Below are 72,089 nucleotides of genomic sequence, written 5' to 3'. Positions count from 1 at the left end.
TCTAATGCCTACGGTCAATAAAGTCGAAGATACGCCCCTTTTAACGTAGAAATCATTAAAGATCTTAAAAAGGCCTGCACTATTTATGGGGCTACATCAGCTTATGTTAAGATGCTATTACAGAATTTGGCTTTTGAAATCTTGACTCCTGATGACTGGAAATCTATAGCAAGGGTATGCCTAGAACCTGGACAAAATTACATGTGGCTTTCTGAATATAGTGAGTTCTGTAGGATACAAGCCCAACAAAATACTCAAAATGCTGTTCATGCTGCCATCACCTATGACCTACTACAAGGTATAGGTCCATATGCAGACGTCACAGCACAGGTTAATTATTCAGTAGCAGCATATGAGCAAATTGCTGCTAATGCTATCAAAGCGTGGGCTTCGATTCACAATAAAAATGACAAAGGTGAGGCCTTCACAAAAATAACACAAGGGCCAGATGAACCCTTTGCTGACTTTGTGGGACGTTTGCAGACTGCTATCACAAGAACTAATGGGGAAATTTCATCAACAGATGTTTTAATAAGGCAACTTGCTAAGGAAAATGCTAATGAGGTGTGCAGAAGAATTATACTAGAGCATTGAAGGATGCTCCTTTAGAGGAGTTCATAAGACGCTGTGCCACAGTGGGCACAAATGCCTTTTATAGCCAGACTATGATGCAGACTTCCCAAGATCCCAACATGGGTAGACAGGGTCCCTTCCGGCAAGGGACTTCTAGAGAGACACGTCAATGCTTTCAGTGTGGTAAAGTAGGGCATCTGAAAGCTCAATGTTGGTATAGAGGCAGAGTGAGAAAACAGGGTGGGAGAACAAGACCCAGTACCCCATGTCCAAAATGCAACAGAGGCTTCCATTGGGCCTCAGGATGTAGACAGGTTCAGGGAAACGGGATGAGGGCCCAGCCCCAGGGCCCCAGCAAAAACACTTGGGGGCATGATGGCAGCCAATGGTGCACCCAGAGAGTGCCTAGACAGCCAATACCCCAATATGACCAATCAGCCAGGAAGCCATATGATGGCAGAAAGGGATTACACAATCAATCAGCCAGGAAGCAACCTGATGGGAGAAAGGGATTACAATTAGGGAAAATAGAGTTGTATGCAGCTGAGACAACTGAGATACCCCCTGGAGAGGTGAAATATGTTCCTCTCCAGCCTATGGATCCTTGCTCCAGGCACAGTAGGCTTGACCATTTTACCTCCTGAGAGTACGAACAAAACAGTGTCCATCCACATACTGATGTGGGAAACTGGGGAATGTGTAGATATATCCCAGTCACCAATACAGGCAGACAATGTGTGACTTATCACCCAGAGAAATAGTAGCATCAGGTTTACTCATACAGAATCCTAATAAGCAGCCTGGTGATAGTCACCCAGATTCTGATTCCAGATCACAAAATCCAGCAATTTACTGGACAGCAGCTGTAACAACTGACCGACCTATGCTCACAATCTATATAAATGGCCTTCCATTGGAAGGATTGGTAGACACTGGTGCAGATTGGACGGTCATTAGAGGTGCCAGCTGGCCCAGTCACTGGCCAAAAGATTAAAGCAGACACCTACATGTCTGGTGTAGGAGGATCAATAGCAGCTGAAGTTAGTGCTGCCCCTATGAGATGGACTTTTGAAGGCAAAACAGGAGTTTTTACTCCTTTTATAGTTGAAAAAATCCCCATCAATCTGTGGGGAAGAGACGTTTTACAGCAATTAGGGTTAAAAATGAGTACTTCGGTTTTTTAAGCAGGGCTGCTGTTGAAGGCCTGCCAACACTTTCACCTGTTCCTATCAATGGAAAACTGATACACCAGTGTGGATAGAGCAGTGGCCCTTAAGTAAAGATAAAATTCAGGCCTTATTAGATATAGTACAGGAGCAGCTTGACCAAGGACACTTAAAACCTTCTCTAAGTCCTTGGAATTCCCCAGTGTTTGTTGTGAAAAAGAAATCTGGAAAATGGAGGATGTTAACGGATTTAAAAAAGTGAATGAACAGATGGAAACTATGGAACTCTTCAGCCTGACTTTATCTCCTACTCAGTTGCCTAGAGAATGGCCTCTTTGGGTCATAGATATTAAGGATTGTTTCTATTCTATCCCTCTGGATAAGAAGGATATGAAAAGATTTGCCTTTTCAGTGCCCAGCGTTAACTTAGCTGAGCCTTATAAAGATATGAATGGACAGTTTGCCACAGGAATGAAAAACAGCCCTACTATGTGTCAAATGTATGTTGCTGCTGCTCTTGCTCCAGTAAGAAAAGCATTCCCAAAAGTTATGCTATTACATTACATGGATGACATTTTGGGATGTGCACCTGAGGAACGAATGTTAGAGGCATGTCTACAAAAGACCATAGAAACACTAAGGAATTACAAATTATACATAGCACCAGAAAAAATTCAAAGACATGCTCCTTTTCAATATTTGGGATATGAAGTATACCCTAAGGTGCTTACAGTTCAAAAACTCCTTAAGAACAGAAAAGCTAAACACATTGAATGATTTTCAGAAATTGATAGGAGATATCCAATGGATGCGACCAGTGTTAGGTTTGACTACCTATCAGTTACAACCGTTATATGACATTTTAAGGGGAGACAGTGCTTTAAATTCACCACGCCAGCTTACAAAAGAAGCTCAAGAGGCTTTGAGAGAAGTTGAACTGGCTTTATCCAATGTGGTTGAAAGAGTCACTCAAAAACCCTTGGAGATATCAGTTTTTGCCACACAAGAGGCACCCTAGCAGTCCTTCATCAAGGAGACAGTGTGATAGAGTGGGTGAACCTCCGGCACAACCAGAACAAAGCTTCTCCCTCCCAGTGCTTGTGGCTAGAATTTTATTAAAGGCCACTAAGCGAGCAGTACAATTATCTGGGACAAGACCTGACAAGATATACACCTTTTATACCAATACACAAATTAATGTGTGTTGTGAGACCATCCCAGAGTGGCAAATTTTATTAGCCATGGCTCCAAATTTTTTACATGGGTCTCCATTAAAGATAACTAGACTATTACATAATTGGCAATGGATTCTTGAAGAAAAAGTTTCTAAAGTTCCTCTTAAAGGACCAACTATCTTCACGGATGCATCCAAACATAATATTTGTGCTGTGTACTCTCATGATCTAACTATAAAGAGAGTAGTCAGAACTCCTTTTCAGTCCACTCAGCAAGAATGAATATGCAGCATCATTCTAGCTCTTACTTATTATCCAGGAGACATAAATATAATATCTGATTCGGCCTATTCAGTAGGTGTGGTACAAAGAATTGCCACAGCCCAAATAAAATTTGCAGCCTCTAATATATATCAGCTCTTTAAGAAACTTCAAGAGCAAGTGGAAAGCATCCAGGTAATCTATATATTACATGTCCATCTCATAGTGGACTTCAGGTCCCATATTTGATGGCAATTCAAAGGCAGATAGCCTTCTAACTATGTTGGTCAATACCCCTTTGTTCCAAGAAGCTCAGGCATCTCATTCTAAATATCATCAGGCTGCTCGAGCTTTACGTTTACAATTTGGAATAACAAGAGAGGAAGCTAGGAGCATAGTAAAAGCCTGTATGGCTTGCCTTCCTTTCCACTCTCTACACTGCCTCAGGGAAGAACCCTCGTGGTTTGAGACCCAATGAAATCTGGCAAATGGATGTGACCCATTATAAATCTTTTGGTCGTCTGTCTTTCATCCACGTTGTGGTAGACACCTTTTCAGGATTCACTTTTGCAATACCAGCAGCAAAAGAGACAGCCTGAGTGGTCACTAATTCCTCATACAAGCATTTGCCATTATGGGTGTGCCACAAGCAATAAAACAGACAATGGTCCTGCTTATACTTCAAAAACATTTTGACACTTTTGTGCACAGTAAGATTTTACACACCACGGGCATACCTTTTAATCCTCAAGGACAGGCAATAGTGAAGAGGGGAAACAGAGATATTAAGACAGTCCTCCAAAAACAAAAGAAAGGGGGAGCCACAGGCAACCCTAGAGAACTTCTAAATCTAGCTCTTTATACTATTAACTTCTTGATTTTTGACAAAGATGCACTGGCTCCGGCAGACAGGTTTTATAACCCACTGGAAGGTCAGTGTCCAGTGCAAGCAGCTCCACTATCTTTAGATAATCGCCAGGTGATGTGAAGAGACCCAGAAAGTGGTGAATGGAAAGGACCAGATAGGCTAACTGCTTTGGGGAGGGTTTGCTTGTATCTCTACAGGTGGAAAAGGAATCAGATGGGTGCCAACGAGCCATATTCGCCTTGTCCATCGCAGAGAGACGGAGCAGACCCTTGAAACAAAGGAGAAGACCCAAGAAATATCGGGTGGTTCTGTTGCTGATTGTGCTCACCATTGAAAGAGCGTGGCAGTTATGGCGTTTGACTCATGGACATCAAAGATTGTTGGACTTCAAAATCCTCAGGAATCATTGGATTCTCTGAGAAATGATAAGACTGTTACAGGACTTCAAAATCTGCTGGAATCATTGGATTCCCTAACACATAAAAAGACTTTTGCAGGACTTCAAAAACTCAGGGGGATCATTGGATTCCCTGACATGTGAAACAATGGACAATAGATTGGCTTTGGACTATCTCTTGGCTGCTGAAGAAGGTGTATGTTTGCTGGTATGCTGAAGAAGGGGTGCTGAAGAAGGTAAACTGTTGTTTACATACCCTCCCTTCTAGGACTTCTGGTGATCTTTTCCAACACCATGTTGATTTATATTGTTTGCTATTCCGCTACTTGCGTGTACAATTCATGTTTGTTACACCACATCGAGCCTGCACTGACTGAGGGGAGGGTCATCCCTAATAGCCTCTGCATTATTGCTATGTGCTTGTGTAATACCTCCCATGCTGATGGGTTTGGCTAATAAGACCCTTCAGCCCAGAAACCCGCTAGCAACCCCATTTCCCTTTGGTGCTTTTCATCTCCTTCCTGAGATGTCAGGTAGGGCTTGATCATCTCCTTTTTAGTGCTTTCACCGCCTTTTCTGAGAAGTCAGGGAGGCTGTGATCACCTCCTTTTCGGTGCTTTCACCTCCTTCTCTGAGAAGTTAGGAAGGCTGTGATCACCTCTCCTTGGGGGCTCTGACCTCCCTGAGGAGTCAGGGATGGCATGACCACCTGTGTTCTGAAATAAAAGAAAGCGGGAGATGTAATGGGCTGAGGTTTGAGTTGATGCACTGAGGTCCCAAGTACGTGAGGCTAAATAGTAATTGGGCTATACTCTATTAATATACATGATTGGATAAAGAATGGTCCCTGCCCACTCTCCATGCAAGTCCTGATGTGTTGTATAGGAAATGATGATTTTGGTGGTGGAGGCAGAGAGAGAGACAGGAAGAGAAGCTGGGAGAGAATTGGGCCTGGGTTCGAGACTCTCGAGCTGCTGGTTGTGTGGCTGCTGGTCGAGCTAGCTTCTTGACTCAGCTGCACACATTGCTATCGCCAATTCTCTTCCACCTCCGATCCTTCTTCACTGAGAATAAAGACTGACGATTTTCCCCTAACCTGAATTCCTGACTCCGACTGATTTTAAAATACGCGATCTTCACAATGGGCAGCATTTTTCATCATTAAGTCTTTCAGAATTATCTGGGATCATTGTAGTGGGCAACTTTCTAAGATGCTAATTTGCAGGCAAGGGCCAGATTTGCATTAGCAGGGGGAGTTTCTCATCTAGGAATTCCCTAAATCATTGAAATCACTCATTCTGTCCTTAGCCCTAACATCTATTAAAAAGTTTTTCATATCTGGTCTAGGTGACTCTGACCAATAGGTCTATCTATAATAATGCTAGTTATAGTACAATTATTTTTATCATCATAATTTCATTCTCTTCTTCTTTTTAATATTGTTCATACAGAAACAATCTGAAAATTAACCACTATTCTGCTATTGCTCTCTTAGTTTTAATGTTCTGAAGACTACTGTGAGACAGGTAGGTAAAATAATTGCTTTTTTATAGTTGAGTAAGAGCCCTGGGTTGTAAGTTCATTACCTGGAGACTTGCAGAGAGCATCTTTAGGACAACTCCAACTAATAAATAGTACAGGACAATATGTATCTTGTCCTATTTCCAAGTGATTTTAATTTCTTCCCCTACCTCTTCATAATTTGAAATCAGAAGGAATAGTGTGTATGTAAAGAACTTCACAAATTTAAAGTTCTACATAAATATTAGCTATTATTGTTATGATTAATAATTGACAATAATAGCTTTATTTTAGTTATTGTCTCCCATCTATTCCCTATATATCTTATTTACACATTGTCTCCCCATTAGAATGTGAGCTCCTAGAGAGGAGATAGGTTTTTGCCTTTCTTGAATCCCTAGTGCTTAACACAGTCATTCATCTGGCACATAGTAAGTACTTAATAAATGCTTTTTCATTGATTGATTGACACCAATAAAGGCTCCATGAAAGAGGATAATAGTCTCTTAGCTGTCCTGACTCTTGATAGATATTGGTAATGCTACAGGAAGGGTCATCACCTGTGCTGTGACTTGGACATTTCTGGTGCTGCTTCTTATCAGCCCTTTATATAAGAAAACCCAAGGTGAACATAATATGAGTAATAAGTGAGATGGTGAAGATATGGGAGTTCCTTCTGAAAAGAGGAAGAAAATCCTGAAACTTCTGGTATTATTTCTCCATATTCATTCATTCCTTCAGATGGCTGTTTCGTTGCTTGTTTTTTTTTTCTTTCTTTCTTTTGCTGTCTTTCTTTTTTCTCCAACTTCCCTAAGCTTCTTCCCCTGTGTTGTCTATGCCAGACTTCTGAGGTCAGGGTTATCTACTAATCAATCTAAGATTATTGAAGTGTTGGAAAATTCCATAACAGATATTTAGGATCTTGATATCAAGGGTTGGGATGTAAAAAGAGCAACACTTTCTAGGATCTCTACCACATAAGCAGGATTAGTTTTTCCTATCAGAGGAGACTTAATTGGTCCAAAGAACTAATTGTTGATAAAGCTTACCAATTTTGTAAGTATAAAAGTCTAGTAGCACAAAGACTTGGGTGCTTCTCAGACATGACATGAGCTTCTCACCAGGTGTGACGGCACCACAAACATGGAGCCAGGAAGTTGTCCCTATCTGAATCAATGTTATGTTGCTCATCAGTCATTTTTCAGTCATATCTGAATCTTCATGACCCCTTTGAGATTTTCTTGGCTAAGCTATTAGAGTGGTTTGCATTTCCTTCTCTAGTTCATTTTACATATAAGAAAACTAAAGCAAATAGAATTAATTTACCCAATGTCACACAGGTAGTAAGTATCTCAGATTGGCATTGAACTCAAGAAGATAAGTCTTCCTAACGCCAGACCTGGCACTCTATTCACCATAACATTTAGCTGCCCCACCAAGGCTATAGTCTTTGATAAATATCATTTCTATGATGTTATTAAATAGATATCTTTTTGTTTTTTGTTAGATGGTCTTTGAGCATCTCATTGCATTTCAGTCTTGATTCTGAATCACCAGTCTCAGCTAAATCTGGCTTCAAACCCCATCATAAACCTTTTATTTCCACGAATAAATCCACATGATAGACATTGTTTAATACTTCTTTGTTAATATAATGTTGATTGAGTTCATGCTGATGTGGCCCCTGGAGGTCCTTCTCATTCTACTCTTGGATCTTTGCCATTCCATAGATTCTTTGAAATAATGTCTGCTTGTTTCAAAAGTATTTCAGTACAATTCTGAAGGATTTATGACAAAAATGCTATCTATGCACAGAGAAAGAATTGATGGAATCTGAATACAGATTAAGCACACTTTTAGTTTTTTTCTTCAGTTTTCTTCTTTTTAAATGTTTTCTAAAAGAAAACATTTATAACATGATTAATATGGAAGTGTGTTTTGCATGACTATACACATATAACCTATATAAAATTGCTTGCCTTCTCAATGAAGAAAAGTGGAAGAGGACTTAGAACTTAAATTGTTTTAAATGAATGTTAAAAATTGGTTTTTACATGTAATTTGGAAAAAATAAAATAGTAAATAAAAGCAGTTCTGTAAATTTTCAATGTGTTTATCATTAGCTCTAAGACTATCTACCAATTTTCTTCCTCCTTTTTAACAAAGAAATTTTAAGCTTTCTATATATAGCTGTCAGTATGAGAGGTTCTATGTTTTGTTAATATTGTACAAGTTTTTTGTTAGAATACTTTCCAACTCTGTTCTGATCTATTTTATGGTTCTGAATGTGTACATTAACCATGATGTTGTATAGTTATTCATTGCTTTAAATGTGTTCTTCCCATTTATTTTGAATTCAAGATGCAAAAAAGTCTCTTAATTTATTTAGCAAAAATCTTCTTGTATCTTCATGCTGTTATGTCTTGCCTAGAAAAGGATAAGGCATTTGGCTATACAGTCCTCATCAAGTGCTCAATGAAGTCAAGCAGAAAAGCTTCAGTTATTATACAGAATGTACATTAGGAATTTTTAGTTTGTATTACACTATCAAGTCATCAGTATTAAATTCTCCTAGTTGACACTGAGGAAAATTCTTTCAAGTCTCTTGATAGCACCTAATTTGTTTAAATGCTTGCTTCGTTGACAGCTTAACTGTTGTTGATTATTATTTATAGTGAAAGAAGGACAATCAGTAAATCATAGGTGGGAAGGGAGGTTAGTGATTATCCAGTTCAGCTCTCTTAATTGATTTATTTAATTTTTAAAAATAAATTTATTTTAAAATACACTTTAAATTTTTTTGTTATTATGAACTTGACAAAAACCAACGAATAGTATTCCCATATACAAGAAAGAGTAGAAAATGAAGATTATTCAGGAAACCTTGAATCTTCATTATATACAGCTTGATTTTTTAATAACAATATAATAATCTAATGCATTAATTCCTTAGAGAAATTGTTCAAGGTATTGTTCAAGGCATTCCTTTCCACCATGAGATGTCATGCTCCTTGAAGTAGATGTCTCCCTTGGGTAAGTGCCTTTCTTAATCTCTCTGTTATCACTGTGCTTCTCCATTCCCAAGATAGCCTCAGCTACTCCAAAGACATTGCCTCACAGATATCCTAGGCTTTTCAGAACTTTTAAAACTCACATGATAGCCTGGACATTTTTAGTTCAAAATACATATTTGTCTAAGTTAAAAAAAAACACAAAAAACACAATAAAGATGAACACGTGCTTGTAGCCATGACTAAATGGCAGAATGAGACCAATTGTCTCTTCATCATCATAGAAGAAGATGGAGGGATGAGTTGCCCTATTCATATATGTGTTCATTTCTGGCTCAGCAGCCAATTAAAATGTTCTTTGTGATCCCTCAGCCAAATCCCCTGATTCACCAGCTTCTTTGGCTCATCAGCCAATTGGGGCACTCCCCATCATCACACAGTTGAATTGCCTTAGTCATGAATGTCTAGAATTAGACTTCCTTCAAGTTTGCACATAGTAGACTGGAACTATACTGTACATGATCAATGAAATGACCTTCATTTGACAGTCCATCCAGGCTACATAGATAGGGGGAAAGTAATCAATCTAAACAATAAATCACAGGCTTAGCCACCCCATTTGGGATTTGTAAATTTTCTGACAAAAGAATCTGATACCTTATTCATAATACTATTTTGCATATAGCAATTGCCATGTAATATATAGTTCTCCTATTTGAAAATTCCTAAGTTTGAGACTCAGAATCCTCACATTGGCTTCTAAACCCGTCGGCGGGCATCTGACCTCATCATTTAACTGAAAATGCCCTCTCTAAAATGAAAATTATTTCTTAATAATTTCTATTTCTAATTCTAATCATTCTATTTCTAATAATAATTTGTTATTCTCCATAACAATTTTTAAAATTTACATATTCAATGACATATCAGTTCTCATCCAATCTCATCTATCTGTAGCATTTAACATTGCTGATCACCAACTTCTTAATATTCTTTCCTCTCAGATTTTGTGATACTGTTTTCTCTCACTTCTCCTCTACCTTTCTGACTTTTCCTTCTCAGTCTCCTTTATTCATTTAACACTCACATCAAACCCACAATTTGTAGGTGTAATATGATGCTCTGTCCTAGGTCCTCCTGTCCTTTCTCTTAACACTCTGCAACTTAATGATTTCAACAGCTCTTATATATTTTGTTACTGTTGCTAAGATGTTTACTGAAGCCTTCCCTAATCCCTCTTAATTTCAGTCCTTTACTTCTGTTAATTATTTCTTATTTATCTTGTGAATAATTTGATTTTTATATCTTTATATGCACATTTCTCCTCCATTAAATTATAAATTCCATTAAGGTAGGGGTTTTTTTGGCTTCTGTTTGTTTCCTCAGCACTTAACACAGTGCCTGGCATATAATAGACACTTCATAAATATTTGATGAATTGAATTGATTATATACACATATACATATATATGTAAAGGCATTTTCATGTATATAGTCAATTCTGCTCTAAAGTTTGTTTCAAAATATGTAATTTTCCTAACACCATTGGTATATTAGTGAAGAATCTGAGTAAAATGCAAATTTTGTATTTATGTGTTTCATTAGGCACAATTTTGTCTGCAAGAAATAGACAATTCAGACCATTCCATTTCATGATAATTTCCAAGCTGCCTTTCAACATCTACTTCCATAATCAAACTTCATGTCTTTTCAAAGTAAAATGTCATGTTTATCACATAAATTCTGGTACAACAGAGGCTATGAGATGAAGATGTCTTGTTCATCCCATCTTATTTGCGACCCATCTAGATTGCCTTCTCACCTGCACTGATTCCACTCTGCTAGCCCAGGCCCTGTTGGACAGGGTACAGCCCAAGCAGAAGTCTGAGGCTGAATATACTATCATTATTTATTGTAGTATTTATATTTTAGTGTTTATATATTTTTAACCATTTAACATATATAAAAATGTGCTACCATTTATATTAGTTTTCTATTTTTTCAATGTCACTAATATTTTTTCCCCATGATCCTTGTGATTTTTATTTCGTAATTTTTCTTAGCTTGGTTATTTTCTAGAAATAGTTGTGATATATTACAGCAGAACTAATTGTAATGTATGTATGTATACACACATTATATAATACATATAAATATATTCCAAACACATGTATGTATACATACATACATACATACACAAAATCAGTCCTAACTTTTGTGGAAATAATGTTTTCAGAAAATAACATGAAAATAAATATGAATGTTGATACATTGAACCTGTGGAAAATAAGGGATTGGGTTCCTATGACCACCAAAAACTGTAATCTTTTATGAGATGGCTAAAAATACAGTTTTCTACATACAAACTTTTATAATAAAACATTAACTCTGGTAATATGCACCTTTCCTTTTTTTAATTAAAGCTTTTTTATTTTCAAACCATATGCATGGATAATTTTTCAACGTTGACGCCTGCAAAACTTTGTGTTCCAAATTTCCCCCTCCTTTTCCCCTACCCACTCCCCTAGATGGTGAGTAATCCAATACATGCTAAACACGTTAAAATATATGTTAAATCCAACATATATACACATTTATATCTTGCTGCACAAGAAAAATCAGATCAAAAAGGAAAAAAATGAGAAAGAAAACAAAATATATGCACCTTTCATAACATAGTAACCATGAAATAACCCCAAAGATGCACTACACAACATAAGGTCATTAGCAAAATCATTAACATTTTTCTCTTTATTAATTCCCTAGACTTCTGTGAAGTTTGTGTTAACAATTCAACTGAAAAACAAACTAACGCTGATTTCAGACAATAGTATACTGTTATAAACCTTTCTACCTTGGTTGCCCTCTAAAAACTGAAGGAGAAGCTGCTAGGATTTTAGTTCTGTTCTTGGGAGATGTAGAAACTAGTGATATCACCTCCAATATCATCTCCAACACTGAATGATTGGAGAGCTCTTTATAAGAGTACAGGGAACAAAACTTACTTTGTAGGGTATTAACTACTCTGCAAACTTGTGTAGGTTGTCTCATTTTTTCCTCTACAGCACATAGCTGTAAATGTTCTTGGTTGCCAGTGAGAAAGTAAAAATGAAGTTACTCATAAAATCACCCAAGTGCTTGAAAGTTGCAAAAGTTAGACATGTGCATGTGGAAGATTGTGGGCATATGCCCATATGCATTATGTACACATATATACACAGTTCTATATACACATAACCTATATATTTATAAACACAATTCTATACACACATGTACTCACACCAAGACATGTATATATACATGTCTTCTATACACATATTGCACACATGCGTGCAAATTTTATGCTTGCAGAACACATTTCATACATATATATGAACACACATGTTGAGTATACACGTGTTATATGATGTGTTATGTGATATGATATATTATATATTTGCACAAAATATATCCTCTCAAGCTCTAATACTATAACTACCTATTAAATATTTCAAACTGGATGTCCCACAAACAGACAAAACTCAGTATGTCCAAAATAAAACTCATAATCTTTCCCCCCCAACTCACCTCTCTCTAAATTATCCTACTGTTATCAGTTACCACCATTCTTCCAGTTATTCAGATTGCAAATTTGGCTTAATCCTTGACTGCTCATTCTCATTCAATTTACATATCCATGTCATGCCCAATTTTTTTCATTCTCTCTCCATAGCAGTTCATGCATATGTCCATTTCCTCCTCGTCTCTCACATAGCCATAATCCTGGTTCATGTCCTTATTATCTCTTTCTTGGATTATTGCAGCAGACTTCTGGTGTGTCTTCCTACTTCAAGTTTGTTTTCACCCTGATCCAACCCCACATAGCTGCCAAAATGATTTTCTTAAAACACAAATCTTCATCTGTCACTCTTGCCCTTTCTTCCTCACTCCGTAACCTGCTGTGACTCTCTGTTACCTCCAGAAGCAATATAATTACCTTTGTTTGCCATTTTAAATTTCTTCAGAATATAGATTCTCTCCTATATTTTTAAACACATGAATTTCTTTCTTAGACATCATTGTCCTCTCTGCATACTCCAATCCAGCTATATTTACCTACTTGCTATTCTGTACACAATGCTCAATTTCCCATCTGTGTTTCTGCATCGGTTGTCCTCCTATGCTTAGAATGCACTCACTTTGACCTCTGTCTTTCAGAATCCCTGAATTCTTTCACGATTGTGTTCAAGTTTCACCCCAAACTGCTAGTGCCTTTCTTCCCCCAACTATCTTGTATTCATTTTGTATGCATTATATGAATAATTGCATACTTACACATTCTTTCTTGTTGTTCTAGTGTCAGTTCCTTAAAGAAATAAAGTATTTCTTTGTAACTTCAAGGGTTAGTTAGTATAGTGTTTAGCACATTGTAGGCACTTAATAATTACTTTTTGATTATTTTAGGCTTAGTGAATTGGGCCAGGGTCTGAATTCATCAGTTCAGTTCCTCTAGCAAAGTGAATTGTCTTCTATATTTGTTGTGTCCAAGTAATCCTCAAGATGAGCCTCTCATTATTCTTTTTCAAGCTGTGAAATTCTCTCTCTGTAAGATCAACTACGGGACCTGTTGTATATAGATGATAAAATTCATGACTAATCATTACTCTTCAGGTCAGCCTTTTGCTGGGGACTTCATACAATTAATTTAAATTCAATTAATATTTATTATATGTGTAGTGTATTCCAAGCATTATGCTAAGCACTGGGGATACACAAAGAGGTAAAAGATAATTCCTGCCCTTGAGAAGCTTATCTAATGGGAGGGATCACTTGCAAATAAATATATATGAAGCAAGCTATATACAGGATAAGTAGAAAAAAAGATAGCTGAGGTAAGGCACTGGAATTAAATGGGGTTAGGAAAGGTCTCTTGTAAAGGTAGGAATTGTTGTTTGCACTTCATTTTCAAAAAGGGCCAGTGACATCACTGGTGATATCTTGACTCATGCATGAATTGATTTTCAATGAGACAGACTTGTACAAACTTGTCAACCTCACTCTTTCTTCCGGAGTTGTTGAAGTTCATTGGCAATACAAAAGTCAAGATGACCGGTGATGATGTCCCAGGATGCAGGAAATAACCTTGGCATTTTTGATGTCTGACCAAGCTCTAAGCACTCCAAGCACCTACTTCAGCCGTCTTCATGGCTGTTGGAACAAATTGTTCTCCACTCATTCCCCCAGGGCAAGTCTCCTCATGCTTGGGGTAGGCATCCCCCCCTAACTCACTAACATGTTTGAAGACTATTGCTTACTCTCAACTTGGTTTATTTATCAGTTGAGTCAGTTTCTGAAGGACTTGAGTTTCTTGATGCTAGCAATTCACCCCTACCTTATACTCCTACCTAATACTCTACCTAATACTCCTACCTAATACTCTACTACTACCTGGTAGGTAAGAGTTGGTTGAAGGTAGGTACCAGAAGTACATGAGCATCCTTGAAAAGGACTTGGCAAACCCTCATAGCATATGTGTTAGTCCTCCCTGAACACCTCATACTGCTCAAAAAATGGGATGTTAGTTAGGACTTAAAGGAAGCCAGGAAAATCAGTTGTCAGAAATGGAGGAAAGAGAGCATTCTAGGCAAGAAGGACAACCAGAGACAATGCCCTAGCAAAAACGTAGAATTTTATTCATGAATAACCAAGGGGTCATTTCCACTGGATCAAGGAGTTTATGTAGGAGGGAGGGTACTAAAATAGAAGAAGAATATTAGAAAGGAAGAGAAGACTAGGTTATCAAGGCCTTGAATGCCAGATAGAACATTTTGCATTTATTCCTGAAGGCAAATTAGGAGTCAATGAGAAAGCTAGAGATAGTCACATAGGGATTACCATAAACAAGGACTTGGTTCCCTGTGGGGAGGTCTGTGAAGCCAAAAAGTCCCTCCAGGGAATTAGAGGATTAAGGACAGCAGTAAATGGAGGCATTGGCAAACCAGGAAACAACTTCTTGGGTCAAGCTTGAAGCTACAAGAATGTGGATGAGCAATAATATAAATGGTAGTAGAGTATTAAAAAGGACCCTAGACCAAAAGGAGGAATGCTGGGATGAATCCCCAAGAATTTAGTTCAATTTAGGAGCCTAGGGCCAAGGAACAATTAAACAAAGTAACAAATTTTGGTCTTCCCTCTCTCTAGTATTGTTAGTTATGTGTACTGTTCAGGTTGATGGAGGGATTGGGGAGGAAAATCTCTAGAATCTCTCTTTTTTTTTCTCTCTGGCACTAGAGTGAAACCTATGGACCTTTTTCAGAATAATATTTTTAAAAGTAAAATATCTAGAATTTAAAACCCTAATTATGTTGAAATAAAATTATCAAAATATTCTTTTAAAAATAAATTGCCAGACTTCAGATTAAGAATCCTTTTTCCTAGTTTTAGAGAAAGAATAGGAAAGTACCATCAGAGAACCGAATATGGCCTACAATCTACTTTTATACAGCCAGGATGCTAAAAAAATTTTTTTAAACATTTTAAAAGTCCTACTTTAGAGGGAATTTCAGTACCACAAATCTAACACATAATCTGGATCCTATGGAAAGTGGGACTTGCTGTAGGGGTGAACTGCTAACATCAAGAAACTCCTTTTCCCTTGCTAGAGACAGGGGTGAAGGTGAGGAAGCTAAGATAAGACAATTCAGATATTCAATAATGAGCCACAGATTACATCAAATGAGATATCTTTGAATCATTAAATGAGCTGAGCTGCATGTTCCCACCTCCTCTCCAATAATTCAAAATAAGGATAAATTCACCTGATCTACCCCAGAGTAAAGTTTTGCTTTTGGTGTTTCTGGCTTGTCTGGATGTATATGTAGAGTCTGACATCACTGTTCAAATGTGAAGGAGGCCACCTCCCTGGGCAAGCTCTAAGTTAGTCACCTCAACCAGTTATACAGAAAGCAGAGCTTTCCCCAGTAGGAATTGTCTTATAATTAACTTAGAGACTAGAGCATCTGTAATTAACTATGGAAACCATGGTTTCCTAACCATCTGCCTGTTTTTATTTAAAGGAAAATGGCACTCTTTTTTAATCCCTTTATTCCTTTTTGGTAAAGAAGCTCATTTTCAGGATTCTGATTATCTCATCAAATGCTTTTGGGTTTCTCTCTGGTTGGAGTGACTGAATAGCATGGCCAAATGATTGCTTGGCACTGCGAGTTAGAGAGAGTCTAAGCAGACTCTCAGTTTGCTCCAATTATTGTTGTTTCATAGAAAATAGTTCCAGAAGTAGAACCAGGCAGTGGGAGAGGTACCCTCGTACCAGTTTGCAAAACTATTATGGAGGTATACAGGTTTCTTTGCCTGGAGTCTGTCCCCAAGCTACAATCAAGGTGCCTTGCCTTTTGTTGCTAGGAGCTGGAGGGCAAGAACTGGATCATCCTATGTTTAGTGCCTCATGTCCCAATTTAACTTGTAAACTCCTTAAAAGGAAGCATGGTGCCTTTGATTTCTTTCCTGTTGTTTCTGTGGCATGCTGTACGTTATGACAACAAGGTAATTTCTGGAGGGCTGTCAGAAGTCTGCCATACTTTACTTTAGGTGCTCTCTTCTGTTGTACATCTAGCCTCAGGTCATAAGCATTTCTCCTCTCCCTGTGTATTCAAATGGACAAAACTTAAAGGCTGCAGACAGAGCTGGACATATAGTGGACATCACAAACAATAGTTATCGAATGAATGAATGAACCCGTGAATGAGAAATCTGATATTTTAAAAATTCAAGAGAGATAGTTTGTGGGTAAGTTAATCATTTTATTAGTAAGACTAGTATGTTTATTAATAAAAAGAGGTCACTGGCACTTTCAAATGTCAAACACCCTTAATGATAGTGGGCCTTCAATTTCTATGCTCTTAAAAAAATCCTTGGAAAAATCCTGAGGATTGCTATCAACTCTGACCAGTTAAAATTTTATAAGAAAATGAATATTACAATGAGGGGATAGTCTAAATTACAATGAGGGTCTTGGAAGTTAGTTTTGATTAGAAACATATCAATTTCCATATGACCTATCTGACACAAGGAAGAATCTACTTTTCCTCAGACCTAGCTGAGCAAACACAATGAGCAGGAGTGCACTCATTAGCCTAAACTTAGAATTTTTTTTAAACTATCTCTGATTAGATCTCATCCCATCCTGGTTAGGTAAGCATTTGAGAAAGATTTTCCACAATGGTTAATTTCTCCATCAGAAAGTAGAAAATGGGGAAAATCTTGATCCTGCTTCAATAATTAGTTATTAAATATGAGAGAAATAGTCATTTTCTCAGGAAAAATGATCTGTTTTGTCTATCCTTTCTCAAAATAGTAAAAAGTCATCAGAGATTTGCTCTGTTGTATTTATTAAACAATATCAGATAACATGAGATAGTTATTTATATAATTTGCTAAAGAGAGGCAGAGTGTTCTAAAGGCTACAGACCCATTCTTGAAGCCAGCAAGATCAGGGTTCAGGTCTCACCTCTGACATATGCTGTTCTTAAACTCTTACTGTTCTAGGTTCTCTATTTCTCTAACACTAACAAGCTGTAGAGAAACTATATGCCTGAATTGGTAGACAGACTTTCCTACTCAAGGAGTTCCCAATATTATTGAAATCATAGCTCTAGACCACATTCTTATCCCTTACAAATATTATATTATTTGAGCCTATCTTGAGCAATACAATGATTATTATACCCATTTGACAAAAAAGAAAATCAAGTCTCAAAACAGGAAAGTGATTGGGACTGAAACCCAGGCAGGCAGATCTTATGTTCACAGATTCTAAGCACTGGGATGGGACCTCAGAGATCATCTAGTCTAACCTGTATTCAAGTGAGAGCCCTTGCTACAACATCTCCAACAAACTTTTGCTGGAAGGCCCCAATTCTGGGGAGCCTAACACCTCCCAAATTTATTAATTGTACTTTTTCAGTTTTAATTATTAGGAAGTTGGGGGGGGGATGTTAATATTGGACAGGGAAATGTTGGCATCATCACTTACTCCAGCTCACCTTTCCAATCATCCAAAAAAAAAAAAAGAAAAAAGAAAAATGAGAAGAAAAAGGAATTATATGACAGTTAAGGAATAATTGCAGCTAACTCCATAGAAGAAAGAAGACAGAACCCAACAAAGTAAAATCTTTATGAATTAACACTAATATTTAAAACTTAGTCTCTCCCACTGATTGTAGCAGGAGCACATTTGTGTAGGGACCCATTTTTGGATCTCCCACTGCTGTAAGGATCTGCTGGAGCAGATTTTCTTTCCTCTTCTCATCCTTTAAGAAGCAGCCAACTCTGACTCTGCCCCGTGGTATGAGGCTGAGATGAAGGAAGAAGTGGGCTCAAAAATATATTGCTTTTTGAGTGACATCCAACTGTAGATTAGGCATTTTCCTTCCCAAGGTATGGACTCTGCCTAAACACTACACTTCTACCCTCCTGCAAAAAGCAATAGGAATAAGTTCTTTCCTTATACAACAAGGCTGGGGAACACCTGGCTCATAGGTCGTATAAGGCACATGGAATCAATTGGTTAATTTATTATATCGCTGATTATGACCAGACAAACCTCAGCCTTGGATTATTCTCACCATACATTGCTTTCTCTTCTTAAGAAGAAAATCACTGTTCTTATTGGGTCCACTGCAAATTTGTATTACATAATCTCAACTGGGCCCCCACTCCTGCAAGGTAATCTTACTATACCCTCTTTATCAACTCACTATCTCATTTTCCACAGCAGCTCTTCCCAACTTCTTCATCTTTCCTCAAATCTTCCATCATTCTCCCTCCCCTCTTAGTTGAGAACTCTGCCTCATATTTTATAGAAAAAAATGAGGTTGTTCATTTCGAGCTCCTTCTTCTCCCCTCTTCCTCATCTCCTATCATTCCTATCACTCGAGTATCTTCTCCCAATATCTTCTCCTTCAGACTTATCTCATATGATGAAGTGACTTTATTCCTTACCAAGGCTAATCCCTCTACTTGTTCAAGTGAACCTATTTTATTCCATCTTCTCTAACAACTTCCTTCTGTCATCCCCACTCTTTCATTTATTTTTAATCTCTTCCTCTTTATCGGCTCTTTTCCTACTGCCTATAAACATGTTTATGCTTTCCCCATCCTAAAAATACTTTCATTTTATCCTTCCATCTATTGCCCTACATTTCTTCTGTCTTTAATACCTAAACTTCTTTAAAAGGCTGTTTATCAGAGGTGCTTCCACTTTCTCTTCTCTCATTCTCTTTTTAACCCCATAGGGTCTGGCATCTTATATTATCATTTCCACCCAAGTTACTAATTATCTCTCAGTTGCCAAATTAATAGCCTTTCTCAGTCCTCATTCTTTTTGACTTCTCTGCAACCTTTGAAATAATTTATGACTCTCACCTTCTTATTATGCTCTTCTCTCTAGATTTTCCTCCTGCCTTTTTGACTGTTCCTTTTCCAATTGCTTTGTTGGATCCTCCTCCAGATCACACCTTCTGAGTATAAATGTCCTCCAAGGTTCTGTCCTGGGCCCTCTTCTCTTCTCCAGCTATGCTATTTCACTGAGTGATCTCATCAACTTCCATGGATTTAATTATCATCTCTATGCTGATTTTTCTCAAATCTACCTTTATCACCCCAACCTCTCTGCTGGCCTCCAATCTTAGCTCTCCAATTATCTTTCAGATACCTAGGACTGGAGGACCAGTAAATATCTTAAAAATTATGTCCAAAAGAGAATTCATTATCTTTCCTTATAAACTCTCCCCTTCTTCTACCTTCCTTATTTTTGTAGAGGGCAGCTCCATCCTCCCAGTCTCTCAGGCTCATAACCCAAAAGTCATCCCTCAAAACCCTCACCCCCACATCCAGTTTGTTGCCAAGGCCTATCTATTTCACCTTTACTTCATCTATAGAATACAACATGCTCCACCTTTCCCCTCCTCATCCTCTGAACAGTCACTTCTCTAGTAAAGACCCTCATTACTTCACATGTAGGTGATTGTAATAACCTGCTGGTGGGTCAAGTCTCTGCTCACTCCAAGTCTTTTTTCATTCAACCACTTACATCTTTTCTTAAAGCTCAGTTCTGATCATGTCACCTTCTCTCCTTCATCCCCCAAAACATCCCTACCCAGCCCCCCAACTCAGTAAACTCCAATGATTTCTTTTCACTTCCAGAAATAAATGCAAAATACTCTGTTTGTTATTCAAAGTCCTTCATAACCTAATTTATTCATACCTTTCCAGTTTTTTTTACTACCTCACATATATTCTTTGATCTAGGGATACTGGTCTTACTTGCCAGTTCAAGTCAAGACATCACTCATTAGTCCTATTGTAAAATGAAAGAGGAACAACACCTATGCACCAGGCACTGTTCTAAGTGTTTTAAAAATATTTATCTTATTTAATCTTACCAACAACTCAGGAAAACAGGTATTTTGATGATTTTGCAGTTGAGGTTACTGAGGCAAACATAAATTAAGTGACTAAATCAGAGTCACACAGCTAATAAGTGTTAGGGACTGGATTTGAACTAAGATCTTAATGATCCCAGGTCTAGTACTCAATCTATTGTAATACTTTAATAAAAGTTTTATTTATTCACTCAAATGAGATCTTAGGTAAATCATTTTTACTTCTCCAGGTAAAAAAAAACTTATCTGTAAATTGAGGATAATCATAATTACACTACCTAACAAGGCTTTTGTGAGAATCAAAGGAGATGTGCCAAAAAGTGTTTTATAAAAATTAATATAAATATGATTATTATTACTATTATTATTCTCTCTCTGATTCATTTTCATATTCTGACTAGAAGTGAATCTTCCTTCTTTTACACATAATATTTGTGCACTGAGACAACATCTTCTTTCATTTTCTGTCCCTATCCTACCACTAAATGTTGTACGGAAGAGAGGGGAGCTATGGATTAGAAATGAATATATATGTCTCTTGAGCTGAATAGAGTGTATCCAGAGCACATCTTTGCTTCCTCCACTAAGCCATAGATTAAGCTAGGGAAGGCCTTGATAGCTGAGCATTGCAGAACTTCCCCACTTCCCCCCCTTCACAAATCCATAACTCAGACTTTTCCTGGGAACAGCCAGCCTCTTACCCTGGAGATTGTCAGGGTCAGCTATTTTCTAAAGTAGAGTTGAGCATTCGTGGGAAATCTTTGTCCTATCAAGGGCCAAGGATCTACAGGGAGAAAAAAAATAATCAGGCATTGTACAAATAGAAAGCAATTCAATTTAGAGGCTTTTAAAACATTTCTTGAGGAAAGAGAGATATATAAATGTTACACTCATCTGCTTTTTAAATTAAGAACAGGGAACATAAAACTCTATTATTTAGTAAACACATCAAAGAATACAATATAGACCCTTAAGGGAAAGAGAGAGGAAGGGGGAAAGCGAAAAAAGGGTAGAAAAACAGAGATAGCCCAAGTCATTATAAATGAGATGGGAAAAGAGGGAGAGTCAGAAAAATGGAGACAGACAACGACTAAGAAGGTAGAGAGGCAGAGGATCTGAGAGACAGAACAGAGGCAGCAGCAAGACAAATTAAGAGACAGACAGAAGATAATGACAGACAGAAGGCAGACAGTGAGACAGAGAAACCAAGAGGAAAACCAGTAGAATAAGAGATAGATAGAAATGATGGTGAAAGGTGGGGGAAGTAGAGAGAGGCAGAGATACAGACAGGCACAAGGTCAAGGTCAAGGTCACAAGAAACAAAAAGGGGAAAAAACCTACAAAGATGTAAAGAAAAATACAAATAAATATGGACAAAAAGTATTAGAGAAATGCAATCACCAACCAACAATAATTTATTAAGCATCTACTATATATTGGTCTTGTTTTAGGCACTTAAATTCAATTTACTTGCACATCAAGACATCCTGCTCCTGATGTTATTGGTCTTTTTTGAGCAGGAAGGATATATGACAAGACTGGATATAAAGAAAAACCTTAAACAGTTTTTACCTTCAAAAATCTTAATTTTCATTGAGGGATGAAATACTTAAAAATATGGACAAAATAAAAGAAAGGCAAATATGGGCTCAGTGTTGAGTCTGAAGTCAGGAAATCTTATATTCCTGAGTTTACAAGTGGTCTTACACTTTATAAATAACCAAATTAACTATTTTTGGTTTGGAAGATTTGGAAGATGCTATCTGCATCCAGGGGAAAAACTTGATAAATAGAAGTATATTTAGAATTATTTTACATATATTCATATTTAATATATAATGCTGGCCATCTCTATGGTGAGAATAGGGAAGAAAAAAATTACATTATAATTTTGTTGTATATTTAAAAAGAATAGCAAATTGTACATAATAAATTTGCAGTTTCATGTGCAATCATCATTTTTATTATCTCATGTTATGGAAATACTTGTTTTATGCCATAAATTAAAAATAAATAATATTTTTAAAGTAAAAAAAAAATCTGGTCTTACTAGCTGTCTGGATAAGTCATTTAATCCTAATTATCTCAGTATCCTCATTGTCAAATAAATTAGAGAAGGAAATGTCAAACCATTCTGGCATCTTTGCCAAGAAAACCCCAAAAAGGATCACAAAGAGTCAGCAGGACTGAAGCAGTCGAACAACAATAAAATGTTTGTGGAAGAGGATGTTACATGATTGCATGAAGATTCAGCAAAGCCTTCCCTGTAAAAGTTGGTCCTTAAACAGGATTTTGAAGAAAACAGGATTCTAAGAAATTGTAGAAGGGTTTAATTTCAAGTATGAAAAGGTCTGGAAGTGCCAATATGGAATGTTGTATATGAGAAAGAAAGAACAGTGTGGACAAACTGTAGGGTACAGGAAGTAGAGTAATGCATAATCAGGTCTTTAAAAAAGCTTAAAATAGAGGAGTTATTAATAGATATATATGTGTATATACATCTATATATTTGTAAATATATAGACATATATGTGTATATATGGCAATAAGGCACCACTGGGGTTTATTGAGTAGAGTAATAACATAATCAGGTATGCACTTTAGCAAAATGATCTTGGCAGCTGTGCGGAGATTTTATTAGAAGAGAAGTTTGAGAGAGACTAATTAGAAAGTATTGCAATTAGGAAAGGGAAAATGGGAGAGGCAAGAACATATCAATAATATTAGTCTTAAAAAATACAAGATTTTAGATGAACAGACTAGAATGGCCTAATTTTCCCCTTTTAAGGTATATTCACTCCTACCTAAAGTTTAGGAATCTTATTAAATTTCTTTTTTCTCATTTTGCCAATTAGACCGTATGGGAAGAAGCCTGAATTGGCCTAGAAAGGTCAGGCTAGGAAACATGCTAAAAGAGCCCCCCTGGAAATTTTTAGGTGCTCTAAGGACATGGTGATTCATTGTTTGGGTCTTTGGGAGATGATGAATTTCCTGGATGCCTCCAACAAGCATTTTAGAATGAAATGCTAAATACCACGAGTGGTCCCTTGGTCCTCCTTTGCCATGTGACAGCAATAGGAGGGCAGGATGCTACATCTGTCTGTTAAAAGAAGAATCAGCTTCCTGCTCAGATCTTTTTGGCTACAACTCTCCAAGTGGTATCGTGCTTTCAGGGAGGAATGAAACATGGGTACAACAAAGCAGGCTTCCTCGTTGGACCTTTGCCCTGTAAGGGGATTTGTTGTCCATATAACTTATGTATATGTCTACCTGGGTTTGTCTAAATTGATTCACAAGGATGTAGGAACAGATACATCTAGAATCTTGCTCACTCCTCTCCAAGGAGCGTCCTTCTTTGGGGGAGGGCAAGGGACCATCAAGAATTTGGGGCCACAAACCTGACCCATTACTCTTTCCTTGGAGAGGAGATACTGAACTAGAATTATATTTATCTGAGCTCTCCCAATATTGCTAATCTAGAGAAAATGAGTTTTTAAGTTCTGGCTGATTTTCTAATCAACATCCCTCAATAGGGAAGTAGTTCCCTAAACTACATCTGAACACTTGACTCCCTAATCCTTAAACTACACAAAGAATATAATGAATTTCAAATAGTTTATTCACAGTGTTAATAATCAGGGAAATCAGGGAAGTTGCACCACTTAGAATTGCACCAGATTGAATAAGTACTTCCACTCAAAGGAAGTTAACTCAGCTCAACCTAAAGAATCCCCAGTCTCATCTAAGACAAACTTCTCCAAAGTCGCTAGTGACAAACTAGAAATCAAGGACATATTCAAAGTTCTGGCTCCTCTATATGTTGCCTCCTTTGAAAAATATCTCTCTCCAGGGTTTTCTGCTTTAAAAAAAAAAGACTGGAACTTCTTTTCTCAAAACTGGAAGCCAAAAGAAAAAAAAAGTGCCATTCCCAAATCTCACAAATTTCTCCTAGGCACTGGTCAAGTAAGCATTCTTTCCACTAATGAGGAGAATTTTATGCAGTTACCCAGATTTGAATCCTTAGTTTTAGTCTTCTAGACCTGTTCAGGCATGAAGGTAAAACCTGGAAGTTCAAAAAGTCTAGAGCTCTTTGAATCCACCTTGGCAGTTGGTTACCATACTGGTAGAGGTAGGAATACTTTGTTGATTTTGGAAGCAACTGAGTACAAAGTTCTGAGGAGACTTGATTTGACGCTGCAAAGTTAAGGTGAAATATAGAATACCTAATTAGAAATCTTGCAAAACTACCATATATTCTAATGAGATTTAAATATTAATCACCAGATTGTCACAGTAGTTATAAGTTATTATTAAATCCTGTTAAGGTATATATATATATATATATATATATATATATATATATATATATATATATATAAAACTTTATTTTTAGATTTAGCCTTTCTTGTGTATGTTGGGACAAATTGCTTGTTCTCTACATATTTCATATTATAGACTGAGTCTTTATACTTCTCCGATTCTGGGGAAACCATCACCTTATAAGCCACAATCTAATTTACTATAATTAAAATCATCTCTGAGATACAAAGGTAGGGGTTAATTAGCCAATAAGCATTAGAAAATGGAATCCACTTTCCCTAGAGACCATCCAGCCTCCATTGAACCTGGTCCATATGGAATGTGTGGGTACAAGGCAGGGAGGGGCCAGTGCCCCAGCCCCTGTGGGCTCACTCAAGTTTTTCCTCAATGCTAGAACTGTAGGTAGAATGAGGACTAAGGCTCTAAATTTTGTAGCATCCAGCAGAGTAACTCTGCAAATAGGAAATGCTTAATAAATAGCTGCTGTTAAAATTCTACCCTACTGTCCTACACAGTGAAAACCTTACATCTCATTTTCCAAGGATAAAGGTTTACTTTCATGCACTAACAACCTCACCTGGGGTCTATTTTGGACACAGATGCTGATTAGAAAAAGGTTTCATGTAGAAGGCAAAGCTTGAGCTGAGCTTTGAAATAATCTAAAGAATTTGAGGTGAGAAAGGAGTTCATTCTGTGTATGCAAACACATAGAGGTGAGATAGGCAATAGTAAGAAATATTGTGTGCCTGGACTTTAAAGTGAAGGGGACTTTATTAATTTGAAGGGGACTCATATATCATAAGGTTGGAAAGGTACCTAGAACAAGACTGAATGCAAAACAGGAATTTGTTCTTTATCTTGGGAGAAGCCACTGGAATTTATTGATTAGGGGACTAAAATGGTCAGATCCATGTTGTAAGGATATTTCTTTTGCAGCTCTGAATAGGATGAAATGGATAGAACAGAGATCTGAGGCAGAGAGATCCATTAAGAGACTATTTTAATAGTCCAGACAAAAGGCAATGAGGGCCTAAGAATCAGATATAGTAGCCTTGTCATTAGAGATGTTAAAATATATTGGCTGTATAAATAGAACACATACCACTTGGCCATTGATTGAGTAAGTGGGTTGAGAGACATTGAGGAGACAAGAATGATCCTGAAATTGTGAATCTAAGTGACTGGAAGGCTGATGACACCCAAAGAAGAAATAGAAATGTTTGGAAGAAGGGTGGTTTTCAGGGATAAAGATGATGAATTTTAATTTGGAATTCTAATTCAGTCTTCTCATTTTAATAGATGAGGAAATAGGTCCACTGAGGTTAAATAACTTACAAACATCACATGGCTAATAAACATCAAAAGTGGGATTTGAACTCTGATTCTCTGACTCAGAACCAGCACTCTTTCCAGTATATCATACTTCCTCCTGGGGAACAGCCACGTGAGAACTATGAGTCAGAAGAATTGAAGGCCAGGTATTGTGTCAGGATATTGAGCTGTTCTATTTGACTGTAGAATATAAGGGAAAAATATGAGATAATGATGGAAAAGAAAGGTGATAGTCACAGAGGGCTTTAAATACCAAAGGAAAAGGGAAGAGAGAATGAGGAGAACTTGTTTGGTTTTTGAAAAGTTATTTGTGGATTGCTTGCTGTCTTGGGGAGGGAAAAGGGATAGAGAGGGAGAAAAATTTGGAACACAAGGTTTTGCACAGGTAAATGTTTAAAACTACCTTTGCATGTATTTGGAAAAATAAAATTCTATTAAATTTTTTTAAAAGTTATTTGGAAGTAGTCATTTTGGAGGTTATGTTTCTTTTATAGAATTTAAGTTCCATGAAAGCATTTTTTGCCTTTGCCTAGCACTTAGCACAGTGCCTGCTAGAAAATACTTAAGATATATTTGTTGATTGATTGAATCTTTGGATGACTCCTATGGTGCCTTTTAGGACCACAATCCTATGCCTACTGGGAAATAGGATAACACATGAAAAGCTCTTTGCAAATCATAAGCTATGATATAATTATTATTATTAATAGCAATAATATTAATGATAAAGCAACATTTCTTTAAAACCTATTCTGTTACTCATTAATATTTGCCTTCTCATCACATAATTTTTCCAAAATCAGTATTTCTGGACCCTCTTGAGGAGGAAAGTTGCAACATATTGGATAAGTGAGAAATTGGGATCATTCAAACTGGGATTAAATAGATTTTCCAGGCAAAGGCAGGCTTCTTCTTTTATGATGATCTTCTGCTTTGAAACAGAACTTTTTCTACTTCCAATTCTAAGATAGAAATATTGGAAAAACAGAAATACCTGATTCCTTCTGCCAGATAACAAGGTCATTCCTCATTAATCTCTTTTTGAGGGATGGAGGTTGGATTAGTCTGGGATTGAGAAGGGAAATTAAATCCTGGACAATTTTCTGCTATGAAGATCACATGAAAGCAATAGCCCAATAGATTGAAACTGTTGGCCAACATAAGACTTGGGGATTACTAGTGTATTTTGATTATCCACAGATGACTACTACAACCATGAAATATAAAGACATTTGCTCATTGGAAGGAAAATCTGGACATTATAGTAAAAAGGTGATATCTCTACTTGTTGACAAGGTGATAATCACCTTGTTGACAAATGTCTATAAAGTCAAAGCTATGACTTTTCTAGTAGCAGTGTACATCTCTGAGATTTGAAGTATAAGGAAAACTGGAAGAATCAACACTGGAATTGTGATGCAGGAGAAGACTTTTAAGAGTCCCTTAGTTGGCAAGGAGATCAAATTAGTCAATACTTAAATTAATTCAGATTATTCACTGGAATGTCAGATACTGAAAACTGAAACTTAAATACTTTCATCACATAATGGGAATATGAGATTCAGTGGAAAAGATCCTGACATTGGGAAAGATTGAACATAAAAGGAAAAGATGGCAGAAAGATGAGTTGGATAGATAATGTTGTGGAAATAATGATCAAAAACTTCAAAAGACTTCAAGAGATATTATAACTAGAAGTGCTACAGTCTATTTTATCATGAAGAGTTGGTCATGACTCAATGGCTGAACAGCTAGCATAACAAAAAAATCCAACAAAGTCTTGCTTGGTTCTTAGGATCACCAATTAATGTTGTGATTACAAATTTAGGTCTATATAGCTTTTCAAGGAGGTAGAGTGAGAAGATAGATGAGGGAAAAGGAAAAAAAAGGAAGGACAACTATTTCCTTAGAACAATAAAAGCAACCTTTCTCCACAATAATCTAGTAAAATAGGTGTTATACCATAGTTACCATTTTCATGAAAAGTGGAAGATTTGATTTTTACCTTTTTCTAGCCATCCTCCTAGCTCTGATGTAGACTTAGAATGGGATCACTGGTGAAAAATATTGGCAACCAGTGATCCCTTGACAAAGCCTAGCCTTTAATCAAGAATGCCCTGCAGATGTTAAGTACTTAACTTTGCCATCTGTTGGAAAAGAATTTGTTCAGAACAAGTGTGATCTTTGAGGAGATCTGCTTATACCAGAGAGCATCAAGAGAGGAGGGGAATTTCTCACCATTCTCTCTTCACCAGTCATTGTTTCTAGTAGAAGAGCATCTTGACCAAAAGAAAACACTTCATTTAATAGCCAGAAAGTCATTTAAAGAGAGTTAAAAGAGACACAGTTGAGAGAAACACAGTGTCTCCACCATGTATAAACAGATTCATGTGGATCATCCATGTGGATTCAGAGAGGTGTCATATCAAATGAAGAATTGGCTTCAAGGATTACGAAATATGAGATCCTATTATAGATTCACAAAACCACTTTAAAGTCTTCTATACTGTTTTGAAAGGGCATCTAAATAAAGTGAAGAGAGTACTGGGCCTGAGAAAAGGAAGAATCATCTTCCCAAGTTTAAATCTGGCCTCAGACACAGCTGTGTGAGCAAGTCACTTTCCCCTGTTTGCCTCAGTTTCCTTATCTGTAAAATGTATAGGAAAAGGAAATGGCAAATCATTCTAACATCTTTGCCAAGAACACCCCTAAATGGGATTATAAAGAGTTAGATATAACAAAAATGACTGAACAACAACAAGCACATCAACCTATTTTAAAGCATGGCTGATGAAAAGACAAGAGCTGAGTAAAAACTTTGAAGTCAAAGGAACCTAGAAAAGTAGTTTCATTTGAGCAATATAAGATGACTAAATACTAATGAAATGCCCACGTATATAAAATGATCAAAGGATATGAATAAAGAATTCTCAAAAGAGGAATTGCAAAAAATATTTAACAACTATGTACAAGAATGCTCCAAATCAAAATGATTAGAGAAATGAAAATAAAAAAGAACTTAAAGTTTCACTGCACATCAGCATCATTAAAGATGACAAAAGAGGTCAATAATTGATGTTAGAGAGGTGGTGGAAAGATAGGCATACTAATGAATACATTAGTTGGTAGCATGGTAAATTGGTCCAACCATTATGGAAAGCAATTTAGATTTATATAAACAAAGTGACTAAAATGTCCATATCCTTTGACCCATAAGTTTCATCTTTAGGTCCAGAGGAGGTCAGTCACAAAACAAAAGGACCAATATAGACTAAAATGTTTATAAAAGTCCTTTTGATAGTAGCAAAGAACTGGAAGCAAGAAAAATGACTACAGATTAGGCAATAGCTAATAAATTGTAGCTTATTAATGGAATAAAATAAATATTATAAGAAACAATGGCCATGGTTAATAAGAGAGGCATGGGAAAACTTATGTGAACTGATGCAAAGTGAAACAAACAATGTTGAGTATATCATACTCATAACAACCATACTAATCATAACAACCAAACTAAGCCCTAAGAAATAATAAAAGGAGGCACCTTTCCCCCTTTTTTAAAGATGTGGGCAGCTATGGGAATGGAACATTGTATTGTATTATATTATATATATATAACATATATATATATTATATTGTATTGTCAGATTTTCTTATGTTAGCTTTACTGAACTGATTTTTTTTCCCATTTAAATTTTTGTTCTTAAGGCATAGCTTTTAGGAATAGGTCATATTGGGAAATTTAGATAATGTAAAAACAAAAGATCGATAAACATTTAAAAAGTAATTCACCTGAGAAGTATAATATTAAAAAATGCAGAATCTATAATTATCAAGGAGCAATGAGTCTAAATAATCATTGAATCCTGCTCAAGAAAATTCACTGGCTCCCTATTGTGTCTAAAGTAACACTTGGATATTCCCTCTCATTTTGTGGGACTCCCCAAATAGCAATCTTATTCAAGGTACTCAGTGGATACTCAGAACATAGCTCAGAAATCCTCCCTGATATGCATATTTTTTCTTTTGTAAATCAGAGGACCCAAGTAGTTGAAAATAAAGCCATTCATTTAATGAAATAACCAAGTACCAAGTTTTGCAATTCAACATTTCCCTCTTCAACCTAGGGCACACCTCCCACAAACTATTAGCGGGTGTGATGGGACCAAAGTCTACCAGAATTTCCCTTCCCCATCCTTTATCCCTAATAAAGGAGACAAATCTAGACTTTAATTGACCCAAAAGTATGCAAGACTCAAGTTGTGTCTCCCTTAACATAGCTACTTGTTGGCTTCTGGCTGTACTCATGCTACTTTCCAGTCATCTGAAGGGATAAAAAGATCTGCTTATGCAGTCAAGACCTTTAGATTTGATAGATGTCTCAAGGACTCACTATACCCTCTGCTGACCATATGGTTTTCATATGGTGATGAGAAGGTGTCTCTTCTACCAAAGTTGAATGCTATTGTATCCTTGTGACTATCCTTATTATTTTAGGGCTAAGTAAACCTCCTTTTATTAACTAACTGTTCTGTGAGTGCCTAAAGCAGACTTCCTCTTAACAGAGAGTGAGCTTGCAAAGGGGTAATGAGTGAGGAACCCACATGTGGGGAATGTGTATAGAGGGACAATTTACACTTTCAGTGCTCCAGTGGCTTCTGATGATGATTCATTTCACTGACCTTGATAAGCAAGGCGTCTCTGTTGAAAATATTGCTCTATTGGGTTCTACTGGCACCTACTGGCCATGTCAAGAACTCCCTTCTGGTCTCATTGCTGGGTGGGTCAGCGTTAGTCCTTATTGATCTCAACTGATAGCTACTAGGCTTGTAGTCTGTGTTGGATGTTTGATCTAGGTCAAATCTAATTCAGTCCAATCCAGTCTTGTGATTAGAATCCTATGAGGCCCTCATGGACCATTAATTCAATTAAAATGACTTTACTAATAATAAAGAATTAAGAAAGTATATTTTCTAATGTAAAAAGGATACTAGTTCAGATCAAAAGTGGTCTTTTTATTTTCATTCATCACAGCACCAGCCATATTAGATCAAGTAGCCATTCAATACAATGCTCCAGCAAAATCTACAATCTCAATTTCTTATAGATTATACCTCACAGAACTTGCCTTCAAGGAGTATTCATTCTAATAAAGGATTCAACATACTAACAGCTATAGTACATACAAGATATAAACAGTATACATAATAGACATTTAATTAAAGTTGTTAGATTGAATTGGATTGGTAGAGTAAAGAATGGAGAGAAGAGAAGAAGACATATTGAAAGACTAAATTGCCAACTTGGGACATTGGAGTGGAGAAGGTAAACATTGTTAAAAGGGTCAATAGGTGGAAGTCTGGGGCTAGTTTGCCTCATTGGACAAGTCTGTCCATTTTATTTGTTTTGAAACAGTCATGACCTTGGTTTCTGAAGGATGAATTAATGGTCTGCTCTAGTTTCTTTTGTTCTTTCACACATCAGAGAGTAGTCTCAGTCATCAATGTTTGTTCATTCCTTTTCTAATAAGAAAAGGAAAGCCAATGAATTTTCTTTGTTTCTCTGGGTTTTTTCCTTCCTTCCTTCTTTCTTTTCTTCCTTCCTTCCTATCAATTTCCATCAATTTTGTGTGTGATTTTTCTGATCCAGTTTGGAAAATACCCTGAAACATTAGGAGTAGGAAAAGTAGAAATAGTATTTTATAGAATTCTTTTTCCTTTCCTATTTTCTCCCTTCGAGTGAGTAGGAGAGTTTAAAAAAGAGGAGGAAACACAAAATAAAATATAGAATAATAGAGATGGAAAGGACCTGAGAAATCATCTAGTTCTAACCACTTATTTTACAAATGAAGAAACTGAGGTGAGGATAACTGACTTGTCTGAGGTCTCATAGCTAACAAATAGAAAAGTTGAAATTCAAGACAGTTCTTCTGACTCCAAATCTGCTGATGTTCCCCTTGAGTACACTGCTTCAAATATAAACCATCATGAGAAAATCAGTCCCAATTTAGTCCCTCCATCAAAATTTTTTGGGAGGATTTGCACTCACTCTAAATTATAATCCCATTTATGGGAATTAACATAGTACTAATCTGATAAGTGGAAAGAAAATAGAAAACCTAGGTTCTAGGCAATGGACAAGAGCCATAATCTTCTGATGCTCAACTTTACTTCAGATGCAAGGAAGAAACAACAAACAAGATTTGAAAACAAATGAGGAAAAAGGTACTCAAGAAGGAAATATGTAAATATGCTATACTGTGTCATTGCTCAGTTATGTCTGACTCTTTTTCTTTTCCAGCTAATTTTACAGATGAGAAAACTGAGGCAAACAAGGCTAAATAACAGCTAAATTGAGGCTAGATTTGCACTCAGGAAGATGAATTTTTCTGACTCCAAGTCTAGCATTTTTTCCACTGTATCACCCTCAGCCACATTTAAATAGAAAACATTTTCATGCAAATATTCATTAAGTATTTACCAAGTGCTATGTAGAATGCAAAGCCTTGGCTAGGAGTTGGAAGGGAGAGCTGGGAGAGAGGATGGAATATGGAAAGGGTACAATGAAACTACCAGGGAAATGCTTCCAATGTAACTAGAAAATGACCTCTTGAGGGCAAGGTCTGTTTTTGTTCTTCTCCATATCCACAATGCTTAGAATAATGTTTAATAAATAATTGCTAACTTAACATGTTTCAAGAAACAAAAACATGAAAAGTTAATTAAAAGATAGCTAGTTAAATACAGATAAAAGATAGCAAGCCAAGTGATGTGACCTGACAATAATTGACTAAGATCCAATGTATAGTGCAGACAGTTTATAGAAGAGATAAATCCCTGCAAGATGGAATGGTTAGAGGCTATCAGGATTGAGCTGGGTCTTGAAGGATGCTTAGAATTTAAACAGGTAGAAAGAGAGGAAGGTTATCCCTAGGGGGAAAGAAGTTATCAAGGTTGTGGAGATAGGAATGTACATGTCCTGCTCCTGGTTGAATGAATGAAAGCAATCTGAAGTGGGAAATTCTTTAAGGAGAGATTGGATAGGATCATGTTGTTGTTAGGTCACATTTGGGTTTTCTCTTGGTTTTTTTTTTTTTGGTTGTTGTTCTTTTTCTTTGCAAAAATATTGTTTTGCCTTTCTTTCTTCAGCTCATTTTGCAGATGAGAAAACTGAGGCAAACAGAGATAAGTGGCTTGCTCAGTGTCACAGCTAGTAAGTGTCTGAAAATGGATTTGGACTCATGAAGATGAATCTTCTGACCCCAAACCTGATATTCTATCTGTTGCATCATCTAGCTTCCCTGATAGTCCCACAGATTTTTAAACCTAATAGAAAATCAAATCTCCTCATAGTAAAAGAAATAGAAGTGAAATGACTTGCTAGGACTAGAATCTAGGTTCTCTATCATTATCCATTTCTCTTGGAATCAGGTCAGCCCATGAATTTTTCAGATTTGATTCTCTGGGGAAAAGAAGCCATCAATAGTTTTTGAACACGAGAATGATAAAATAAAAAACATTTTAGGGATAGGGATGAGACCTCTGATATCATTGGCTTGGGAAGTTCCTATTTGAAGAAACTTCTGCTAATGTGGCTCAGCACCTTCTTTTAAATTTATATTTTTAGGTAGGTGCCTTTACAGCATAACAAGTTAAGTGATTTCTTAACTGGCCAATATATATTAAGGTCAAGACTTGAAATCAGATATTCTTGACTCTGAGGCCATCATCCTATCCACTACATCATAGTTACTTCTATAAAGTGTATTTAAAAAGGATTAATTTGGCAGTTGTATGCAGGATGGATGAGATGTAGGAGAGACAAATTGAGGAAATCGAAGCAAGAGATAAAGGTCATCCCCAGATCAGTTGTCTTTTGACACTTGAGTCAGCGACTTCACTCAGTCCATGCTGTCTCATGGGGTGAATCACAGAACCAAAGAATGTCAAGAGTTCAGAAAGGTTTTAGAAATCATCATCTTTAACCTTGTCATGAGAGATTTGGGGGATTTTGGGATTATGATGGGATTCAAAACTGGGACCCTCCTAGTGAGATGTTATCTAGTAATTTGTGGATCAGAAAAAGGAGCTGGGGGTAAGCCAAAGACACCCATTTCACTCTCCTGGCAGTATTTTCAGAGCAAGGGTATCTCTTTTAGCATCTGCCTAATTATGCCATGTTTCTGTAACTGTTCCACCACTTTCTCACACCAAACTCAAGATTGTAAGAACAAAACAAAATAAACCAAAAATGAAAAAATATTCTCCAGGGAGTTTGTCTCCTTTGGGATACTAGAACAAAATCCCTATGTGCTAGCCGCTTTATTTATCTATTTTTTTTAAAGTTTTATTGATGTGTTTTGTTTTTACACTTGAATCTTTTCCTGATGTATTCCCCACCACTCTTGAAATTTCTCTTGTAAGAAAAGCAGTTAAATGAAACTGTCTCAAAACACTTGGATCCAATAGTGTATGTGATGATCTGTACCCTTAATCTGTCATTTTTCTGTTGAGAGTAGGGAAACATGCTTTCTCATCTGTTAGCCAGGATTGAGATTACAATTAATTTGAGTTTCAGTTGTGTTTCTATTGTTATTGCCACTTGATATGTTGTTGCCTTGTTTTCTAACAAGAAAAAAAAAAGACTAATGCATTTTTAAAAAATCTGTGATTTTCTTATATAGATAGAAAATACTGTGACATTGGGAAGGAGTGAAACTGGAGTTCTTGGTGCTATTTTCTTTATTCTGTATCAGTTCAAACAGGTCCTTTTATATTTCTATGAATTCCTTATGCATATTATTCCTCTTGCTGCAATAGATTTACATTCCATTCACATACCACAAATTTGTTCAGTTCTAACCTAATCAAAGGACACTTATTTTGATTCTACTGTTTTTGCTTCTGCAAAAGTGCTGCTATAGATATTTTGATATAGATGGAATCTTTCTGTCCGTGATCTAAATGAGATATATATGCTTGCCTCTTTTGCATAGCTCCAGGGCTTAAAAGGAAAGATCAGCTCTAGGCTAGTTAAAAGGGAACCCACTGTTTTAGATCATTCAAGGGTGGAAATCATGAAAGAAGAAGTACCAGGACAAAGATGGTTTTCAGGAATTCCCTCCACCATTTCTACCTTGAGCACTTAGCACTATCTTTTCACCATGGTGTTCTCTCTCTCTTCTCCCCACCCTTTCTCTCTCTCTCTCTCATACACACACACACACACACACACACACACTTTCACTTTTCAGCTCCCTTTTATGTGTCTTCTTTTTCCACTAGAACATAAGTTCCTGGATTTCTAGTACCTCTGTTACCACAGTAACTCAGTAGCAAATTGCCACACCTGGAGCAGGCTAGCAGCTAAACTCTACACCCAGGGAGACCTATGGAGAAGCCATAGGTCAGAAAGCCAGAAAGGAAGATAACCCTTCAGAGGAAGCAAGTAGCTAACATCTACAGCCAGTGAAAGCCAGTAGTAAGACTCAGAGCCCAATATAAAAAAACTTTTAACAGCACATCACCGAAGTCCAAAAACATAAAAACACCAACTCATAAAAAGGGCAGAAAAAAATGAGAAAAAAAATCAAACAGAAAAGTTGTGGTGATGAAGAGAATCAAGGCATAAACTTAGAAGAAAATAATAGTGTCAAAATGGCTTCATGTGAAGCCTCAAAGAAAAATGTGATTTGGTCTCAAATTCAAGAATAATTTTTACAAGAGCTTTAAAAGGATTTTAAAAAGCAAATTAGATAAATATAAGAAAAATTGGGAAAAGAAATTAAAATAATACAAGATAATCATGAAAAAAGAGCATGGGAAAAGATATACAAAAATTTACCAAGGAAAATAGCTCCCTAGAAAATAGAATTGACCAAATGAAAAAGGAAGTACAAAAGTTCATTAAAGAAAGTAATTTCTTAAAAATTAGAATTGAATAAGTGGAAACTAATGACTTTGTGAAGCATCAAGTTACAATAAAACAAAATCAGAAAAGTAAAACAAGAAGAAAATAGAAGAAAAGATAGAGATTTCTCATTCGAAGAATAACTTACCTAGAAAATAGATCCAAGAGAAGTACTAATTACTGGACTACATGAAAGCCATGGTTTAAAAAAAAGTCTGTACAGCATCTTTCAAGAAATTATCAAAGAAAACTGTCCTGATATATTAGAGCCAGAGGACAAAATAGAAACTGAAAGAATCCACTGAGTACTATCTGAAAGAATCCCCAAAATGAAAACTCCCAGAAACATCATAGCAAAATTCCAGAGCTCAAAGATCCACGAGAAAGTAATACAGACACCAAAAAAGAAACTATTAAAATATTATGGAGCTATAGTCAGGATTTAGTGGCTTCCACATTAAAGATGTGAAGAACTTGGAATATCATACACTGGAGGGCAAAGGAGTTAGGATTACAACTTAGAACCACCTACAGAGTAAAATAAAATAAAATTTTTCAGGGGAAATGGTTATTTAATGAAATAGAGATTTTTAAAGCATTTATACTTAAAAGACCTGAGTGGAATAACAAATTTGACCTCCAAATACAAGATTCAGTGGAAACCTAGAAGGATAAAAAAGAAACAAAAAATTCAATAAAATTAAGTTGTTTATATTTCTATATGGTAAGATAATATTTGTAACTCTTAGCAACTTTATTACTATAAGACCAATTAGAAGGAATTTCTGTGAACAGAAGGTGTAGATATCAGATGACTGTGTTGTAATGATATCCAAAAAAAAAAAATCAAAACAAAATAAAGGAGTGAGAAAGAAAAATTGCATTGGAAGAAGGAGGGGAGAAATTTGAATGGGGTAAATTATCCCAAATTAAAAAAGCTATTATAATGGAAGGAAAATAGATGGCAGGTATAGGAGCCATCAAAGTTTAAGCCTTACTCTCATCAAAATTGACTCAAAATGGGAATAATATATACACTCAGTTGTATATAAAATATATATCTTACTCTATAAACAATAAAAAGGGACAGGAAAAACAGAACTGAGAAAGGAGACTGATAAAAGGGGAAGGTAGTGATCAGAAGCAAAACACTTGTGAGGAGGGAAAGGGTAAGAGATAAAGTGGGAATAAATAAATGAAAATAGAATGGAGGAAAATATACAGCTAGTTATTATTACAAACTCATCCATAAAACAAAAATGGATAGCAGAATGGATCAAAAATCAGAATCCTACAGTATGTTGTCTGCAAGAAATACATTTGAAGTAGAGATATACACACAGAATGAAGATAAGGGGCTGGAGCAGAATCTATTCTGTTTCAGCTAAACTAAAGAAAAGAGGAGTAGCAATCATGATTTCAGGCAAGCAAAAGCAAAAATAGGTCTAATTAAAAGACGTAAAGATGGACACTATGTTTTGCTGAGAGATATTATAGACAATGAAGTCATATCAATACTAAAAATATATGCATCGAATGGTATGGCATTTAAATTTTTAAAGAAGTTGAATGATTTATAGAAGGGAATAGATAATAAAACTATACCCAACTTTCCCCTGTCCGATAAATCTAACCAAAAAAAAAAAAAAAAAAACCACCAAAAAAGAAGTTAAGGAGATGAATAAAACTGATTGGGAATCAAAAGGAATATACCTTTTTCTTAACAATACATGGCACCCACACAAAAACTGACCTTATGTTAAGAGATAAAAACCTCACAACCAAATACAGAAATAGTAAGTACATTCTTTTTAGATTATAATGCAATAAAAATTACATTTAATAGTGGACAATGGAACAAGAGATCAAAAACTAATTGGAAATTAAATTATCTAATCCTAAAAATAAGTGGGTCAAAGAACAAATCATAGAAACAATCAATAATTTCATTAAAGAAATGACAATCATGAGACAACATATCAAAATTTATGGGATGCAGTCAAAGTGGTACTTAGGGGCAAATGTATATCTCCTACTGTTTATATCAGTAAAATAAAGAAAAAGTAAATCAATTAATTGGACATGCAACTAAAAAAAACTAGAAAAAGAATAAATTAAAAATCTCAAATTAAATACCGAGTTGGAAATTATTAAAATTAAAGAAGAGATTAATAAAATTGAAAATAAGAAAACTGTTGTATTAATAAGCAAAACTAGGAGCTGTATAAAAAAACAATAAAATCAATAAGCCATTGGTTAATTTGATGAAAGAAAAGAAAAAAGAAAACCAAATTACAAGTTTCAAAAATGAAAGGGGTGAATTCACCACTAATGAGGGGGAAATTAAGACAATTCTTAGAAGCTATTTTGCCCAACTGCATGCCAATAAATCTGACAATCTAAATGGGATGGATAGATATCTACAAAAATATTAATTACTCAGATTAATGGAAGAAATAATGTACTCAAATAACCCAGTCTTTAAAAAAAGAAATTGAACAAACCATCAATGAACTTCCTATGAAAATATGTCCAGAACCAGAGGGACTTAGAAGCAAATTCTACCAAATACTTAAAGAATAATTATTCTTAATACTATATAAACTATTTGGGAAAAAAGGTAGGACAGGTAGGTGGCACAATGGACAGAGTACGGACCCTAAAATCAGGAGGACCTGAGTTAATCTGTCCTCATACATCTGATATTTACTAGCTGTGTGACTCTGGATAATTCAATTAACCCTGATTACCTTGCTGAAAAAGAAAAGATGACAAAGGAGTTCCACCACATTCTTCTTATGACACAAATATTGTACTGAAACTCAAAGCAAAAAAAGCCACAACAGAGAAAGAAAATTATAGACCCATTTCCCTAATGAATATTGATGCAAAAATTTTGAACAAAACACTAGCAAAGAGATTAAAGCAATTTATCACAAGCATTATACACTATGACTGGGTGGGATTTATGCCAGGAATGCAGGGCTGGTTTAAAATTAGAAAAACAATTAACATAATTAATCATATCAATAACAAAACCAGCAGAAATTAAATGATTTTTTTCAATACATTCATAAAAAGCGTTGACAAAATACAACACCCATTCTTATTAAAAATAGTAGAGAGCAAAGGAATATGTGGAGCTTACCTTAAAATGATGAGTAATATTTATCTGAAACCATCAGCAAGCATTATCTGTAATAAGAATAAACTAGAAGCCTTCCCAATACAATTAGGAGAGAAGCAAAGATACCCATTATCACCCCATTATTTAATATTGTACTAGAAATGCTTACTATAGCAATGAGAGCACAAAAATAAATTAAAGGAATTAGAATAGGCAATGAGGAAACAAAACTATCTTTCTTTGCAGGAGACATGATGTCATCCTTAGAAAATCCTAGAGAATCAACTAAAAATGCTTGAAATTATTAACACTATATATAACAAAGTTACAAGGTACAAAACAAATCCGCATGAATCATCAGCATTTCTACGTGTTGAGACATTCCATTTAAAATATTATAGATGATGTAAAATCCTGGGGCATCTGCCTGCTAAGACAAATCCAGGAATTATGTGAAAACAACTGTAAAATGGTTTTCATAAAAATAAAGTCCAATCTAAACAATTGGAAAAATCTCAATGGCTCATGGGTAGGCTGAGTCAGTATATTAAAAATGACAATTCTACCTAAATTAATCTATTTATTCAGTGCTATGCTGATCAATCTCTCAACAATTATTATAAAGAGCTAAGAAAATAACAAAATTCATCTGGAAGAATAAAAACTCAAAGATAACAAGAGAATCAATGAAAAAATGTAAAAGAAAGTAGTCTAGCCATACCTCATCTAAAACTGTATTATAAAGTGATAACTATCAAAATAATTTGATACTGATTAAGAAATAGAATGGTGGATCAGTGGAATAAATTAGATGCAAATTACATTATAATGAATAATCATGGTAATCTAATAAATGACAAAGTCAAAAATCCAAGCTTTGGGAACAAAAATTCAGTATTTGTCAAAAACTGCTGAAAAAACTAAAAAACAGTATGGCAGAAACTAGGTATAGACCACTATCTCACACTATAAACCTAAATAGGTTAAAATGTGTACAACATTTACACATTAAAATTCACCATAAACAAATTAAGAGGGCATGAAATAGTCTATCTATCAGATTTATGGATGAGAGGGAAAAATTTAGACCCAAAAGAGATATAGGTAGCATTGCAAAATGTAAAATAAATAATTATGATTTTATAAAATTAAAAAAGTTTTTGTGCAAACAAAATCAATGTAACCAAAATTATAAGGAAATTGGAAAATTGAGAGGAAATTTTTTACAAGTATAAATAGTAAAAGTCTTATTTATTTTATATATATATATATATATATATATATATATATATATATATATACATACACACACACACAAAACAATGGATTAAATTTGTAAAACTACAAGTCATTCCCAATTGATAAATGGTCAAAGGATACGTGCAGAAAGTTTTCAGATAAGGAAATTAGAACTGGATATAGCCATATGAAAAAATGCTATGTTACTATTTATTAGAGAAATTGCCAGATGGGTTAATATGACAAAAAAGGAAAATGATAAATGTTGGAGAGAATGTGGGAAGTTTGGGACAGTAACACGTTGATGGAGTTGTGAAAACATCCAACCATTCTGGAGAACAATTTGGTACTATGCCTAAAGGGCAACCAAATTGCGCATACCCTTTGAGTCAGCAATACCACTATTACATGTATGTCTCAAAAAGATCATTAAAAAGAGAAAAGAACCTACATATCCAAAAATATTTGTAGTAGCTATTTTTGTGATGGCTAAGGATTGAAAATTGAAGGAATATCTATTAATTGGGGAATGGGTAAACAAGCTGTGGTATATAATTGTTGTGGAATATTATTGTGCTATAAGAAATGACAAGCAGGATGATTTCAGAAAAATCTGAAAAGACTTACATAATCTGATGCAAAATGAAGTTCACAGAACTAGGAGAACATTGTATACATTAACAGCAATGTTTTTCAATGAGTACTGTGAATGAGTCAGTTATTCTCAAGAATACAGTGATTCAGGACAATCCCAAAGGACTAATGATTGATGAAGTATACCATGCACCTCCAGAGAAAGAACTCATATTAATTGAATACAGCATGCTATTTTTCACTTTCTTTCATTTTTTCTTTTTATTTTAGTCTTCTTGTACAAAATGATTAGTTTGGAAATGTTTTACATAATTGCACATGTATAATCTCTCTGATTGCTTACCATCTCAAAGAAGGGTGAAGGAAGGGAAATGGAGGAAGGGATAGAATTTGGAATTCAAAACTTTAAATAAAAAATTTAAAAGAAAATGTAAGTTTCTTGAAAGAAGGGATTTTTCCTTATTTATATTCCCAATATTTAACACACTATCATGTTTGTTGTTATTGTTTTTAGTCATTTCAGTTATGTTTAACTCTTTGTGACTCCTTTAGAAGTTTTCTCAGCAAAGATACAGAAATGGTTTGCCATTTCCTTCTCCAACTCATTTTACAGAGAAGGATTACACAGGATCAAATGACATATCCAGAGTCACATAGAAAGTAAGTGTCTGAGGTCAGATTTGAAATCAGGAAAATGAGTTTTCCTTACTCCAGGCCTGGTATTCAAACCATTGCGTCACTGTGACTACCCTGTCACAATACTTAATAAATACTTGTGACCTGACTTATTGACTATAGAATATTAGAACTAGAAGGAAGCCTGGAGTCGAACCTTCTTATCTGACAAATTAGGAAAGTAAATCCCAGAGGAGGGAGTGAATTATGCAAGATCACATAGGTACTAGAAGAATCAAAACTAAAACCCTTGTCTCTTGCCTTTTGGTCCAAAGTTCTTTTCATCACAATACTTTTAAAAATCTTTCTTTTTTCCTTCTCCTTCCCTCCCCCTTCCTCCTTCTCCTTCTTTTCTCTTATCTTTTCCTGGCTGTTCCCTTTCCCTCCTCCAGTTTATGCCTTGGGCCTTGCCAAGGACATCCACAGACATTGTTCAGCTCCTTGAGACTAAATAGTAGGTTGACCTACCTGCCCTCAACCCCCTCCATGGGCCTATGGTTCATAAAGCAGATTTCCAAATTGATTTGATGTCCACTGTGGAGAGACACTCCAGAAATATCAGCTGTCCACCCAGGCCTGTGCTAAAGGACACAGGATGGAGCATCCGACTCCTCCTGGGAAGGGAGGATTTTGCAGCCAAATGTTGTTCTACCCGCTAAGAAGCTTCTCTTGTTCTTCTGCTCAAATGGTTCTTTAGTCAGAAAGGGAAAAAGAATATTTGCTCCAGTCCTCCTTTTGGTTTCACAAAAAGTAATCAGGAAACAGATGAGGCCCTTGGATATCACAGCTATTAGTAGGACATTATTGGCTCGCCAACCTGTAAAAAAAAATCTCCGCCTTTGCTAGGGTAATTATCAGCCTAGGTGGTTTGCCTCTGTTTGCGGCCAAAGAGGTAAGTCAGTATATTTCCATTTTGCTGGTTATAGTTTGCTGTTTGATCAGGAGATTAAAATCAAAAGGTTAATTAAGAATAAGACCATCTGTAGTTTATGGGTATGTGCTATGACATGGTATAGTGTGGCATGGAGAGTATGGGAGGGGGTTAGGGGAGAGCAGTAGATTTACTGGGTGAGTTAAGATACCTGGATTTTAGTCCAGTTCTGCTGCCAACATTAGGGAGTTTACTTAACCTCCCTTGGGCTTCAGTTTCCACATAGGTAAAAAGAGAAATTAGTTCATTGGGCTGAGGATTTTTAAAGTCCCCCTCAGCATTAGTATTTCATAATGGCATGATTCAACAGAGGCAATGTTTTCATGCAAATTACCTTGAAGAAAAAAATCAACAATTTGCAAATATTAGGGTGAATGAAAAATCTGAAGACAGAGTTTGATTTAGAAGGAAAGAGAGTAAGGTAGTAGTAAGGACAATTGGTGAAAAAGGATGTTCCCTTTGGTGAATAAAAGAACTAAGAAAATATGGACTGAGAAGCCCCTCCCCTAGCTCTTAGGTTGAGACCATCTTAATTCTCACAAAAAAGGCCATCATAAGTCGCACCAAAGTAGAGGAGAAGCCCATGGCGAGGTATTTTGTGGATGTGGTGTTGTCTCTATTTACAGATGAAGAAGCTGAGGCCCAGATAGGAATTGGCAGGAATGGTAGGGATGTGACTTGAACTTGGCTCTTCTGTCTTAATGTCTTTCCTGTTTTGTATTATATTAATGTATAAAATGTTCGATCTGGAGTGAGGAAGGGCTAGATTTCTGTCCTATCTCTGATGTATATTATGGACAACTTATTTATCCTTTCTATGCGTTGAAGAATTCTCTAATACTCCATATTATAGATGGGCTTTTATCTATAATGGTGTGGGAATTCCCACATGCTGAATTCCCAAACAAAATCATGAGTACTTGATCTAATGATTCAGATAATACCAGATCAGAGGCAAATGCCAAAGTGTGCCAAAGACTTATTGTCTTGAAAGGTTAGAAAAAGAAAAAAAAATCACTGGAGACTTAAATGGCCAGAGAAGGCTTCTAAGAGGAAGTGAGGTGATCAGGACCTCAGAAAACATTAAACAGTTAAAGAGGAAGAGGAGATACATATGTTGTTTAACAGTTCAGCATGTGTAGTCAATTCCAAAGTGAATATCTGGAAACCATATGGTTAATTTGATCTGTGTAGATAACCAAAATTGATTGATCAAACTCTAGAGCAAAATTATCTATCTAGATTGAATTGAATGGTAATTTGCTTACTGAAAATTTTCCTCTTCATTGGTCCTTGGGAAATTTAAGATAGTCTCAACAATGTGAGAATCAAGATGGACTCAGTTTAAGAGCTGGAGAAGGGGCATCTCAGTTTATATTTTCTTTGTTCTTATAAACATGAAATGGACATCCTTCTTCCCTAATTGTCCTCATTACAATCATTCTCTCTTTCTTTCTTTCTAAATAAAACTCTGTCTTCAGATTTTTCATTCATCCTAATATAGGTGACTGATGATAGTTTATAAAGTTTATCCTTTCCAGGGTCATTTTCATTTTAATAAGAGACAAGAGTTGTCAAGACAATGGATCCCCCCCCATATTCATCCAATAATTTCTAAAATGTATTCTTTAGATTCATTTTTATTTTATGTTGCAAATTCTCTCCCTCTTTCCAGCCCTTCTGCCACTCATTGAGAAGGTAAGCAATATGATGGAAGTCATGCAAAACATATTCTCAGTATTGCAAAACAAAAATCAAGGAAAAATAAAGTGAACAAAATACACTTCAATCTGCACTCAGAGTTCATCAATTCTCTTGGATGTAATTAGGATTTTTCATCATTGAAATCTTTAAAATTGTCATAAATCACTGTATCAGTCAGAATAGTTAAGTCTTTCACAGTTGATTATTGTTACCACCATGCTGTTATTGTGTACAATTCTCTCCTGATGCTGCTCATTTCATTTTATATAAGTTAAGTAGTGTGTGTGTGTGTGTGTGTGTGTGTGTTTGTGTATTCCCAGGATTTTGCTTCTTCATAGGGTCACCTTCTATTTGTGATACCTTGCTTCTTATGATGATCCTACCAACAATGTGAGAACTTCTGCTGCTCTCCTGCTGTTAATTCTGCTTATTGTTACTGGACTGTGGCAAATAATCTTCCTCACCCTGACTCTTCTATGGTGATCCTGGAGCAACACCACACGAATGATTGGCTCAAGTACTAGATATTCATACTGCTGAAAATACAACATATCATCTTCTCAGAATATCTCCCCCAGTGACATCAAATCAACAAAATTTTCTAAGGATATAGGATTATTTTAGAGCTATGAGAATCCCCTAGCATTCCTAGATTTGGGGGCTCAGCTGAGAGGGACAGAGAACAATGGGAAGTTTGAGAAGGAATTAAAAAGGTTTTAAAGAGATATAATAGAAACTGAAGAATAAGGGGGAATGTAGGATTGTCCAGCAGCAGTGAGAGCTCACTTGAAATCACATAATATACATTTGTAGTGGACTCAGGATGTTTGTTTAATTTTCTCTGCCTTTGAGTTTATATATGTGCCTTATATTTTATAGAAATACAGAGATTTACAGAAAAAAATGAGTTCTCTTTTCTTTTTTATTTTTAATTCCATATCAGTCAGATGTCTTTTTAATTATCTTTTTCACCTCTGTCTCACATAAAGAGGTATTTCTATTTTCCATGGCAAGCCTTTCTACGTACAAGTGATTTCATTTCATTCCATCTCCTTCAATGGATTGCTCCATTCTGTCATTTATCTTCAATCTCTTCTTGTTTACTCTTTCCTTATTACATAGAGACATGCCCATGTCTTCCCCATCTGTAAAAACCCTCACTTGATCTCTCTATCCTCTCTAAATATCATCCTCTATCTCTTCTTTCCTTCATGGAAAAACTCCTTGAAAAGGCCATCTACAATTGTTGCCTCCACTTACTCTCCTCTCACTATCTTTTAAATTCTCATCATTGCACCAAAATTATTTTTCCTAAATCTCAGATCCATTCATGTTAGCCCTGCACTACTCAATAAACTTTAGTGGTTTTATTAACTAATGCAAAACCTCTATTTGGCGTTCAAAATCTTTCATAACCTAGTTTCCCCTCTTTTGCCTTTGCAGTCTTCTCACATCTTATACTTCACTGTATATTCTGACATAGTGACACTGGTCTTCTTGCTGTTCCATTTACAAGATATTTCAGCTCTCATCTCTTGGCATTTTCTCTAATTGTCTCTCTTGCCTAGAATGCTCTCTCTCTTCATCTTTTCTTGGCTTCCCTGATCCCTTAGTCCCAATTAAAATCTCTCCTTTTAGGCTCTCAATTTATTTACTTCTACTGCCTCTTTTTATTAATTATTTCCCATTTACCCTGTATATAACATGTTTGTACATATCTCTTTGCTTCTTGTCTCCCTTAAATTTTTAACTTCTAGAAGATAGAAACTATCTTTGTATTCCTAGAACTTAGCATAGTTCTTGGCACACAGAAATACTTAAAATGTTTATTGACTGAACCATTGATATGGTTTTCCATGAAAATAGCAGGAAGCTTCCAGATTGAACAAAAGAGGAAAAATTGAAAGCAATTACAAGGTAGCAAAAGGTCATGGCTTGTGGATTCTGTCCATGGTGCTGAACAGAGAGGCAGAGAATAGGCTTGGCTATTTAATATTTTGTCATTGCATCATCAAGTGCTGTGAGCAACACATATGGATTAAATGCACAGACTCTGTCCCTAAGAGATCAAGTTGAGAGAGGAAAAAACCACAGACATGAAAACATCTGAAATTTGAGATATATTATGAGCAGCATATCCAAAAGGGCAAAATGGTAGGCAATATAGGGAAGTATTGAATGGATTTAGAATCATTGTGTGGTCATGTTAATTTCAGAAGGCTTTAAAAGCATTCTTTAAGGAGATTGTAGATGTGAATTGGCAGATAAGAATAGGGAATATTGTCCAAAAGAGAAAGGCTTCAATTACACAGGTGTCTTCAGGGGAAAATGAAAGAAAACAATTTCTTACAATACAGGTACCATAATGGGGATTAATGAAATGAGGCTGATGAAACAGATGACTATGTGAAGTAAGGCTTTGAATGTTAGACTGAAGAATTTAGACTTTGTTCAAACAACAAGAATTCCTGTAGAGAACACAATGATGCTGTATTGACCCTGGTCATTCTTGACTTGGACTTCTCAGTTTGTAAACATAACTCTGACCAGGAACTGCAAAACTCTAGGGAAATTTGTAGCTGTGAAGTCTTTCACAGTCAGGCCAGTGATGGGGGGGGGACTCATTTCTGTCATTTCATTTTGATTCAAATTAATTTTAATTTGGTCAAGAACATTAATTCAATGTTTATTAGTAATAGGTAATTAGCTTTAGCCCAGCAGAAGCCCCAGGGATTGTTAGTCAGACCTGGTAATTGTGTCCTTCCCAGGAGAAAGGAGAAATGGGTTTAAGCATCTGGCAAATATCGGGTTGGAGAAAGACAAATGGATTTTTTTCTTCTCAGATCATCAATTTTGCTGTTCTCAACTATGGTCCCAACAGACCTTGTCTCCCCCATAAACTCCTGCACATCCTGTCACAGCTGGCAGGACTAAGAACATGGAAAGAAGCTGTAGGAAGAGAATGTAGAAAGCTTAAATGGGGGAAATGGTAAAATTAAAACACTGCTCAAAACCCATAGCTCCCTAGAGACAGGCAAGGTAGACAGCAGAATGTACTACATGGAGATGACCATAGGGAGAAGGTAAACACCACCTGTTTGGAGCCTACCAATTTTTAAAATCATCATTCCTTAACTATAGTGACTGGCATCTTCTCTAGATGTTAAAGTTTCCTTTGAAGTGAAGGAGACTTTTGGAAGAAACTTTAAAGATGGAATTCTAAGTCCCTATGACTCCCTCAGCAACAATAATGGCAAAAACACTGGGATCAGTATTGCTTCTGCTCTCACTTGTCACTAGCTGCCTGTGGGAGCTTTCCCATCCCCCTATCTTGGGGCTTCATGATGGGTAGGGAATGAACAACAGGCCCACTGACATGAGTGAGTCACTCTGTGTAGGAGTAAATGACAGAAAGGATGACTCAGTGAGGGGAATACAATGGGGGTGTCAGCAAAGGGTTTGCACATGTCTATTTGTCCAAAGAAATATGTAAACCCAGAGTCCTAAAAAAAGGGACTAAATGTCTGCTCTGTCCAAGTAAGTTTAGACTTGGCTGGACCATTTATGTGATTTTTTTTTGGATCACATCAGACATGTTTTCCTTTCCCTATCTATATTTTGTTTCAGTATTTGCATTTTTGTTCATTTATTACCGTCTTCCTCTAATCACTGCTGAGACAATAGGATTCGGGGGCAACTACACCTAGGAATATCAGAGCCATGGACCTATCACTTAATACTATTCATTTGGAGGAAGGTGTATGAAGAGTCACTGGCCTTGAATTTGTTCCTAGAGTTCATATACCTTTTTGTTGCAACTAAGATGAGTATTTTTTTATTTGCTTTTGTTTGCTTATTTTGATTACTTCATTTCTTCTTTTTAAATAGTATTTTATTTTCCCAAATACATGCAAAGATAGTTTTCAACATTCATCTTTCAGTTCTATATTTTTCCCTTTTCTCCTTCCTTCCCCTCCCCTAGACAGCAAGCAATCTGATACAGGTTAAACATGTGCAATTCTTCTATACATATTTCCATGTTCATCAAACAGCATAAGAAAAATCAGAACAAAAGGGAAAAATAAGAAAAAAAACAAGCAAACAAACAACAAAAGAGGTGAAAATACTGTGCTTTGAACCACATTCAGTCTCCATAGTTCTCTTATTGGATCTGGATGACTATTTCCATCACAAGTCTGTTGGAATTGCCTTGAATCACCTCCATTGTTGAAAAGAGCCACGTTCATGAGATGTCTTGTAAATATCTCAGCTTTTCCTTCCTTTCTCCATATTATGTATTTTTATTAATAGGAGAATGAAGATGGAAACACTGATGTCCCCTAAACTATTTTAATATACTGTTCCAAATGCCTTAGCACAATAGCAAACTCCATTTGTACAATGGGAGCGCTCAAGTAGTTGAGAAGAAAGTACGAAGAATGCTCAAGACAAGTTTTACCCATTTCCCTATTTTGTATACAGTGGGTCCTGTGTAAGAGAATGATCGATATAGGCTGAGATTGAGTCATTTCTAGAGAAAGTAAATCCTGATTTGGTGTTTTTTAAAAGACTGTTCAAAAGGAAATGGGAAGACCTTTTGAGGGAATGGCAGAAATACAGTTCACATGGCAAGTTAGTGGAAGATCAGAATTATAATCTGGATTTGCTTTTTTGATATGTGGCTCCCCCCTCCCCAACTAAATCAAGAATTTTCTTATTGAATGAATGAAAAAACCAATCAGATTATGAATGAAGGAGATTAGCAAAGGAATACCTTTAAGGGATCTATCTGTAGTTGATATATGAATATCTATAGTTGATAATGAAAAATCAAATTCTGAAATATCAATATAAACTCTATTAGCTTTGGGAGAACTCAGATGGGTAAAATACTAATAGTGGTCACTTTCTTCCTGATTGATAATAGGGGGGAGAGAGATAGATGAGGAGTTGGTGGGAGATGGAGGGGATTAATACTAAAGAAAGGAGAGATAAAACTTAAATCTAGTCCAGGGTCAGACTCTCCACCACCACCTTCCACTTTCAGATGTGGGTTTAATGCCTTAAAACTTTAAATCAGATTAGAATGGGAATAGAGTTGAAGTGGGAACTGTCTGGAACTTTAAAATATTAAATGAAGTATTTATCAAAGTAACTATTTCTAATTAATTAACAAGGAGGTGAGAAAGATGTTGGAAATTAGAAATACAGGTTCATTGTCTTTATTGCAAATATTACACTGAAGTTCAGGTTAACCTTAGCAAACAGGTGGAGTTGGCATTGCTTTTTTCCAGTAACCTGGGCTGCTTATACCTAGAATTGTGAATAATAGATGGCATCATACATTGCAATTGTATAAATCCTTAATTTTGTAGCAAGGCCACACAGGATTAGAGAATCCTGGAGCTGGAAGCAACCTCAGAGGTCTGCTCCTCCAAGCCATCTTATTTTAGATTGTGTATATATGCTCTCTATCAGATAGCTCACTAGGATCTAACAATGACTGAGGTTGGGGATGTGTTCATTATACCGATGAGGAAACTGAGACCCAAAGAGGTTACCTAAAATGGGATTCAGAGCTCATCGAGTCAGATTCCTCATTTCACAGAAGAGAATTGAGGCTGAAAGGTGAAATGACTTGTCTAAAAGTTTCACAGATAGTAACTGCTGGAGTTATTTTACTTTCTTATGTTTCCAAATTCAGCTCTGTTTCCATAGTATCACTACTACTATAGTAGTAGAATTTAGACTAGGGCCAGATACTTAGCCCCAGGCTAGAATTCCTATCTTCAAGTTCCCTTCTCCCAACAATAGTCCTTACTCATACTGTCCTTTCCATCTCTCCGACCAGAAGTTAGTAAAATAACTGAATGCTCATAAAAACAGGGTAGAGATCAAGTAATTTTCACTAGGAATAGCCCATAACTATTAGCTGAATTCCCATTCCTCTGTTCATTGAAAGGCATAAAGATTAGAGCTAGTATTTCTCAAAAGCTATTCTTAAGTGTCTTTATGTCTCTGGGGAATCCTAATACTGCCAAATTGTGGAAATCTGACTGACCACATCTTGCTTAAGGCATGAAAAGCTAATAGATCCCTTGGGGATAACTCTTTGGGGCTTGGTGCTGGTGGAGAAGCCAAAGGGCTTTTTATATAAAGCTGCTACCTTTGACATAAAGGAGTTTCCCAAAGCCTTTTACATCTCTGAGAAAGGAAAGCCCAAAGACTCCTGCTAGCATTATCCTGGGGGCTTCCAAGCCTAATGGACTTCAATCAGATACACCTTAATAATCAGTCAGAAAGGGCAGTTGCTTGGTATCTATCAGTATCAGAAAAGGGACCTTCTTGAGGGTGGGATTTAAAGATAGATATAGAGCAAGGAGGAATAAAATTTCATAAAGTTAGCTCCAGAGGAACCCTTTGGGATTATTTAGTCGCATAATTATAGAATCTCAGAGTTGAAAAGCATTTAACTGCCCAATGAAACAGTCCCTACTTTTACCACAAACTCTTGTAACAAAAAATATGCATAAACAAAATAAATCAACATATTGGTTATATCTGACAAGATATATTTCATTCCACATAACTCTCTTAATTTGGAAACTGAAGGACTGTCCATCAACTAAGATTGGCTAAATAAAGAATGGTATATTAATGAGATGAAATATTATTATGCTATAAGATATGTGAAAGCTATAAAGAGTTGAATGAGTAAGAGTTAAGTGAATTGATACAAAGTAAAATGAGCATAACCAGATGAACAATCAATACAATAACAGCAATATTATAAAACAAACTTTAAAAGACTTAGGAATTCTGATCAAAACAATGACCAAGGACAATACAGAGGACTCATGATAGATTCAGAGAATTCAACTTGAAGCATATTTTTTTGAATGTGACCCATAATGGGAGGGAATTTTGCACAGCTATACATATTTGCAATGAATTTATTTTTCTTCTTTTCTTAATGGAGTAGAGAAAGAAGTGAGAAGCAGAAAACTCAGAGCAAAAAATACACTTAATTTTTTAAAAAGAAAATAAGTGCAATATGAAAAGAAAAATATAAAAAGGACTTTCTAGTCCCCCAAACCACAACTCTTATTTTACTTTCCTCCATGGAAAATGGAAAAGATGAGAAAAGACCTGAACAGTCAATACAGGAGAGGCTTTGAAAGAGTGGGAATCTCCATCACTGTTGAAACCATGAAGTGACTCATCCATTCCAGATTTCCATTTGGAATTATGCAAAAACTGAGACTGACCCATTCATATCCTTTTGTCCAGTGATACAGAACAAAGATACAATATGTGTCAAAATATTCACAGCAAGATTCTTTATTAACAATGACCTAGAAACAAAGTGGCTGCCCATCAATTGGTGAATTGGCCTTAAATCATTAGCAACTCCCATATGCCTCCTCATTTCTTACACTTCCACCACCCTAACACAGTTCCTTGTCATCTCATACCCATATTATTATAATAGTCTACAGGTTGGTCTTTATGCCTTAAGTCCTTTCCCACTCTATTCCATCCTCCACTTAGTTGTCAAAATAATTTTTCCTAGAGCACAACTCTGATCATGTCATCCTCCTACTCAGTAAGACAGAGTGACTTCTATCACCTCCAGTATCTGTTTGATATTCAAAGTATTTCCTACTTTACACCAGCCATTCACTCCTGCCATATTCTCTATAATCAGTGACACTGACCTTCCATCTCCCAACTCCAGGTATTTTCACTGGCTATTACCCATCCCTGGAATTCTCTGTCTCCCAACCACTACCTCTTGACTTCCCTTAAGTCCCAACTAAAAGCCCACCTTCTACAGAAAGTCTTTTCTGATCTCCCTTAATGTGCCTTTCTTCTATTGATTATCACCAATTATGCTCTGCATGTGTGTACATGTCTATTATATATGATTATATGTAATACATATTCTATATAATATTATGTAATATATATAATATATATAAACATATATCTTAATTGTATATAAATTTTTGCATATGGTCTCTTCCATTAAACTAGGAGCTACTTGAGATTAGAAATTGTTTTTTGCCTTTCTTTGTATCCTCAATGATTAACACAGAACCTGGCACATATTATTGATCTGAACTTATTGACATATGAATGTAATGAAATATTACTGTATAGTAAGGAATGAGGAATATGAGAACTTCAGAGAAATATGGGAAGATTTGTTTGAACTGATACAGCTCAAAAGAAGCAGAGGCAAGAGAACAATATGCACAATGACAAAAATAGTACAAGTGAACAATCATTAAAGTGAAATTGAATTCTGGGTAATGGAAAAAACAATGAAAGTCAAAGAAAAGAGATAAAAAAACCAATACTTCCTCCCTTGTGATAGAGGGGGAGAAGATTACTAAAAAAGAACACTGTATACATTTGCAAACAAGTCTTCTTATCTAATATTTTTGTTTAATTGGGGTTTTTTTTGGTCATGACAGAAGGTACAATCTGGACAATAGGGGTTGGAGTTGAAAATAACTGATGATAGAGACAAAAGACCAACACATTTTTTAAATGGATATGCTTTGTCCTGTACTTATACTCTATCATTTCTCTGTTGTCAATCCACCAGAGTCAAGATAAATCATCATATTATCTTCTTTTCTTCAGGTTACACAATCTTAATCCTTCAACTGATCATGACATCCTCTTCTTCTTCCTCTATTGGCAATTGTCTTCTGGTTGATAAAATTCTAAACAAACTTTATGATATGTAATTGAAGACTACAATGCTGTTAAAATTATAAATGGAAGTAATATTAAAAATTGAAGAATTAATTGTTAAACTAAGAAAAGAGAGAAAAGAAGAAAAGAGAACTAGAAGAATAATAGATATGGTCATAATGACAACAAACTTTAGTAATTTAAAACTGCACTAAGACTTTTGGGATACCTATATAATTATTCAGAATTTGTATGCCGCTTTGGAAATGAATGAATAAAAAAATAGAAGAGCATAAAGGGGTCATGAAATCTTTAACTTCATTTATTTACATGACTCTTGATATAAAAATTTCCTGTATGGAATCAGATGAGAAAATTCATCTGTAACTAATAGACAGGAAGTTATTGATTTGCACATGGTAATATAGCTAAAATGTAACAGAGGCAAGACTTGAACTCAAGTCTTCCTGGCTCCAAGTATTCCACTTTATTCACTAAACTAGGCTGACTCTCAATCTTATATTGATGTGTAAATAAATAACATCTAATGCCTAAAAGTGTGCTCTCTTATTAGTATTTTCATTTTAATTGGCTTCAAAGCTTTAAGATTAAAGAATTCTCTGTTTAGAGAGAATGTGGAATATATGATCTTTCAAGTCCCTTTCATCTCTGTTATTCTATGAGTGAAGTAGTGTTCTCAAATGTCAACCACAGGTGGGGACTCTGAAATCAACTCTAGGGTTGATAAAGCACAAAATGCCCACTGTTATTTTCTCTGGCACGCTCCAGTTTTGACCCCAGTTTCTGTGCACAGCTCTCCCATTTTGACACCAGCTTTGGTAACTTATCTTTTCTAGGAGGAAGAAGGCATTGTCATCTCACTGGGACCTAAATAATTCATGAACTGCAGCCCTAGATGATAAAGATTGTGAGGGTTTTTTTATGTGCCTCAAAATTCAATATTAACAAGTCTTTCAAAGGTTGGAAATACTAGAATTAGGGAAAATGAATGTTTTAAGAATTGGAGAATCTGGGAAGACAAATTGTTTCTAGGTGGAAGCTAAACCTCTGCTTTTCAAGACTTCCCCATAAATTAGCAAGAAGAAAGCTAGCTATTCATAGCTGCCTATAGAGATGCTGATGAGGAATAGAAGATCACCATCCCTATGAAGACTCTCAGGATGGTACAGCATGGTACAAGTAGAAAGAAAGTGAATATTCCTATCCTAATACATATTGTCTGGGTGACCATGAGAAAGTATTTTGATCTTCCAGGGCAGTTTTTTGGTCAATAAAATGAGGAGATTAGACTAGATGCCCTGTTGTAGGAGCCATCTCTATTAAGATTTCTGCTATGTAATCTTGTCTATATATTCTCCCAAAGGTGATGAAATCATGTTTTATTGGTCATCCTCTGGGCCAATTAAACTTAATATAAAATATATATATATATGTATATATATATAATAAATTTTATAAACCCAGTTCATAAAATGTTATTTATTTAATATGAAATTACTCAATCTATATATTAAATTACTTAATCTCATCTGATTAAATATTGAATTTACTGCATGCATAATTTATTATATTTAAATAACTATTATACTATTATATGAGCTTGAAGTCCCAAATTAGTCTAGATTTTAAGGGTTAATCTTCATCATAGCTGATGGGTTGCTTAAGTACAAAAGCCACATGCACTAAGACTCATGGATCCCTAAGGCTTGCCAAATTCTTTTGACTGAGGGAGTCATCATGTCAAAGATGGAAAGAGGAGCTGTATCCCAGCTGAATCAACTATATCCTTGCTGAATATCCTTTCCTTAACAATTGTAAATAATCTTTTTTGGTCATTATGTGTCTCATTTCATTCCAATCCTGAGCCTGAATCCGTGGACAAGGCTGAGTTGAGGCTAGTCTAGAGAGCCTCTGAAGCCCTTATTAATTACATTCCCATCCCTATGAGTATCCCCATGGGAAGCAGCATGGTCCAAGTGGAAAGAAAATGGGCTCTGGAATAAGAAGATCAGAATTAACATCCCAATCCTAATGCATATTACTTGTGTGATTATGGACTAATCATTTGAACCCACTGAGTCTCAGTTTCCTTATCAGTAAAATGAAGGGGTTAAATTAAATGAAGCTCTTTCAGCTTAGATGTGTGATCTTGTAGTTTAAATTTTCAAAGGAGAAAATTTAATAGAGTAGGAAGGAAACCCAACCCTTGTCCCCTAATAACCAAGGAAAGCTGAGGTCCTATCTAATATAGACTTTGAATTCTTTTGCCTTTTGAGAGGTTACCTCTTTGTTCTTCTTCAGTTTTCAACTTTCTTTCCTGCATACAACCCCTCCCCAGCAAGATCTTTGCTCAATATTATCCATGTGTTGCCTCCATGATTCCAGGGAATTGGTCCATCTTTCATATTTATTCCTCTTTCTCTGTTGCCAGATGGATGCTTCTCTATTTTCAGTGCAAAACCAAGTTATGAATAAGTTTCAAAGGCATATTCTAATACAACAGAGTTAGAAAGTTACCATTTTCATTAGTAGGTCACCAGATCAGTCTAGCATCTAGGGTAATCCAGATGATATGTTTTATTATTTAATATATATTATAATTGTTAATTTAATTATATTATATAATATTATAAATTACTATATTATATAAAATAATGAGATTTCAATATATCTCTTAATGAACTAAAATTCCCCCACTGCAGTTCATCAAATGTTATTTATTTTAAGTTACTTAATCTCTCTATATTAAATTTTTTAATCTTATTCAATTAAATATTAAACTTACTGACTATATAATTTATAACTAGTGATATCAATTATAAAAAAGATAAAGATAAGTAGATACAATGTTTTAACCATGAGAAAAATCATAGTCTAAAGTCAAATCAAATTCTTTACTGTGACTAACAGCTGACATCTTCATTTTCAAAAACATAGTCCCGTACCATTTAGTTCATTCAGGATCACAAAGTCTCTGCCCAAAAATCTTCTTCAACTTTTTCACAAGATAAGTTAAAATAGTTTTGTATATAAAAAAGATATCTTTATCTTTTTTTCTCTTCTTCTCCAACTTATCTACCAGAGAAAAATCATCTTTTTGGCTCCTTTCAAACCTTCACTCCTCTCTCTCTTCAGAGTCATTTCTCATAAAATCCTCTTTATCATGCTTCTTTCAAATAGTTCTAACAAGGAATAAATTTCTTCCATCTTCTTTTTCTATATATTTTCCCACAAATTCTCCATAGATCCTCATATTTCAAAATTAAAATTACTCTTTGTTACTCTAATCCCTGTTTCCTAGTTAAAATGTAGCTCATTGCTTCTCTGATTCTCAAAGTTTTTTTCATGCAAAGACTGGATTTTCATTTGCTTGTAATACTGTGTAGGGGATTCCTCCTCAAGAAGAATCTAAAATATAAGGCTTCAAAAATCTATTTTGAATTCATATTCTATGATCATAAACACTATGATCATCTGATCATCTAATCATATGATCAAAAATAGTACCTGAAGATTGCCTTCTAGTCTGTCCTTTCTTCCAAAACAAGCTTAGAAAACCTATTCCTTGGTGGATGGCAGATGTGTATACTTCAGCCTCACTTTTCCCTCCATATTTGTTGCAAGAATGCTATAAGTGACCTGCCTGTCTCTCTTCTTCTAGCATACTCCAAGGTAAAACTGGAAAAATGTTGGCTAGTTGGTGCATTTCTACATGTCTTGAAATGAATAAGCCTCATACTTATTATCAAGCAGAGCTTGACGTCAGCAAATAAATTATTCTTTGCCACAAAACAATAAATAGATATCTCAGGAAGAGTTAAACTTAAAAAGTAGGTGGTCTATCTTTAGTATTGTTCTCATCCTTCCACTTCCTTCCTTCCTACTTCCATCTTGACTTAATGTCATCTTGTTGCCTTAGTGTCCAAAGACTATCACCAAAATATTCTGCCTGCCTAATCACTGAGCATCCCATGCTCAGGGCTTCTTCCTGCCCTCATCAAAAGTTTGAGTCATACTCACAAAATCACAGAATGTTTGAACTGAAAAGGATTTTATATCTAATTCAAATCTCTCATTATAAAGGGGAACAAACTGAGAACCAGAAAAGGACATGACTTAATTAAGATTTCACCACTAGCAGTGGCAGACCTACGACTCCCATTTCTTCAGAATTATGGATTTGAATGTCATTTCTGTTATCTCATTCTCTACTATATTCTTAGTTTATTTCATATCAATGCCCAGCCAAATTGACCTACAAGATATTCACTGAACTCAACCTGTTTTTTTTCCTATTTTTGTCCTACGGGTCTGGAAGTCACTCTCCTCACCTCTGCCTCTTCCAGCAAATCTCAGCTTAGGTACAACCATTTATATAAAGCCTTTCCTTTTTTCTCAATAGTATTTTATTTAAATTCCAGCCTCTGAATTAGATCTGGACTGGCAGACTCCATGAATATTATAAGTACAACAAATACAAGCAGAAGATAATTTCAAAAATTGCCAGAAAAGGTCTGTTTCAATGGGGAATGAAGAGAGGCAGGCCAAGCACAAGCAGTCTGAGCACAGACACCAGCACAGACAGTGCAGAGTCCCAGGATGGTGTGGACTCTGTGAGATGGTGCAGAATCTACGTGATGAAGAACTATGGGGAGGAATCTACAGCAGCAGTGTAGGCTACTCTGCACTGTTTATAAGCCAGTAGATCAACAGAGAAGTTATAAAACATCTAACACAAATACAAAAGGTAAATAGTGAACCCCAAAACACCAGAATCTCATGGGATCTGGCCACGCCCACCCAGTACTGGGAGTGAATCAGCACTGCCCTAATGCAGCTGAGGCAACTTATAGAGGAAAACGCTGTTTATAGAGGAAGCCAGGGCTTGTAGAGGAAGCTTGGAAAACCTCCCCTGCCCTAAAAGCAGATCTTAACATTTTTTTAAAAAATGGGTAAAAAAGCAAAAAGAACTCTGACAATAGATAGCTTTTATGGGGAAAGAGAAGAACAAATTTCAAACCCTGAGGAAACTAAAAGCAGATTGTCTCCAGATGAAGCCCCAAAAGGTGATATAACCTGGTCCCCATCACAGAAGAATCTCCTACAGAAAATTAAAAAGCATCTTAAAAGAGAGCTAGAAGAAAAATGGGGAAAAGAAATGAAAACTTTGCAAGAGGGTTTGGAAAAGGCATGGAATTCACTTATTTCATTGAAACTGGTACATTCTATTTATTTTCAATGAAAAGACCAGAACTAAATAAAAAAATTGACCTCCAAATATAGAACTCAAGAGAAGCATAAAAAGGTAAAAAGACAAGAACTCTTGAGAATTGTATTTCTGTTATGGATATATGTAAAGAGTGCATGTATAATCTGATTTTGCTATTATAATATAAAAAAGAAACTAGAGGTGAAAAGGGGAATGCACTGGAAAAAAAGATGAAAGTGGTGGTAAAATGAAGGAAATTACATCTCAGGAAGAGGCAAAGAAAACCTATTATAATTGAGGAAAAGAAGGGAGGGTGATGAATATTGTGTAAATCTTAACTCTCATCAGATTTGGTTCAAAGAAAGAATGTTAGATTTATTTGGTTTCACTTAAAACTATCTCTCACCTTATAGAAAAATGGGAGGGAAAAGGGGAAAAGAGAAGGGGTAGGCTAAATAGAAGAAAAAAACAGAAATAGTAGGGGGAAATTATGAGAAAAGGGGAGGGTCTCTAAAGGGGGAAGACTGCTTGAGGCAAGTAGTGTTCATAAGTAAAATACTGGGGAGGAGGGAAAGGGGAAAAGGAAAGAGAAAGGTATAATTTGGGATTAATAAGATGGCAGGAAATACAGAATTAGTACTTTTAGCTGTAAATGTGAATGGGGTGAACTCTTCCATAAAATGTAAGTGGATAGCAGACTGGATTAAAAGCCAGAATCCTACAATATGTTGTTTACAAGAAACACATTTAAAGCAGAGTAATACATACAGAGTAAGGTAAAAGGCTGAAGCAGAATCTGTTATGCTTCAGGACAAAAACAGAGAAAGAAAATTATAGACCAATCTCCCTAATGAATATTGATGCAAAAATCTTAAATAAAATATTAGCAAAGAGATTACAGAAAATTATCCCCAGAATAATACACCATGACAAAGTATGATTTATACTAGGAATGCAGAACTGGTTCAATATTAGGAAAACTGTGATAATTGACTATATCAATAAACAAATTAATAAAAAAATCATATGATTAACTCAATAGATGCAGGAAAAGCATTTGACAAAATCCAACACCTACTCCTATTTAAAAAAAAAAACTAGAGAGTACAGGAATAAATGGACTTTTCCTCACATCAGTAACAACTATTTAAAACCATCAGCAAGCATCATATGTAATGGGGATAAACTGGAATCATTCCAAATAAGATCAGGTGTAAAACAAGGTTGCCTACTATCACCATTACTATTCGATATTAGAAATTTAGAAATTTTATTGAAATGTTACCTTTGTGAAGTGAATAAGTGAATAATAAGAGATTAAAAGAATTAGAATAGGTAATGAGGAAACCAAATTATTGCTCTTTGCAGATATCATGGTATACTTAGAGAACCATAGAGAATCACTAAAAAACTATTAGAAATAATCTACAACTTCAGCAAAGTTGCAGGACACAAAATACATCCACATAAATCATTAGCATTTTTATACATCACTAACAAAATCCAGTGGCAAGAGATACAAAGAGAAGTTCCATTTAAAATAATTGTTGATAGGATAAAATATTTGGGAATCTATCTGCCAAGGGAGAGTCAGGAACTATATAAGCAAAACTACAAAACACTTTCCACACAAATCAAGTCAAATCTAAGCAAATGGAAAAATATCAAGTGCTCTTGGATAGGTCAAGCGAATACAATAAAGATGATAACACTACCTAAACTAATCTATTTATTTAATGCTATACCAATCAAACTCCTAAGAAACTAGTTTGTTGACCTAGAAAAAATAACAACAAAATTCATCTAGAAGGAGAAAAGGTCAAGAATTTAAATGGAATTAATGAAAAGAAAAATAAATGAAGGTGGTCTAGCTGTACCAGATCTAAAACTATATTATAAAGTAGCAATCATCAAAACCACTTGGTACTGGCTAAGTTATAGAGCAGTGGAATAGGTAAGGTTGACAGAACAAATTAGTCAATGACTATAGCAATCTAGTATTTGACCAACCCAAAAACCCCAGCTTTTGGGATGAAAATTCACTGTTTGACAAAAACTGTTCAGAAAATTGGAAACTAGTATGGCAGAAACTAGGCACTGACCCACACCTAACACTATATACCAATATAAGGTCAAAATGGGTTCATGATCTAGGCCAGGGGTCCTCAAACTATGGCCCACGGGCCAGATGCGGCAGCTGAGGATGATTATCCCCTTTACCCAGGGCTATGAAGTTTCTTTATTTAAAGGCCCACAAAACAAAGTTTTTGTTTTTACTATAGTCCGGCCCTCCAACAGTCTGAGGGACAGTGAATTGGCCCCTTATTTAAAAAATTTGAGGACCCCTGAATTCTAGACATAAAGAATGACATTATAAACAAATTAGAGAAACATAGGATAGTTTACCTCTCAGATCTGTTGCGGAGGAAGGAATTTGTGACCAAAGAAGAAATAGCATTTATTATTAATCACAAAATAGATAATTTTGATTATATTAAGTTAAAAAAGTTTTTGTACAAACAAAACTAATGCAGAAGAGATTAGAAGGGAAGCAATAAACTGGGAACATATTTTTACATTCAAAGGTTTTGATAAAAGCCTCATTTCCAAAATATATAGAGAATTGATTCAAATTTATAATAGTTCAAGCTATTCTCCAATTGATAAATAGTCAAAGGAAATGTTTCAGATGAAGAATTGAAACTATTTGTAGTCATATGAAAAGGTGCTCCAAATCACTATTGATCAGAGAAATGCAAATTAAGACAACTCGGAGATACCACTACACACTTCTCAGATTGGCTAAGATGACAGGAAATGATAATGACCAATGTTGGGGGGGATGTGGGAAAACTGGGACACTGATACATTGTTGGTGGAATTGTGAATGAATCCAACCATTCTGGAGAGCAATTTGGAACTATGCTCAAAAAGTTATCAAACTATATGCATATCCTTTGATCCAGCAGTGTTTCTACTGAGATTATATCACAAAGAGATCTTAAAGAAGAGAAAGGGACCCACAAAATGTTTCTGGCAGCCCCTTTTTAATGGCAAGAAACTGGAAACTGAATAGATGCCCATCAATTGAAGAATGGTTGGGTAAATTGTGATATATGAATGTTATGGAATATTATTGTTCTGTAAGAAACGAGCACCAGGATGATTTCAGAGACACCTGAAGAGACTTACGTGAACTGATGCTAAATGAAATAAGCAGAACCAGGAAATCATTATACATGTCAACAATAAGACTACACAACAATTAATTCTGATGGACATGGCTCTCTTCAACAATGAGATGATTTAAACCAGTTCCACTTGTTCAGTGATGAAGAGAGCCATTTACACCCAGAGAGAGGACCACAGGAACTGAGTGTGGCCCACAACATAGCATTCTCTCTCTCTCTGTTGTTGTTTGTTTGTTTTTGTTTTCTTTCTCAATTTTTTTCTTCCTTCTTGATCTAATTTTTTTGTGAAGCAAGATAACTATATAAATATGTATGTATATATATATATATATATATTGGATTTAACATATATTTTAACATATTTAACATGTATTGGACTACCTGCCAGCTAGGGGAGGGAGCAGAGGGAAGGAGTGGAAAATTTGGAACAAAAGGTTTTTCAAGGGTCAATATTGAAAAATTACTCATGCATAGGTTTTGTAAATTAAAAAGCTTTAATAAAAAAAAATTAAAGAGCTGATGTCAACCTGGGGAAAATAGTATTTTATTTTTCCAAATATATGTAAAGATAGTTTTCAACATTTATTTTTGTAAAATTTTGTATTACAAATTTTTCTCTTTCCTTCTCTTCCCCCTTCCCCAAGACAGCAAGAAATCTGATATAGGTCAAACATGTGCAATTCCATATTTCCATATTTCTCATCTTATACAAGAAAAATCAGACCCAAAGAGAAAAACAACAAGAAAGAAAAAACAAAAAAGCAAGCAAACAAACAAAAAAGGTGAAAATACTATGTTTCAATCTACATTCAGTATCCATATGTGTATGGCATTTTCCATTCCAAGTCTATTAGAACTGTCTTAAATCACTGTATTTCTCAGAAGAGTCAAATCCATCATAATTAAACATCAGATAATTTTGCTTTTACATGTTCAGTGTTCTCCTAGTTCTACTCACTTTACTCAACTTCAGTTCATCTAAATCTTTCCAAAAGCCTGTTTTTATCACCCCAGTTGTTCATTACCTTACCTCCTTACATTACACATACCATGTCTACTAATCTGTGCATTATTGCATTCTTTTAATAGAATGGACTCAAGCAAGGGATACTTTAATGTATCTTTATATTTCCCACACTTTTGTGGCTTTCACATAGGAGGCATTTATTCTTTAGTTGAATAAACTGACAATCCCATCAGGGCCCTGATCCTTGCTGAGAGGAAATGAATTACAATAAATTTATCAAACAAACTTACTTTTGCTCTAGTATATTTTGATTCCATATGATCTTCTCAAGGAGCATAATTATTATATTATGTTAAATATTCCAATTTTTTCTCTCAAAATTTTTATTTTTTAAATAATAGCATTTTATTTTCAAAATGTATGCAAAGATTGTTTTCAACATTCACCTTTGCAAAATCTTGTGTTCCAAATGTTTATCTCTCCCTTCTCACCCTTTTCACTAGATAACAAACAATCCACAATATGTTAAACATGTGCAATTCTTCTCTACCTATTTTCACATTTATCATGCTGCACAAGAAAAATCAGATCAAAAAAGAAAAATAAGAAAGAAAAAAAGCAAACACCAAAAAAGGTGAAATTACTACATTGTGATCTACATTCATTCCCATAGTCCTATTTCTAGAGGCAGATGGCTCTCTCCATCACAAGTCTATTGGAATTGGTCTGAATTAACTCATTGTTGAAAAGAGCCTCTTCCATGAGAGTTAATTATCACATAATCTTGTTTCTGTGAACAATGTTCTTTTGGTCCTACTCACTTCACTTAGCATTAGTTCATGTGAGTCTCTCCAGGCCTTTCTGAAATCATCCTGCTGATTGTTTCTTATAGAACAATAAAATTTCATAGCATTCATATACTGTCACTTATTCAGCCAGTCTCCAACTGATGGGCATCTATTCAATTTCCAATTCCCTGTCACTACAAAAAAGGCTGCTACAAACATTTTTGCACATGTGGGTCCTTTTCCCTTTTTTGTGGTTCCATTGGGATACAGAAAATGTCCTACTTTTAAAGATGACTTTGGATGACAAATCAGTGGAGAAAATATATTTTTATTTTGAATTTCTGTATTTTACAAATCTTGTTGAATACAAATGATATTTGAATGAAATAAGTTACAACTTGGAAGAAAAACAATGGGTCCTATATAAAAAGTATTCATGATGATATATTAAAGATTCATGCTAAAAATAATTTAATGGCATCTTAAGTAGTAAATAGGAGTCCAATCATGTTACAACATACTTTTTCTTTGTAATAATAAGCATATTCATGTTTGAAGCAGAGTGGATTTATTTCTGCATCTATTCAAAGCAATCATAATCATGCACATAATGATTTTATGTGTTTATGCAGCAAATGCACCAAACCCTGATGTCTTCCAAATAGGATGTGTTTTTGCAATTTCCTAAACTGTCATCAAATTGTTTCCAAATAATATTTCACATTCAGGTGTCTGACACATGGATATACTTTAATTTTATTTTATATGCTACACTCATTCTCCTCTCTTACTCCACAAACACACCTCATCAATTGTGTAATCATACAATCCTACTGAATAAATATAAAGTTGTTTGAAAACCTTGACAGCTAGGTATGTGTGTTATAAACCATCTTAAAAACACCATGAACCACCAAAAATGTTTTGCGGAAACAATCTTTATATTGCATCTAATTGGGATATAAACTTGTTTTCTAATTTACATTTAATCTTTGCTTCTGTCACTATATTTCTTTGTGACAGATTTTCAAATGAACTGGTTGGCAACACTGGTCAATTTTCAGTAGAATTTCTGTGAAAAAAAATGGCCAGAGGTAGAAGAAAAGATAGTCATACCTGATGAGATTTTTTTCCTTACAAAGGCTACTTTTTACTAAGTATTATTAAAAAAAACCCAAAGCAATAAATGCAATTGAATTTTAAATATATTAATTATATAGTACAGCTCTTGTCATCATCAAGTTAAAAAGCATACATTTCATATCATGATGAGTTATTCATTTTTGTTGATTGGTTAGGTGGCAAAAATTAAGTGATTTTTCATTTCTAAGTAGGAGAGCTTGTAAAATTCTCATAAAATTTTTCATCACATTTCTGTGTAAGTTAACATTTTCACTTTATTCTTATATTAAATCAGAATACAGAAGAAAAACTTAGTGCTAAAACAGATTTAAGATTGTATGTGCCTGGTGCTGAACAAAAATATTGCAAATCTTCATTCAAATAAAAAAGTCCAAACCATTTTTTAAAAAATGAATATTTTTTCCAATTACATGTAAAAACAATTTTTAATAGTCATCTTCTTAAATTTTGCCTTCCGATTCCCATCCTCTTCTTCCTCCTCCCTGATAAAGTTTGCACATGTTCAACACCAAAATTGAACTTACATATGATCATTTTATTATATTGATCTTCCAAATTGTAATTTATTTCATTAAACTATTATTTACATTCAACAAAATTTGTAAAGTATAGAAATTTAGCATCAATTCTTGCAGATAAAAATAGTAAGCATAGATTGTGTTCAAATACTTCTTTTAATTTTTACAGAATTTTTACAAAATACTTGCAATTGTTTTAATAAGCTTTTACTAAGAGTCTTCATAAAAATGAAATTTCATAATCATCACTAATGTAATTAATGTTATATAATTAATGTCAATTTTAATTTAGAGAGGGGCAAAGTTATTGCTGAAATTATTATAAGTGCTTAATGAATATCATTAATATATTAAATAACCCTGAGAGTTTACATTTTTTTTTATTGATGGAGATGATGAAAGGGATTTGAGAAAAAAAAATGTTGGAAACTACTGACTTAGGAGATTCATTTGAACCTTATAAGAGGAAAAATAGAAATACACAATTAGTAATCTTAATTGTGAGTGTGAATGGGAAGAACTCTTCCATAAAACAGAAGCATATAGCAGAATATAGAAAAACCAGAATCCTACAGTATGTTTGTTATTTACAAGAAACACACAAAGCAGAAAGACACATGGAATAAAGATAAATAACTGGAGCATAATCTAGTATGCTTCAGCTAAAGTAAAAATAGCAGAAGTAGCAATCCTGATCCAGACAGAGTAAAAGCAAAAATAGAGACAATTAAAAGAGATAAGAAAGAAAACTACATCTTGCTAAAAGGTATCATAGACAATGAAGTAATATAAATATTAAACATATGTGCACCTAGTGATATATCATCCAAATTATTAAAAGAGAGCTTAAATAAGTTTTAGGCATTCTAAAATGTAAAATAGATAATTCTGATTATATAAAAATAAAAACGTGTATACAAACAGAACTAATAAGATCAAGATTAGAAGAAAAACAGAAAGCTAGGAAACATTTTTTACAACAAGAGTTTCTCATAAAGATCTCACTTCTCAAATAAATAGATAATTGAGTCAAATTTATAAGAATATAAACTGTTCTCCAACTGATAAACGGTCAAAGCATATGAACAGAAAATTTTCAGATGAAGAAATCAAAGCTACCTATAGTGCCTCTAAATCACTTTTGGTCATAGAAATGCAAATGAAAACAACTCTGAAGTGCCACCTTACACCTCTCAAATATGGGGGAGGATGTGGGAAAAACTGGGGTACTAATGCATTGCTGGTGTAGTTGTGAAAAAATCCAATCATTCTAGAGAGCAATTTGGAACTGTGCCCAAAGAGCAACCAAACTGTGCATACCCTTTTATCCACCAATATCACTAACAGGTCTGTATCCCAGAGAGATCATACAAAAGGGGAAAGGATATACATGTGCAAAAATTTTATAGCAGCCCTTTTCATGGTGTCAAAAGATTGAAAATTGAGGAGATTCCCCTGGATTGGAGAATGGCCGAACAAGTTGTGATATATGAGTATAATGAAATACTATTATGAGTATAACGGAATACTATATTATTAAGAATAGAAAGAACAGATTTCAGAAAAACCTGGAAAGACTTGTATTGCAAAGTGGATTGTGCAGAATCAGAAAAATCTTGAATATAGTATCAGTAACATTGCATGATGACCAACTATAAATGACAACTCTTCTCAGCAACATAATGATTCAAAACAAGGACAAAGGACTCATGAAGGAAAATGCTATCCAAATCCAGATAAAGAATTTAAGGACTTTGAATGCAAATCAAAGCATGTTTTTTCACTTACTTTATTCTTTTTAATTTTTTTCTCTTTTGATCTGTTTCTTCCTTCACACCTGTGACTAATATGGAAATATGTCTTACATGATAGCGTATGTATAATCTATATAAAATTATCTACCATTTTCAGAGGAAGGGAAGAGAAGGAAGGAGAAAATTTAGAATTCAAAATCTTATAAAATAAATGCAAAAAATTTTCTTTACATGTATTTTAAAAAAGCATTGTTCATGTAGCCAAATCCTAGCAGACAGTATCACATACTGGTGATAACTTCAGTCTCTTAAGATTTCATGGATTTTGTTTCAGAAATAGTTATATATTTTTGTCATACATTTCTTTAATGGCATCCTTGCACACTATTTGCAATACATGCAACACATTCACATTCATCTTACTCCTCCATTTCACTTGGGTGACCTATAACTTTAATTTTTCAGATATTATAGCATTCCCTGACTCACAAACATCCATCATTTCTTGAAAAATATTGAGATTAAAGTTATGGGGTTTTGTTTCAGGGAAAAACTAAGAATTATTAAAAGTCTTACACAATTTCCCAGGCAAACCAGCTTGTTCTCTTCTTTCTATTTTTTCATGGAACCATATTATTGTCCATTTGCAATTTCTGTACAAGATGTGTGTTGATAGAACAGTTCTGTAGATTGTCTATCCAGCTGCATGGCCCTATCTGTTCAACAAGCTTTTTTATCCACTTGGTTCATCCGATGTGGATGGTTAGGTTTGGGGTGATTTTGAATCTCATTTAGGAGATTTTGTAAAATCCCATACCTTGATACAATCAGCACAATGCCATCTGAAAACAGAAGCATCTAGAAGATTATATTTATCTAAAGGGAATACCTCTTTAGTTGAACTGTTTGTAAAGTACCCTTCTATAAAAATGATCACCTTTGGCAAACCTAGCTTTTTAGTGTTCTTATACTTTTCTCCCATCCATGCAACCTATGCTCTCATAACTGGCCTCCTTGATCTAACAACTAGTCTCTTTCCTTTTCTTTTCACAATAAATCACATTTCACAATTTCAGCCATTTTCACTGACTGTCTCTTATGCCTAGATTATTCTTTATTCTCATCTCTGCTTCTTGGCTTCCCTAACTTCCTTCAGGTCTAACTAAAATTCCATCTTCTGCAGAAAGCCTCTTCTGATTTTCCTTAGTGCTTTCTCTCTAAAATTATCTCCCACTTATTAAGTATATACTTTGCTCATACACAATTGCTTGAATATTTTCTCCTCCATTATACTGCAGAAGTTGTGTTTTGCCTTTTTTTGGTAATTCTAGTGCTTAATACAGTTTCTAGGACATAATAAGTGCTTAAATTCTCATTGACTTATTGGCTTGACATATAGTTCTCCTTTTATTGCTAGTTTGATATAAATACTCAGAGGGTCACTCAACAAAATTATTTCTTGTCTGACATCTTGCAAAGAATGTTATATGATCCTGACATTTGCATGGGACATATCCTGTTTGAAGAGAGTCCTTAAGGCAACATTTGATCTGCTGAATCACATACTTAAAAACTATTAACTAACTATTAACAAACAATAAACACAGTCAAATCTTATGTACCCTCTACACCTTCCAGACAGTTGTGTTATTGTGAATATATGAAAGGCTATAATAGCATATTTGTGAAAGTCTACTTAGTCTTACCACCAAAAATGCTCTTAAGGTGTATGTAGAGATAGTTTTCATATAATTTCTATTTTTGTTGTTATTGTTCAGTCATTCAGTTGTATCTGACTTTATGTGACCCCACAGACCATGGGCCAAGTCCTTCTATCCTCCTCCACTTGAAATCTATCCAAATTCATTTTTGTCATTTCCATGACACTATTTATCCATCTCACCCTCTGCCATCCCTTTCTTCCTTTGCCTTCAACCTTTCCCAACATCAGGGTCTTTTTCATTGAGTCCCATCTTTTCATTATGTGGCCAAAGTGTTTAAGCTTCAGCTTCAGTAGTTAAAGTTTTAGTGAAAAACTGGAATTAATTTCGTTAAGTATTGATTGATTTGACCTCCTTGCTCTGCAAGGGTTTATCCAAGAATTTCAAAAGTCTTCTCCAGCACCACAATTCAGAAGTGTTAATTCTGTAGAAGTCAGCTTTCCTTATAGTCCAACTCTCACAGAATTTCCATAGAGATGAAAAATATTGATATTCTCTTGGTCTCTTCTCCCTTAGAGGGGTAAGAATGTCTAAGTCATTTTCCATGTCTTTGTTCTTCCTTTTATCAACCTGGATAATTCCTCCTTCAAAAACTTCAATATTGTGTGTCTGCTAGGACAGATCTCTGTATTTCCTTGCTTCAGTGAAGGTTTTTTTAAACATTGTTTTTTAGAGTAATTTCTCCTTTTACATACATAATATTTGGAACTATTATGTGAAATACAGTAATAGTGGTGCTACTTTGTAGATTTACAAATTTTTTTTTACTTTTTTTGCTATTTTGTACTTAATAAGCACCAATTAATGTAAGGACAGAATAGAAAAAAGTTACATATGAAACGGAATCTATTATGAAGAGCTAGCTTCTTCTAAAAAGAATATAATATATTAGTATGTTAGTTTCAAAGCTGTCCTGTTTGTTTCTCTATTTGAAGTCCTCTCTACTATCTTCTATGTATGCTTTTAAAACCTTTATCACTATAATTATTTCCTCTCTTTCCCCAAATCCCTTTACAGAATAGTTTAAAAAAATGAACAAAAACCTCAAACATGTCTTTGTGTCAAATATGCACCATCATACAACTCAAATCCAGTCTACTATTGTTGAATTCCTCCTAGAACCTCCATTTTGAAGAAAAGTCTAGACTAGTCATGCTTTATTCTTCTCCTGGCTTTGCTTCTAATTCTCTGGGCTTTGCCACCATGATTCATTTCCTTTCTCACCCGGGAACTTCCTTCAATCCATTTGCCCTTCTCAAAAAATCCTCTGTCCCTGCAATTCTCTACTCCCATTGGTTTTCTTCAAACAAGGTGTTTCCCACACAAATGCCAGAATTACCTAAATTTCCTTGCAAGATGTCATACAAGAGGTAACTTTGTGGGATGGCTCTCGGGTTCTTCTCAGAGCTTCTATTTTATTACATTTCTCTCTCTATTTTTAAACAGCTTTTTATTTACAAGTTATAAGTATGGGTATTTTTACAGCATTGACAATTGCCAAACCTTTTGTTGCAATTTTTCCCCTCCTTCCCCCCACCTCCTCCCCTAGACGGCAGGATGACCAGTAGATGTTAAATATATTAAAGTATAAATTAGATACACAATAAGTATACATGACCAAACCATTATTTTGCTATACAAAAAGAATCGGACTCTGAAATATTGTACAATTAGCCTGTGAAGGAAATCCAAAATGCAGGCAGGCAAAAATATAAGGATTGGGAATTCAATGTAATGGTTCTTAGTCATCTCCCAGAGTTTTTTTGCTGGGAGTAGCTGGTTCAGTTCATTACTGCTCCATTGGAACTGATTTGGTTCATCTCATTGCTGAAGATGGCTATGTCCATCAGAATTGATCATCATATAGTATTGTTATTGAAGTATATAAGGATCTCCTGGCCCTGCTCAGAGCTTCCATTTTAATTAAGGGTCTAAGCTACCCATTCTTCATTCTGTTCCTGGCTTGACTTAGGCAAGGATTTTTTCTTTTTGTTTATATATTTATTCCCAGACTTGTGTCTTGCCATTGGACTAAATGGCAGAATCTCCTTGATTCTGAAGGAGAGAGTGAGGTCACGACTGAGCAGCTCTGTCTCACTTAAATCCAATTCACTCACAAGTCAAGATATCACCCTCATGATATCATTTGTCTTCTTCAAGAATCAAGAATAAACAATACTCACAGCACTGGGACAATATAAATGCTTAATAAGTTCTTATTGACTTGAAACGTTGCCATATCTGAAAATATATATGTTTCATTCTGCATTAGAGAAAATCTTTGTGAGATATAGTTTTGATGCATACATACCCAATAAGCCTTTAGCTTTTCTCATTTCTTAACTGCTGAAATAGTTTAAACATATTTTTTATTGTTCTCTATATCCACATTTGCATTGGAGTCACTGAGCACCAAAGTACATGTCAATTTAATTTATAGGGTTTTATTTGAGTTCTTCATGGAGTTTCCCTCCTTCTTCATCTTCCACAATAGATATCAGTACACAGACTACAATTTTTTGAGAGTGATATTTTTGCAAAGACTTGTGATCACTGTAATACGAGATGACCAAATATCCCACAAAATCACTTTCCTTGTTGCCCCTGGTTACACAATAAAAACCAGATCCACCAACTCCTTTCTTTCCCTCTCAAAAAAGAAACTTCCTTTTGTCTTCTTATTTCTTTTCAAGCAAGAATGTCACAATTAATATGATTCAGTTTGGTTCTGTCATGTGTTTATTCCCTGGTCACTGCACAAGGATCTTATCTTTGGAGTAGCAACTACTGACTTAAAATTTAGATAAAGCCTGAAAATTGTGTGGTTCTTAATATATTTTTCCATTTGGAATACTCTCTGTCACCATTGCCATAAAAGCGGAAGGAAGACCTGATAGGACTTAGGACCATTTTATATTTGTTTCATGGCTTATGTTAGCCTAAAGAATCTATTGGAATTTACCTGGTCCCTAGAAAGCAGTCTCCTAACCCATTGCTATCACTTTAATCAGAGCATTTCTGGTAGGGTATATTCAGCCAAAATTTGCTCATTAGTGGAATGGCCTATAATAACTAGGGTCATCTTTATGCTAAGATAGAAATATCAATTAGAGCAGCACTTTCTGGAAGTCACAAACTAAAATAATATAGAAAAATGGGGTTAATTAAGGTAGATTTTATCTTTGCAACCTTTTACTTGTTTCTTTACTTCTTTGTGATTTTTCCCTTTAGTATTAAATATCACAAGTTCCTTAAGAAAAAGGAAGGGCAAAAAAAAAAAAAAAAAAAGAAATAGTACTGAAGTCAGGAGATCTTAGTTTGCATCTCAGTTCCTACAGTTGTTAGCCATATGGACCCATGTAGACCAATCATTTCACTTTTCTAAGCCAAAATTTTTATCTTCTAAAAAATAGAGATTAATAATACTTTCCTATATAATAATTGTTGTGAGAAAAGTACTATTATATAAAACACTATGGAAAAAGTGAAAAAAAGAAAAAGGAAGGGCAGGATAAGGAAAAAACATTTATAAGGCACCATCTATGTGTCAGATACTGTACTAAGCACTATACAGATATTATCTCAATTGATGAGGAATGAATGATATTAAATAGAAAAAAATACAACAAAACTCTGAACTTGTATGTGAGGAAACCTGAATTCACCGAACAATTTGGAGCAAGTTCCTTCACGTCTCCAGGTCCCATATCCATCCTCTATAAAATGAGAAGCTGGAGAATGGAATGGAATAATCATTTATATACCATCTACTAGTGGGCTAAATACTTTTCAAATATTATCTCATTTAACTCTCACAACAACTATGGGAG

The sequence above is a fragment of the Sarcophilus harrisii genome, chromosome 4, assembly GCF_902635505.1.
Source record: "Sarcophilus harrisii chromosome 4, mSarHar1.11, whole genome shotgun sequence".
Classification (NCBI taxonomy): Eukaryota; Metazoa; Chordata; class Mammalia; order Dasyuromorphia; family Dasyuridae; genus Sarcophilus; species Sarcophilus harrisii.
Note: the sequence above shows the minus strand (reverse complement) of the source record.